Source organism: Mytilus trossulus, chromosome 7 (assembly GCF_036588685.1).
Source record: "Mytilus trossulus isolate FHL-02 chromosome 7, PNRI_Mtr1.1.1.hap1, whole genome shotgun sequence".
Taxonomy (NCBI): domain Eukaryota; kingdom Metazoa; phylum Mollusca; class Bivalvia; order Mytilida; family Mytilidae; genus Mytilus; species Mytilus trossulus.
The window spans coordinates 84277568-84349656 of record NC_086379.1 but is presented as its reverse complement, the minus strand read 5'-3'; the positions used below and the strand labels follow the sequence as shown (position 1 = coordinate 84349656).

Sequence of the window (72089 nt, the reverse complement as noted above, 5' to 3'; positions counted from 1 at the left end):
TAAAGGCTCCTCCTGACTTGGGACGGCTACATATATGCAAAATGTGGCGGGTTTTAACATGTTAGCGGGATGTTGGTATCCTCCCTCTAACCTGGGACAGTGGCGTAACAGAACAACATAAGAACGAACTATGAAAATCAGTTGTAAAAGGCTTGTTAGTTTTCTCGTTTGAATTGTTTTACATGGTCGTACCGGGGCCTTTTATAGCTGACTATGCGGTATGGGCTTTGCTACATGTTGAAGGCCGTACAGTGACCTATAGTTGTTAATGTTTGTGTCATTTTTGTATTTTGTGGATAGTTGTCTCATTGGCAATCATACCACATCTTCTTTTTTATATTAACTCATTAGATGGGTACAAATATAAATACATATGATCTAACAAGAAAATAGAGTGAACGTGCATGTGGGCGGGTACTTGTATATCCCAACAATAAAAAGACACTATAAGTACTGATCTGAGAGTATATATAACTAATATAGTACCATGCTGTTGATTAAAAATAACATCACTCCAAACCCTTTTGTTTTCCACATAATTAATATTGCCAATAATTAAGAAGTTCCGGGTCGAATCGATACCAATAATATATTCACCTGTTAACTATTACATTATCTGTACGTTCCGCATCTGACAGGAGTACCACGAAACGCTGTATTTAAGATTTTGCTATATACACGGGTCGTAATCACAGGGTTGAAACTACTTAATTCAATCATTGTCACATTGTTCCCGATTGTAGTACTTTAATCAGTATGACTTTCTAAGATGACAATACGAATAATAAAAATCTGGACTTAAAATAAGGCGTATAGGTACAGCATGTACAGTTTTCAATTTGTTAGACGTAAAACAGCGAATCAAAGATTCAATTTTATTCATAACTCATAAAGGACAAAACTGTTGATTAAAAATACTCCTTTCCAAACAAAATCAATAATACCAATATTAAATTGACAAGTTCCAGGTCGACGGGTTCAAACAGAAAGATGTTAAAAGCAGAGAAAACTTCATCTTATAATCGGCATGACTTTATCAGATGACAATACCAATACTAAAATAAGACTTACGCATAGTTATATTCTTTAATTCAGTCACAGACCCGCGATATCACGGATGTGTTCTAGTAAATATATATACATATTAAGTTGTGAATATGGTGAAACTAATCCTCAAAACAAGTTTTAAATGCCCTGGTTTGGAATAAACTTGGGTTAAATTGATCATACTTCTTAATTTACTTATTTCAATCCGTTTTAGATATTGTATACTCGCATAGTACTGCCTTAATGATCACATATATAATAATAACTGTTTAAATTTGTTTGCTGGGCATTAATTTACCGTAATTTACCAATTATGGATTCGGTAATTTCCGCTAAAAACGAAGTTTACCGAATGATCTCATCATTCATAAATCTCATCATACATCAATCTCATCATACAACAAAAAACGTAGAATGTTGTGAACACTTAATATAATGTTGTGAGCACTTAATATAATGTTGTGAGCACTTAATATAATGTTGTGAGCACTTCATATAATGTTGTGAACACTGCATATAATGCTGTGAGCACTGCATATAATGCTGTGATCACTTCTTATAATGCTGTGAACACTGCGTATAATGCTGATTATTAACATAGAGAGTCGTGGCGTTCCACAAAAATAGATTACCCTTAAGGATTTATTGCCCATAAATTGCATTTTTTATTACTAATTTTAGTGTGTTTTGTCAATTATCTCAAATATAGATAGTCAGAAACTGTAAACAGCAAAAATAATCGAAAATTACAAATCTACCAAAACAATTAAAAATAGAAACAATTGGATAGTCCTTTTAGGAGTTAAATTGCAATGTTTGTCTTGTCCACGATATCAGTGGCATCAATTGATAAGTTTTCTGTTTAAGTTATTAGTTTGACATAAACTACATGTTATAGATCAATGATATTTTCTATCAAGAGGCATAACTATCAGTACATATAAGTTTAACGACTATATCGAAGTCCTGTGTCCTAGGTCATGGCCCAGTGACTTTCAATTAATTTCCAATTTTCAATGTTAAGTTTTCTGATTAAGTTAGTTTTATAAGAGCTACTAATAATAGACATTGATATTTTCTATTAACTGCATTGCTGTCATTACATCTCAGTTTGTTGACAATTTAAAGGCTCTGTCCTCTAGGTCATGCTGAACTTTGGTACAACTTGAATATATTCATAACATATTTTTAGGATTTGAAAATTGATACACCAGAATTATGTACAAAGGGGTTTAACTGTTATGCTGTTATGGGGCAATTCAATTCTTTGTTATCTGTTATTTTGAAAACATATTTGCTGTTAGCTGTTATTGTCTTATTCTTTGTTAGCTGTTATTGGGGTTTTAGTTTTTTTGTTATCTGTTATTGGGATAATGTATTTGCTGTTAACTGTTATTGAAAATTGGAATGTTAGCATTTTTTTTAGTCAATATTCGGTATAAGTTCAAGATCGTTGGACATTTAGGTCTACCACTATTAATATGTTTGTCCCGTATTCAGAGAAGGATTGCATTAACATATTCCCATCACAGAAGTGAGGTCAAGGACAATTCAAGTATATCTTATGATTATCCTTTGTAAAAAAAATCATGTTTTTTTTAAGAATGTGTATTTAGAATTATCTTAATTTTTTGTATGAGAAAAATGTTCCTTGTTTCCCGTACATACATGTACATATTAAATTAAAACAATTCTCAATAAGACAAAAAAGGAAAACATACGTGCAGGAATATCTGACAAGGATCTCAATTAAGGACTAGGTTCTAACAACCAGTTAACCTTTTATATAATATGGTACATAGACTCATGTAACCGAGGTTTTTGAAAGATTAAGTAAGAAACCTGAATTGGTCAGTGACGCTGATATGGAGTTGATAGAGGCATTTGTTGTGGTTATGTACGACAGAACTACAACAACATTTGACATCGACGAATCCAGACTTGAACTGTTTGCACGCAAACAAAGGCAGTATGACACCATTCCACCAACTAGAGCTGCACTGCTTGAGCATACCAAACGAGCTACATACCAAGGTGGCCATGATGGGGACAGGCAGTCATACATGATCAACATCTACCTAGTCCTGGTGATTGGGGATGGAATAAGGAGAACGCAGATGGAATGTGGATTCCTCATTGGACACAATTAGCAGCAATTGCTGCATCTTGTCAGGAGTTACACAAATGTGGCTGCAAAAAAACTTGTTCTGGTAGATGTAAGTGTTACAAAGCTGGCTTGACCTGTACAACATTGTGTTCATGTAGCTGTTAAAACGGAATACATAGGAAAATATCGTAGAATATTACAATGATCAATCCTCCAGCATGTCTAACATAATTATCGATATACCAAAGGGAAATTTTTGATCATATATCAATACCACTATTATTTCACTTGAGTGTACGAACTTTTTCGACAAAACCGGAAGTGGTGGATATTTTACAATTGTTGTCTGTTTGACATATTTTCATATCGTTTTATTGTATTTCATATAGTTTTCATGACATATATAGCGTTTAAAATGGTTAGGACAGTTTTTCAATGTCAAAGATTGAGCAAAATGATGTCAATTTTGAATTCAAGATGGCCGCCGTGAAAAAAAGCGAAAACATGTTGGCTACCCCTCTAATATGACAAAGTACTACCTAATGAACGTCTATGCCAAATCCCTTGCTTGTATCACAATTTGCATGATTTTGTCAAATTTCGGTACTAAGCCGCCCCACTATCAGCTCTATGCTCTTTCAAAGCAGAATCAAATGTATTGTACAATAAAAGTTCCAACTATGTACTTGGGTCCGAAGCTGCACATAACTCATTACAAACAAAGCTGTTTAATCGTTTCAAGCCATTGTTTCCCTACTAAACTATGTATTCTACTTACTAGTACACTTGGTACAATCAAAACCCTGATAAAACAATGTTCAAATATGGCCTTTGAAAATAGTGGAATTAATTGCTTTTGGAGTGTCAACATTCGTTCGAAGTACTTGATAAATTGCATGCTTATAATTGGTGCTTTTGATTTTTCTACCCTCTATACCACTTTGCCTCATAGTCTTTTTAAGAAAAATTCACACACCTCATTAAATGCCTTTATAAAATTGAGAATGTAAATGGGGAATGTGTCAAAGAGACAACAACCCGACCAAATAAAAAACAACAGCAGAAGGTCACCAACAGGTCTTCAATGTAGCGAGAAATTCCCGCACCCGGAGGCGTCCTTCAGCTGGCCCCTAAACAAATATATACTAGTTCAGTTATAATGAACGCCATACTAATTTCCAAATTGTACACAAGAAACTAATATAAAAATAAAACAAGACTAACAAAGGCCAGAGGCTCCTGACTTGGGACAGGCGCAAAAATGCGGCGGGGTTAAACATGTTTGTGAGATCTCAACCCTCCCCCTATACCTCTAACCAATGTAGAAAAATAAACGCATAACAATTATGGTCATTTAGAAAAAGTCAGAATATTTAAACTCTTTTAGGTCATTTTTTTTATTAGCAACAAAGGGAGCTTCAGTGAATATATATACTAGTAAACAATACACCAACGTTTCATTAAAACTGCTGAAAATTTTTTTTAGTTAGTTTTGAAAACAAGAAAATACCACCTTTTTTAATGAATAAAATCCCTTAACTCAATAACATAAAATCTAAAATTAATAAAAATTGAAAGGGAGTTTACAACAATAGATATAAATATTTCAGCAAAGTTTCATAAGAACTGCTGAAAGCATTTTTGTGTTTTAATGTGTGAAAACTGGAAAATCCCCCTTTTCAATTAATAAAACCCGTTAACTCGGAAACGTAAAATCTAAAATTTATAAAATTTATAGAAATTGAAAGTGACCTCATGTCATAGATATAAACATTTTACCAAAAGCCCTTGCTTTGTGAAAGTATTTTTGAGATATTATCGGAAAACTGAAAAAAACCACTAATTTTATTGAATAAAAACCCATTACCCAGAAACTTGAAATCTAAAATTTATAAAAAAAATTCCCAAAGTTTAATGCAATTTGGTTAAAGAGTTTTTGAGTTAATGTCCAACATTTTGACAACTGCAGACGGACAGCAGTATACCATAATACGTTCCGTAAACAAGCGTATAAAATAAGAAATACTGATTTGTCAAAGACCGAATTATTTTAATATTTCATTTACTGTTTAATATCTGTTTTTGTCCATTTTAATTCCTTGTTATCTGTTATGAGTTATATCAATTTGCTGTTTTGCTGCTATTGGGACCCCCCTTGCCCCCCCCCCCCCCCCTTTGATAGTTTCGACATTTGTTTACCACATAAGTATTTAGTTAGACTTTGACAATTGTTTACAATAGAGTTGTTTACCCTTTTTTTAATTGTGTACTACAAAATTATTTACTTATAATTTGACAATTGTTATAAACTAAACAATTGTTTATCAAAGAAATATTTACTCATAATTTTACAATACTTACCAAATAGTTATAATTATTTTACCATTTTTACTTAACTTTTATCATTTTTTACCACAGAATTGTTGACTACTAATTTGACAATTGTTTACCCCAAAGTTATAACATATTATATACCATGTTTACCACAGAAGTAATTATTTATTCGTAGACAATTCAAATGTTTAATGCACAATTATTGACTTAAGTATCGAACAAGTCTGGAAAATCAGTCCCAATCAATAAAAGTTATGCCCCTTGGAAATTTTAATTATATTGCACTGTTAGCGCTCTCATATGAACAATTCCTGTCAGATTTTCATCAAATTCATATCAAATGTTAATATCAACAGTCTCCATAAAACAAATCAAAATCTGACTTACCTGTGGTTATTGAACAAACTGAATTTTTGAAGTCGCACGAATTTCTTAAAGCGAAATTTTGAACCCATGAAAGATCGTTTCAGTTGTTTTGCTTTGTGAAACAGTGCTTTCAATCATTTGCCTCCCTTAAACCAGTTTAAAAATGTTGCATCTCCATTTTGCCAAGACTGAGAAAAAAAACCTGAAATACCCCCTTAAGGACACTGCAAACATTAAAACATAAACGTGCTGCAACCATACTGTATGAATTCAGAAACTCGTCTTACTGTCTTTCAGACAACGATACAAGTAGACAATTTGTTGCTGGCCATCGATGAACAGATAAACGTTTAGAGACAATGAAACGTCAACAGAATTTGATTTCGCAACGTCATTTGCCAGACATGTTTACGACCGCAACGTCAACTGCTAATCAAATTGCCGAGTGCCATTGAGTACAGATTCATGCCATGAATGTTTCCCATCAACTGAATCGCCAAAGAATCGACTGAAGGAAAACCTTAAAAGTCTTCAAGTTTCAACCGCATAAATGCCAAAACCAATTAATGGGTTCAACAAATGCAAAACCAGAAGGTGTAAAACAGAACCCCAAACATGTCAGACAGAATTTGTTGACCTTTCTGACAAATATTTTGGCGTTTGTAACATGCAGTAATCGTTTTTGACAGGGACACATTCATTCACAAATAAAACAAAAATAATCTAGTGTTGCGTTTCTAAAGTCGGTCAGTATATTTCAATCGATCTGGATGAGACGTTTACAGGTAATATAACGGTTTTTTATTGGTTGTAGAGTGTATCATTCTCTCTCACTAAAATTAACAGCAATATTTACTAACGTCTGAAGATCTATTGGATTGTTTGCTATGATAGCATCATCATCAGCACATGGAGCATAGCAGCTAATATTGCCTATGAGTCCACCTATTCATGTGTCACATAAAAGGTTTAGTAGAGGTTTTACATACAACTTGTACAGGTCAGCTCTATTGGTACCGCGTTGTTGTATACTCTGTTCTATTTCAAAGACTTCTAAAGTTTTATTATTCCATTTTATACAAGATGCTGGATTTTTTTAGAGGCTATCTATCAATATTATGGATTGATTAGAGATTCTTGTTTGATATAATCTCCTTATAAGATTTGAATGTACAACCACATCAAATACCCATGTACCAAGTAAAGCTATGTATCATATGTTGGTAGATTGAGATCTTTACCCACACGCTCAAACTCTTCAATAAATCATCCGTCGTCACAATGATCGTCAGAATAATACAACGATGAAATTGCATACAACGACATTTCACGCATTGACATTTAACGAAGAAACATGTTACAAGTTACAATTTTGAAATTAACAAGATACAAGCTACAAATTGAAGATTTACGAATTAAGAATTTTGAAATTAACAAGATACATTAAGTTACAAATTTACGAATTAAGAATTTTGAAATAACAAAGATACATAACAAGTTACAAGTTAACAATTGACAACTTACACATTGATAATTATTTTCAATAAGAGTTTTGACCCCATTGGCTTTCCATAGGTTTGGTTCCAGCTATTTCTCCTAACAGTTTTCTGGTTAAAAGCAACCTTATAGGAAACTAAACCCAAAAAATTTGATAACTTTGAAAGCGCCACTATAGGGACGAATTCAGTAAAGAACAATTCGCAGACACTAATCACTATTCCATCAACATAAAAACTCTTTCTTTGACAAGAGTAAAATAAATTGGAACCAACTGGGAGACAGTATGGTATCAGCAAATATAGTTCAGAGCTCCAATGCAGCTCTCAAACACCGTTTATAGGTGTATCTCTCTCCAATTGAATAAAAACCATAATTGGTAAATTCAACGTATGCTGAAACGTGCAGAGGGTCCTAACGCCAAATGGTACTCAATGTATCCGTTGATCCGTACCAGGGTTACTTCCCTGGATTTCTTGTGTATCGTTGACCTACCCTTACAAATGGTAAAGTGTCTCCTGAATGGAATTTGACATTATTCGTTTGTTTCTCTGTCTTTCTTTCCTCCCATTTATCTGTTTGTTTATTGTAACCCTGTTGTGTAATGTTGTCATTTTGATGTTATAATTAACACTGCCATTAAAGCGGAAGTAATCTTTTGTTAATTCTTGTTAGACTTTCATATATAAAGACAACAGTAGTATACCGCTGTTCAAAGGTCAATAGAGAAAAAAAACAAATCCGGGTTACAATCTAAAACTGAGGGAAACGTATCAAATACAAGAGAACTACGACACAACAGACACAGAACACCGAAATTTAGTACACATAGAAACGAACTTTAATGTAAAAATGGGCTTTTTCTTGACTTGGTTCAGGGCATTTTAAGATAAAAATGGTGGGTTTATCCTGGTTTTGTGGCATGCCAAACCTCCCGCTTTAATGGCAATGTTAATTATAACATTGAAATGACAACATTACATAACAGGACTACAATACGAATAAATTGGAGAAAATAAAGGACAGAGCAACACACGAATAATAGCCAACAAAAGATACCTGGATAATGATTTAATACGCCAGACGTGCGTTACGTCCATACAAGACTAACCAGTGACGCCCAGGTGAAAAGTTGAAAAGCACTGAGGACCAAAAGTTCCAAATAGTTATCAAAAGTTCCAGGATTATAATTTTATACGCCAGACGCGCGTTTCGTCTACACAAGACTCATCCGTGACGCTCAACGTTTTGACCAATACGGCCAGAGTTATTCGCCTGGGAAAAGAACATCCTTATTATTTAAAATAATAATACATTCTTTTGCAAACAGTAAATTTTATAAAAACTTTATAATAGATATACATGATTAAACTGAATTGGTGACGAGCTACATAATAAAAACGACTAATTACAAAAATACACAGGCGTGCTAGCCAGAACCAGTGTCACAAGTTACGCACACATTAAGTCACGTCACATTTGAATTTCTAAAACGAAATCTTAAAATTAAGAAAGAATTAAGTTGAAGTTCAAGATTAGATTTGTATGACTTATCAATAGTTATCAAAGGTACCAGGATTATAATCTAGTACGCCAGACGCCAATGTTTGATAAATGTTTGGCACAACTTTTTAGAATTTTGGATCCTCAATGCTCTTCAACTATTTACTTGTTTGGCTTAATAAATATTTTGATATAAGCGTCACTGATGAGTCTTATGTAAACGAAACGGGCGTCTGGCATACTAAATTCTAATCCTGGTACCTTTGATAACTTTTATCTCTAGTTCGATGGGATAGATGCGTTCACCATAGTCACCAAATTTTGAATTATTTAGTGAAAAAACGTCACCTATATAGCAGAAAGTAGGGTTTAACGATATTGCAAAGTCAGCCTCATAATCATAATTAAAACAAGTCGGGAAGAAGAGGGTCACAATTGGTTCCCATTGGAATGCCGACAGTCTGTTGAAATACACGTCCTCAGAAAGTAACGAATATGTTGTTAATAGAAAAATCAAGCATCTTGTAAGAGGTTTCTTGTAGCACTTGGAAGATCCAGCAATATACCGTTGTTTGTAAGGACACTTATGTAATTTAGGTATTCAAAACAGTGATGGAAGATCCAGTTCTTCATCTTTGGTTGAAATTCCAAAAGGAACATAGCACAAACCTATGATTATCCAAGATTTCCTCTTTGGTAAGTGTCATGAGGGTATATGTTGAGTTTCCAAGTGAATTGTCAATACCTAATTCGTTTATCATGTTATGAGTTTTACACACAAAAATGATGTTGTTTGGGGCATTATCTGCGGGGACAACAAAATATTTGTCATGGATGTAGTGTAAGTGTTTTGCAACATTTGGGTCTTTAAAGATTGATGTAGCATGGGCATTGATAGACTCATTCAGTTTCTCAATTCTAATTGATATCAACGACTTCACCGCCTTAATCCATTAGGAAAGAGTGTCTACGTCTTCCTTCGCGGGTTTACCCCATTGCCTGGCATAATTCTCGACAGAATCCATCTAAATTTTCAAGTTGTATTTCCAATTGATGGATTCAGGCTCACGATATTTCGGACCTTTAGATTACACATTTCGCCGGGAAGTTTTATTTACAATGTTGAGGTCAACGCTCATAACGTGGCCAGCCGGATTATATGTGAACTAGGAAATAGCACAAGTGCAATGGGGAGGTTTAGACTTGAAGTCGTCAATATTGAGATCATGCAAAAAGTGTTTGAAATTGAAAATAAATGTTCGTTGCAATAGGTTTGGTATAGGTATAAGAAATTATTGGTACATACTGATCTTTGAAATAAGGAGGTATTTTAGATTGAACTGATTTGCCTAAGTTGACGCCGTTGAGACCTTTGTTGGCAAAGGAAAGATTAAGAAAAAATCTTTTCTCTTTATCATATTTCCAAGTGCGGACTGGTTTGAAAAGTCTGTGATTTGCAAAATCCGAAATTATAGCTGTAAGTTTGTATTCGTTTAATGAGGGTTTGTTAAACATAAACCAAACAGAGAATGAAAATTTGAAAGGGGTAATGAATAAAGTTTCGTGCGAATGTGATGAATACCTAACTGTTTTTGTATGAATGGAAGCTAGTCATTAATAGAGACATCATGCAGAGTAGGTGACGTATAATGACGATGACCATGACTGCGTCTATGTCGAGGAGTAAAGATGAAAATATAGATGAACATTTACCAAGCTACACGAAGGACTCGATATAATACCTTTACCATCAATTTTGTCATTGAAACGATATGGTGTCGCAGTTTCCAATTGTCTAATCCAGTATTCCTCTTTTTGTCTACGGAGAGGAGTTGCAAGATTAGGATTGTACATGAACTGGATGATCAATTTCCTTCACCATATAACACACGAATACAACAGAAAAAATAAAATTTATAACTACTTACGTTAAGACATTTGACAAAATCCGATGACAATAACAATTATAACATTAAAACTAAATAAATGAATTCATATTTGGGATGGAAAACTACCGTGACACGTCTTATATGCGAATTCACACTCAGCAAAACAGTCACAATCGGTAATAAGTCACGTTAGGTAATACAAGATCAGACGACGTAATGACAAATCTCAATCTAACACGTGGTTAAAATGTTCATACTTAGTTAGGACAAAGATACATGGTATGGATAAACCAATTCGTGATGGTATCCGTAAATTTTAAAGTGTCATTTTTAATCCGTTCTCCTAATAACTTTGTTGGGGCAGTTTCTGCGTTAGGAGCTCACTCCTGTCAATGAAATACATGTAGTGTGAATATGCAATGAGATATCTAAACAATATACAAAGGTTACTGCTGAGAAATGGGAAATTGATAAATGGGAAGTTGAAATCGTCCCGTTTATCATAGATTTTCGTGTGAAGTCGTCCATCTTTGTCAATATTGAGGAAAGGAACAAGGTATGAAGCAGTTCTTCATTGTAAATATAACGGAATTTGATGAGACTGTCATCAAAGTGAGAGGGTTAGCGCTATAGAACCAGGTTTAATCCACCATTTTCTACATTTGAAAATGCCTGTACCAAGTCAGGAATATGACAGATCTTTTGTCCATTCGTTTTTGATGCGTTTTGTATTTTGCCATGTCATTATGAACTTTCCGAATTGATTTTACTCAAAGTTCAGTATTTTTGTGATTTTACTTTTTTCTACTATAAGTAGTATCTTTAATTTCAAGTTCACTGGGATAGTTGAGATGCAGGTATTGGCTGAACTTTGGGTTATTCAATGACATAATCAATTTATCGGAAAGAAAATTAAAGTATTTCGTAAGGTGCTTTTTCTGTTTGTCTTTTCTACTGTTAATTTTTTTTGGAAATTTAAAACTAGAGGCTCTAAAGAGCCTGTGTCACTCACCTTGGTCTATGTGAATATTAAACAAAGGACGCAGATGGATTCATGACAAAATTGTGTTTTGATGATGGTGATGTGTTTGTACATCTTACTTTACTTAACATTCTTGCTGCTTACAATTATCTCTATCTATAATTAACTTGGACCAGTAGTTTCAGAGAAGATTTTTGTAAAAGATTACTTAGATTTACGAAAAATGGTTAAAAATTGACTATAATGGGCAATAACTTCTTAAGGGGACTTATTTGTAGATCTTACTTTGCTTTTTACAGTTTATCTCTAACTTTAATAATATTCAAGAAAATAACCAAAAACAGCAAAATTTTCTTAAAAGTACCAATTCAGGGGCAGCAACCCAACAACGGGTTGTCCGATTCATCTGAAAATTTCAGGGTAGATAGATGTTGACCTGATAAACAATTTTACTTCTGTCAGATTTGCTTTAAATGCTTTGGTTTTCGAGTAATAAGCCAAAAACTGAATTTTACCCCTGTTCTATTTTTAGCTGTGGCGGCCATCTTGGTTGGTTGGCCGGGTCAAGCAACACATTTTGAATACTAGATACCCCAATGATGATTGTGGCCAAGTTTGGTTAAGTTTGGCCCAGTAGTTTAGAGGAGAAAATTTTTGTAAAAGATTACTAAGATTTACGAAAAATGGTTAAAAAATTGACTATAAAGAGCAATAACTCCTAAAGGCGTCAACTGACAATTTCGGTCACGTTGACTTATTTGTAGATCTTACTTTGCTGAACATTATTGCTGTTTACAGTTTATCTCTATCTATAAAAATATTCAAAATAATAACCCAAAACAGCAAAATTTCCTTAAAATTACCAATTCAGGGGCAGCAACCTAACAACAGGATGTTCGCTTCATCTAAAAATTTCAGGGCAGATAGATCTTGGCCTGATGAACAATTTAACCCCATGTCAGATTTGCTCTAAATGCTTTGGTTTTTCAGTCATAAGCCCAAAACTGCATTTTACCCCTATGTTCTATTTTAAGCCGTGGCGGCCATATTGGTTGGTTGACCAGGTCAATGGACACATTTTTTAAACTAGATTCCCCAATGATGATTGTGGCCAAGTTCAAGTGGCAAAGTGGCCTTCTCAGAGGAGAAGATTTTTGTAAAAGTTAACAATGACGTAAGCCGGACGCAAAGTGATGGGAGAAGCTCACTTCGCCCTTTGGGCCAGATGAGCTATAAACTAAGGCTTTTCTACCTCAGTCATAGATAACCTTAGCTGTATTTGGCAAAACTTTTAGGAATTTTGGTCCTCAATGCTCTTCAACTGGATTTGAGCGTAACTGACAAGTCTTTTGTAGGCGAAACAGCATCTGGCGTATATACTAAATTTAGTCCTGGTATCTATGATGAGTTTATTTAGAAGGTTTTAAATAAATTCTGCTTGATACAATACAAAAACAAATCGGCTAGTAGAGGTGCACAATTAGTACCCATTGGAATAACAACTGTCAGTTGAAATATGAATCCTCCAAAATCCATATCCAAATATATTGTCGATCAAAAGGTCCTGCATTTTGATATTATCATCTTCAGTATATTTTCTGGTAGATTCAGTGTGGTTTTTCACAAAATATATTTTATTGTAACCCAAAACAAGAAATTTTTATCGGCGATTTTCATTTTTTTTTAAAGAAAAAGCTCTATTTATTGAGATGGTGAAGTCGATCTTTTAACTGAGCATCAGGAATAGTAGTGTTAAGCGTAGAAACATCAAGTCAGTTTGTTGCTGCAAAATTGCAAAGATAGTGATCGAAGATTAAGCAGTATATCTTTCCAATTTTTTAGAATCTTATCTGGTTAACACACTGCTAGAATATATTACATCACAATATTTTTGAAGCACATCTTTAACTGTAGAAAGATGTTTAGTCAAACATTTTGATGATCCAGCTATGTATCGTTCTTTATATGGAGTTTTGGTTTTTAGTTTAAACATATTTATTTATAGTGGATTGGGAAACAAGTTTTTGCAACTTATATTAATCCCTTTCCACTTTGCGGGTGCGAGTGCTGCCTTGTAGCGGCATTAGCCTACTCTTTTTCGAAATCTACAAGGGTGTCTTTAACGTGCAAGAGATGTGGCTCTCTCTTAACACGGGCCAGCCATTTATCGTCCCCGTCCGACGGACTATCATCGTTTCCTCAAGACCATACTCGCAAATGGTGTCAAGGGAGAGCCGAAAATTGAGTTTCTGAAATTTTCATCCCAAACGGGAGTTTTGGTATCCAGTATAATGTAAAAATTAGTCTTTCAATGGATTTTAACGTATGAATATCTGTAAACTACTGTTATCAAAATTGGAATAGAAAATAATACATGTTTTCTTACACTACAAATAAGATTTATAACCTGTCCTTATGCAATAAGCTAACATCAAAGAATATATTTTGTAGTTATTCTAGTGCATCAGTGCTCTTTGAAAATTTAATGCGTTAACTATGAAGGTTTGTGATATAAAACGAAAGATTATGTAAAACCTAAATTAAAGTTAACCATTTGTGTTTGACACATCTCATTCACATCAGTGAAAGCACACAGAATTCTGAAAGTCATTCTAAATTTCAGAAAAATAATAAATAAATAGGAACTATAATGAATATCCTCTTTAATAAATATTTATTCTTAAAAATTGTCATGCAAAGGAGAAAAAGCCTCTTATGCTAAACCTTTTAGTTCAAACTTTTAGATATCATTACAAATTAAAAACTCATTAAAATGAATATTTATTGATAGACAACTTGTTGTTTGCTTAAAGACAAATGGTAAAGGGAATATAGTATATGAATCTTTTATTTGATTCTATTTCTCAATGGACAAGAGAGACAGAGAGATTGAGTAAATATTTAACTAAACAACAATCTTACAACACATTTATTTAAAGTTTTTTATCTAAAAAAAATGATACAATTTACATAAGACTTTATGGAAATCTTAACAATTTATTGATTTAGTAATGATAAACTTCAGCCTTCCAGTTTTAAAACAGTACTGAGATTGAAATATTTTTAATATCTACAGAGTAAAAGACAACAGTTCAAGTTAACTTTTAATAAAGTTAACAAGTATTATCTTTTACTTATTTGACAATAAAAAAAAAAATAACTCAAATTCCTTACATCAAGTACAGTTTAATTATAAACTATTTAAAAACTCATCACATATCTCATATCAATCACACACACACAACTTGCATTCAGTCACACATGAAAATAATACATACATACATATGTCTACACCACACATGTATACACTACACCATACACATTCATATACTCCTGTATTTACAACACCATACACACATTCATTTATGCTGGCAGTTTTATCTACTTCTGGTCATGTATGATTTGAAAGTGTCTGATTTCATAAATAAAACATAAGCTGCTGCTATACCAAGTCCAACTCCCCCTCCTATTAAGGACTTCCGGAGTCCACCTGCAAAATAAAATGATTAATTACAAGATAATTTGTAGCCTCGATAACCATGACATGAACAATTAAAAAATCTTATAAAACTTGAACTTGATGCATCAATGTTTCATCAACCATGATTCTCTTCATTGATAACCAAACTTTATTTCATTATTTATAGAACTTTAGGGTACAGGCTCTGCGACTGAAAAAATAATTTGATGAATTTTAGACATATTTTAATTATTCTTTAAAGCCTCTTCCTTTTATAACATTCGAGTTGATAGAGGCAAATAAGTTTTCAATATTGAATATCATTAAATAGATATTTATTTAACCATCATATAAATGAGACAAGCTAATAAAAATTTCGGAATGAGAGAAAGGTTGTACTGTATTTGACAATTATACCTATCATGTCAGTTTGTTTTGTTCACACATTGTTGGCAATATAAATGATTTTTATGCAGCTTTCATACAATTGAGAGGTTTAGCAAGCTTTAAAACCAGGTTTAATCCACCATTTTTTACACAAAAAAATGCCTGAGCAAAGTCAGGAATATGCATTTGTTTGATGTGTTTGAGTTTTTCATTTTACCATTTGATTACGGACTTTCCTTTTTGAATATTTTGGTGATGTTAAGTTGGAAATTGGATATATCTGGTAATGTGATATTTTTTGCTAACATTTTTTGCTGGACCTGTTCTTACCTGCAGATTTGTAAAGAAGACCGGTAGCAGTTGCTGCTGTTATTGTATTGTATTCATCATCTTCACCTCGGGCTAACTGTAATCCAACACCAAATAAACTGTACAACAAAGCTATAATAGAAAGCATCTAAATCTTAATACATAGCCAACTGTAATCCCACGCCAAATAAACTGTACAACAAAGCTACAAATAGAAAACACCATAATCTTAATACTTGGAAAACTATAAATCCTGTACCATATGTGGGATGGAGAGGAGTAAAATTATCTACTCCTAGATGTTTAGTCATGGTGCATCAAAGTGTACAATTACCATTATCAAAATGAACCTATTTTTTAAATTATATTCAAATAACTTTTTTTGTGTTTATTTTTCAGCAATGAATGATCTATATAGCTTTCATAACATGAAATTCCCCATGTGAAAAAAATTGGGTTGTCCGATTTTAACACATTGGAGTGTATGTAAATTGTGTTGATAAATGGTAAAAAAAAGTTTTAGAGCCAATTTCCTATTGTATGTAGAGCAAGACTTTGCTTTGCTTGCTTGCTTTGTTTGTATAAACTTTAGCTCAATCATTGTAATTAAGATTTCAACATCTGTAAACAATATAGAAGGGCAAAGTTAAACCTGTGCATACTATATTTTAATTTGATTTAATGTTATCCCAATTACAATTGTAAAATATACAAACAAAGCCAGCAAATTTCAAAGTCTTACTCTACATGCATTAGGAAATTAGCTTATAAAAATTCTTCACATTTGTTGTAAAATATACTGGACTGTGGAACACCTCCTAACAAACAGAATATGACTTAAAATAAAACAAGAAGCTGTACAACATTGTACAAATGACAACAAACCAAGTTTTTAATTACATTCAAAAGTATCATTATTAAAGCATTTAATGGCCATACTCTTTAAAGCAAAAAAGCTGACAGTGGTTTAGTTTAAACATATTTATTTATAGTGGATTGGGAAACAAGTTTTGCAACTTATATTAATCCCTTTCCACTTTGCGGGTGCGAGTGCTGCCTTGTAGCGGCATTAGCCTACTCTTTTACGAAATCTACAAGGGTGTCTTTAACGTGCAAGAGATATGGCTCTCTCTTAACACGGGTCAGCCATTTATCGTCCCCTTCCGACGGACTATCATCGTTTCCTTGACAGTGGTTTAAAAATATGACTCCCATTTAGCCAAAAATTACAAATCAAAAATTGAAAGTATTTATTTCAAAGAACTCAACTTATTTTCCAAAACAAGGTGCAGCACCCTCTCCAAATCAAATAATATTTGAAAATGTCATTTCATATATCAGTAACAACAGTTCAACATTTGACAAGTATTATCTTGATATGTGTCAGGAGATAACTTGTCTCCTTTCCAAAAGCTGATTATGGGATAAGGCTACATTAAATGCCCCCTATTGACTCTGTTCATTCCACGGTAAGACAATTAACCTACCTATTACACCTACTGACTGTGCTGATGCTGCTCCTCTTTTACCTATAAAATTTAACATCCTGTAAAATAAAAAGTAGTAAATAATATATGCTGTGAGAAAAATAATCAGACTGCATTGCAAACGGCTGTTATGTGGGTTTATTTTTCCCACCGTGTGTATCAAATTTTCATTGATAGGGAAAAAAGACATTTTGTGGAATATGTTAATTCGTGGAATGTTTTTTAAGTAATAATAAAATAAAAGATAATTATTCATTGCCAATAGTTTTAATTGTCATGGTCATTGCTCAGTCAAGCAAGGCTTCAGTGTTTTTTTAAATATTGAACATGTAACAATTTTCAATAGATGTGTCTTCCAACAGTGGGATGGGTGTTGTTCAATATTTAGTTTTCTGTGGTGTGCTTTTTTTTGGTTTGCCATTGGTAGTATGTTTTTATCTGCTCCTTTGTAATACCTACCCTATGAGGCTGATGTGAAAAGATAAAATATCTTTTCATTTTAACCCCCATCCCCAAATTTTTCTATTTTTATTTCCTATAATTGTTCAGATCATCTTTCAGAAATAATCAACAACCATCAAATTTTAATAAATTTGCCTTCCTGTCAAAGTGTTTTGTAGGTTTTCTTTCCTTTTCAACATAATTTTTAGTCATATGGTGGTACGTTTTTCTTCCATTTCTGATTTTTTGTTGCTCATTTTTATTATATACCAGATGGGGCTTATGCGTAAAAATAAAATATCTATTGACCTTGAAATCACTAATTGATGCTGTTGGAGCTTAAAATACAATATTGTTACCTCAATTCTAATGAAACTTGCAGAAAACAACGTCAAATCATACATTTAAGATCTGTCATAGATCATCTGCGCTTACGCATACTTTTCATAGCATCAATTGGGAATAGATGTGATGAAAATTGGTGACGTTATATAATCAAAATGTAAGTTTCAACCAATGTTGCCTTAGAATGCCATATAACCCTTACTGTGTTCTCTTTACAGCAGTTGACATGTCTGTAGCTCCTTTAATCTCTCTGTAACCAGTATAAATACCATTCATTCCACCAGCTGCTCCACCTGAAAATAAAACAGGTATATTCAATTATATATCAAATAAACATAAAAACATTTAAGGTATATATATATATTTCTTCTTTGATAAATTTTGCTATATATAAGTTTATCTAATTTTTTTTAGACTCTAGGAAATTAAGATCTTAACAAATTGTATTGATACTTGTCATGTTTGTCTTATGTAGTTTGTATTTATATCTTTGATTTTTGTGTTTGTTGGGTTGCTTTTTGAAATTAAACCAAAATCAATATATTTAATTCCAAACATGTTTGTTATATAACAATCTCCTTTAATTCAAATATAAATCCAATATTTTTTACATTTATTACAAAATAAAAATTTAACAGCCCATCTGTCAATAAGCATGATAAGATAATACAAATTTTTCTTAAATCCTTTTGAGATGTAATTTATCAGATGATGTTGCTGCTCTGGTTCCCTGTACTAAGAAAAAATGTGTGTTGACTTAGAACATACTTTGGAATGCCTTTATCATTGTTTATACTGTGAATTCAGTATTATTTGTTAAACGCCAATATTCATGGATTCAAGTTAACCAAGAAATGAATTGTTCGAACAATGACATATTTTATACAGGTTTGTAGGCAGACTTCAAAAGAACCCTGAAATTTAATATCCATAAACATGCAAGTTTTCCTTAATCCACGAAAAATAAATAAATCCACAGTACCTAAATCTTTTTAATACATACTTTTAAGAATTATCTGAATACTGGAATAAGGAACGAGTAAAAACAAGAAAATAAAACCCTTCATCATGAGAGAGGATTCATGACATCGATACACATAATAATCCTTGAACCATAAAAATTAGGAACGAAATCTTATTATTTTTGATTACATGATAAAGAAGTTACAAGTGACAGATAGAAACATATGGAATCTTTATATCAAGTGTTTAGCAATCAGGTCTTCTAACTTCTGAAATATACAGCTTAATACATATGCAGTTTTACCTGTGATAAAACAATTACATACCTGCAAAGATTGATCCTCCAATTTGTGCAAACGCCATTTCAAATCTTCCTCGTTGTCGACCAGCACCCTCAGGGAAAATGAAGCCATCATCCTTGGTCTATAAAATGAAAACAGGTTTAGCTTAATCAAATATACATGTTTAAATACTTTGAATCCTAACAATTATCAACTCCAAGTCTAAGTTCATGCCTATTCTTCGTAGACCCCTTCGCCATCAGTCGTAGTTGTCTAACTGTCGACGTATGTAAGGAGTATCATCATGCATACAAATACTAGACTTTGTTGTTACTTTGGTCTGGTGTCCTAAAAACACAGCATACCAAACAATTCTAAAATAAGTTAACATTGTATAAAAGATGTAAAATAGCCTTTAATCTAATGCACTTTTGGTTGCTATTTTGCAATCAGTTTTTATTTAATCTGGTGACATGGTTCAAGATCTCCTGGATTTTTTTCAGTTCAGACCTGTTAATAGAATTCAAAATATGTTTCTACTGCCGAGTCTGCTATGCTCTTGCAAGTAATATTAATGTAGTTTTCAATAGTTTTGTTAATTTTTTTTACCATGAATGCCTAACAGCAGTTAATGTTTCAACAACAAATCTGCTAAATTCATCAAATAAATTAACTTGAAAAATGTCCTGTCATTGACCATAAACCTCGTCCTGGTTTACATAAAAGAATACCAATATTTTGTACATTAAATCCAAGAGAAAATATGTTCGATTTCACTACCAATTCAAGTTTAAAAAGAATGAATATGAACAGGAAATGGGGTGCAGTTGCCTAACTAATTCTGTTATCTATTGCCTGGCAAAGATGTAACACTCACTGGTAAATACTTTGGATCAAAGTTCATGTATGGCGACATTATACTCCCAGCAGGTCCAGATGTGACTGTAAAGATAAAGAAGGAATTCTTATTTAACATTAAATGTGATAAAGTGCACAATACATAGATCTGATTGGTTTATATAGTTTTTAAAAGAATCTGCAAAATTTAAACATAGGAATTTGCAAGTTTTCTGTTACATGTATTTGCGCGAGATAATCATCACTTTTCTTTACATCAATTACGTTGTCAAACATTTTCTCTTGTGATGTCACAGTGGTAAGGGATAGTCATATAAAGGGAGATAATCCAAAGTTACATGTATTTATCATGTTAAAATATTGTGTGAATTGAAACAATATTTCATGAGTGGATTCTGGTCTGTTTCTTTTCTTCTTCTGTTGTACCAAAACTTTTTACTTGTTGACATGCATAGTTATTAATGTTAGTATTATTTATAGTTCCATAACTCTTTCTCCCGAGACCGGCCATGTAATTATTCTTGTCGAGACCACCTGCTTCTTGCATGTGCCTGACTTCCTGCCCAGCCAGGCTCTTTGTCCCCAGGAACTATAAGTATGACGTCACACCCCGTGTTCAGTGAAGTCTACACTTAGAATTTGAAATGAGCAGACGCTCATACCGTTTGGCTAGCAAATATGGAACCTTCATTATGCAACAAGTAGACTAGCCGCCTCCGTATTTTAGTTTATGTTATATTGCTATTATGTTTAACCATATATGTCTTTTAAAAATAAACATCAGTTACAAGCCACATGAGCCAGTGGAATCTCCACTCCTGTTACAGATCTTCCTGTAATTTGTTGCAGTGTGATTTAGATTTGATTTTTCATATATGTTGTGACATAAAGCTTTAAACCTTTTTTTAATAAACATAATGTTACATAAAATTATTTATCACTCATACCATCAAACCCATCTTGCTATACAGCTGTGAGATATGGGGTGCCTTTAATCCTATGTCGTCTAAATATAGAAATGGAATTTTTTCATTTGACCATATTTATTCTAAATTACCTGCTGAAAAACTTCATACTAAATTCTGTAAATTTATTCTTGGAGCTCCAAAAAAAAGCACCAATTTTGCAGTATTAACTGAGTTGGGAAGACTACCAATATGTTTTAACATGATTAAAGCAATGACTAAATACTATTACAGATTAGAAAAGTCAGACACTAACTTTCCATTGTTATATAATGCATTTATAGAATCAAAGAAATTGTATGAGTCAAAGAAACCATCATGGTATATGTCATATGAAAAACTTCTTTCACTGATTAATAATTATCAAATATCCTCAGACATGGCTAAACCAATCGACAACAGAAAACTAAGAATTGCCATGTTAAAAGATTGGGAAAAGAATCTCAAAACTCACTCAGAAGGAAAACTTTGCACATATGTTACGTTTAAAGCAAATTTTGGTTGTGAAAAATATCTTGATATTGTTAAAAAATTTGAAGATAGACGTAGTCTAACAAGATTTCGCATATCTGCTCACCATTTACTTATAGAGAGAGGTAGATATAGTAATACTCCCCGACACAATAGAATATGTAAGAGATGTTGTAGTAATGAGGTCGAAGATGAAACACATTTTCTTTTTAACTGTGATAGTTTATCAGATCAAAGGAAAGACATGATAACAATGATAAATAATTGCTGCAAGAATTTTCAATATCTTGACCCTAAACAAAAACTGATATGGTTAATGAATAATGAAGATGAGAATTTATTATCAGAATTATGCATGTTCATTAAGAAATATGAAAAGTTTTAATGGGATTTATTTCCCTCTACTACTTGTAATTTGAACTTTATATTTTCTCCATAGTGAGTTCTAGAGCACCGTCCCTTGATGAATATTGTCCAGTAGCAATGTTAACCCTTGCTATTGTGCATTAGTCATGAGGAGAATCACTATTGGAGTAATCTCGTGTATCTGTAGCTAGTTCTGAAGGATCCCCCCTTGATGACCTTTGCATTGTTGTGATGAAGTCCCTCCCTACTGTGCACTGGTCATGAGGAGAACTACTGCAGATTGAGATACTATATTCCCGGTTCTATTTTTGCTATTTTTTAGTTTTTACGTATTTTAAAATAAACTTAATATCATATCCTTTTAATATTAAATCGGCCTCATTGCACTCAATGTCTCTTACTATAATTATATCCTACATTGCTCATATTATCAATTTATTATTTATGTATTACTTATTGTGTATTTCACTAATGTTTATATAATCATTGTATTATGATGTTTTTGTATCTTGCCTGACAAGGGCCCATGATTGGAAAAATAAATAATGTCTATATAATGTCTAATGTCATACTTCTGCACATGCAAGACTTCTAGCACACGATTAATTACATACCTGGGACATTCATTGGTTGATCATAAGGCGAGTTAGCAAAGAACCCTGATCGCTTCTTTTGATTGTTATCCATGATGAAATTATCAGTCGCTGCTTACTGTTGATGAAACATGTGCGTCATTGAAAACGGAAGGTCGAAAAAGGGATATATAAATTAATACAGAAGCTAAGATAAGTATGTCAACCCGAGCTTGGGCCCAAATAGATCTTTTTCATTATTAGTTTTATAAGTTCTCAAAAAATCGGCCCAAAAATTCAAAATAAAAAAGCATATTGTTTTTTTTAATGGATCTGAATTATAAAAAATTATAATTGATACATGATGATATTTTTTAAAACTACATCTTGGAAATATAAAAATGGACGGTTCATTTTCATGATTTTAGAGTTTACATTTGCAAACACGTGCTTCCGGTTAATACCAAAACATTTACAAGGTAAAACAACATGCTGCTTCTGAAAAAAGCCAATAACAAACATAACTGTATCCTTCACATTTTAAATATGTTTTTAATTTCCGCTTTATTGAGTAAAATCCATTGCCATAATAATTCACAATAGTCAATAGCAAATAATGAAATATTTCATCCACATTCACCATGTTCATTTCCATTTTTTTTATTTTCCTGATTTTGGGAATGGTGCAACCTTTTTTTTTCATATAACAAAATGTATATGCGAGTTCGTGGTCTAGTGGTAAAGGCCGATGGCTACAGAGCTGAAGGTCCAGAGTTCAATTGTGACTTAATTGCAGCTGGGGTGCTTAAAATGTGGTATCTGACAGGTCTGTTCGCGCCCAATACACTTTCGCACCCTACATGTTGGCACCTCGCACGTTCGCACCCAATCTAAAACATACCAGTCAACTGACCCGTTTTTTGCGGGTGTGACCCGAGATTTTCACAATTCTGAGGGATCACCCGGGACACCCGCCGGGTCATTGAAATCACCCGGGAATTCCGAAAATGTCCCGATTTCACCCGTATTTCTTAGCCTTGCGATCGTTTTCATAAGTAATATTCTTTTGAAATACCGGCAAATTCGTAATTCTTCCATGAACAGGAAGTTCATCTAGCTATGTAAACTGTCAATTTAAGTGACCCATTAAGTGCATGGCTTTACTTGACAGCTTTGGTGTCAAACACACTGTTAATTAACACCAATTACCTTAGCTTTAGGTCGTAAATAAACTGCTCTACATTTGTTTACAAATAGAGTTAGAGTTACTTCCCCTAATTTGTCACCATTCAAAATTATTCCTTATATTTACGTTTTATGGGTGAAAAAGATAAAATGATAATAAATTTAGAATTCAAATACATTTTGAAAAATAACTTTTCATTATTTTAACCCTTTCAACGCTACACAAAAAAATAGAAAAATGGCTGCTGCTGCTGCATTTTTTTTTAGTTCATTCATTAGAACAGTATTTTCCTTTTCAGACTGCTGTATCTTTTTTATTATATGAGATACAGAGAAAGTTATTGCATGAAAAATGCTCAGGAGAGCATGAACTGTAATGATAGGCAATTATTTTACTGAAATTTTTATCAGGTTACCTGCGTTTTCAGGTAATTAACAGGTAAAAGGTGTAATTTATTACATTTGTGTTGAATTTTGAATAAAAACTACTTTTAGTCTTCATTTATTTTGTTGTTTTATCTGCCATATTGTAAAGAAGACACCAATTGCCCGATTCAGTAGCGTATTGTACCATACATAACGTTTTATTTAATCGTGGCACAAATAAATAGCTCCGTGCTAAAAAATTTCAGTCAACCTCCGTTTTCCCCCCTTTTTCTACGTCTCGTAATGATCGATCAAATCATATTTCCCACACGAATTTAATGTAATAAACACATTGAGATATAAAGAAACCTTTTAACTAATCCTCGTTGTTAGTTTCGCCAAGGAAATGCTGAAATTTTTCCATATTTACAGCTTCGTTTCCGATTTCCGCCATTTGCATTTGTCAAAATATTTGTTTTTATTTTCCTTCTATTTTCCTTCTACTGCATGATTTTACTATAAAAATTGTCGGGATTTCAAGCGCAAATGAGACCTTGCATATCCTAGATCCAAACGATGAAAAATTAGAGAGACCCCGAATGAAAACCGAATGGTTTAAGAGTCCTAATGAAAAATCCTTTTTCATCGCGGCATATGCCGCGAATAGCAGTGGCGAACGGCGTACGTCATCGCGGCATATGTCGTGTTTAGCGTTACTTTTATACAATTTGAAAAAAAAAAGTTGAAAATTATTTTTTACATTTATACTGCCTTTAACTGTATTACTATATTTTATCTTAGTCTAATTTCCTACTTAGTTCAGAGTTACCGACTGTGCAAGGGCTGTATAGCCAGTCAAGGTCGTTAAAAACTTCCATTTGTTGTTCAGAGTTGCTGTGTGAGCCAATAGTCTCAAACATTTTAAATTACAATTGAAAAAAAATTCTAGTATCTGATAATTACAAAAAGTAAAGAACATAAAACTGTATTACACAAATTTATTAAAATCTTTAAAAGTGCAATGAAATAATAATTAATTAGAATAAAATGACTTAATCAAGTGAACATGCAATGATGTTTTGGTATTTTCCATATACATAATGAGAAAATGTACCATAAATACTGAAATTCAGCTCGAAAAAGTTCGTACGCGTTATGACCTGAGATTTGATTCTTCAATGCAGGTCATGACCTGCATTTTCATCGTCACAGGTTGACAGGTATGTCTAAAATCAAGTTCCAGTTGAATAATAAGAAAATCATGATTGCTGTTTTAAGTTGCTTTGATGTAAATATTGCATGTATTTAGCTTCTTATGTACAAGGACTATAAATATACGTCCTTGGTTAAGTAAAACCAAGGATCATGTGTATAGTAAACTATACAAATCCTTGACTCTGAAAATTTTAATAAATGAAAAACACAAAAGATAATTGTTCCAAACAGATTTGCCCCTTTGATCTAAAACAATTAAACAAAAATTTTACCAATACACTAACCAAAACTGATTAAAATTTAAGATTTATTCCACCCAAAACATCCCCGTTTTCAGAATCTCACTTTATTTAGAAACAATGATTAAAAATATTTTACACTATACAAAACTTGTATAAAGTTATTAAACACAAAACCAATAAAAATTGGGCGCGAACGTGTAGGGTGCGAAAGTGAAAGGGTGCGAACGTGATCGGGTGCGAACGTGAATGGGCGTGAACAAACCCGGATTCTTAAAATATCAGTACAGCCAAGGATTTGTATAGTATACAAATCCTTGGTACAGCAGAATGGTGATTTGACCCTCTTGCACACATCTCTTAAGATCACAAGTTCTACATACAAGCATATGTTTCCTCTACAAAGGGGGTTAAAGATACAGAGGTGAGGTGAGGTAGTGGTACCCAGACCAGAGTTTAAACTAGAATGGGTACTTTGGGGGCCCTTGGTTGGTTAAAGATGCCCCTATTCCAAATAATTATGACGTCTTTGAAAGACTATTATATTTTTTTTCTTTGACGCCTTGAGTATATGAGTAGCAAATTCGAGGTTTGTCACAAATTGAGATTTTGTAGTTTTTCAAAATTTTAAACACATAGGTTTAAATAATATCTTTTAATTAGTAAAAATTAAAAAATATGAACTTTTTGCTTCATTCTTTTAAGTAGTAAGTTTTATGCCTTTGAAGCTATCATTTAAACTGAAAATTCTATTTTAGTTGAAAAAATGCTATAATAATGGCTTTACATAATGAACTGGTACTTTCTTACAAAAAGATTTTTCACAGCAGTGGGAGTATTTTTCCTGTGAAGTTCAAGGTTTCATCTTTCAGACTATGTAATTAAATTCTACTGTTCACAATAAAAATTTCACTGTTCAGGGGTGTTGAAATTAGTAGGGGTTATTAAAAGAATGATGCTTAAAGAAGTGATTTTTGGGAAGGAAATTGAGGTCTGATACTTAAACAAGTGATTCTTTGTCATTACCCTAGATTTAGTACAAGGTCATCACCTGAAATGATCTGGTCATCCTAGACAACACAGATGTTGGTTCTGATAAGTTTAGAAACATAATTAGACCCTGGATCATTAGTATTCTTAACTCGAATAATTCAAGCCCTTTCCGTGTCCGATTTTCTCCCACACGAGGGCTTGAACTCTTTATGATCATTGGCCGCGTCGCCTGCTCTCTGTGAGAGAGAGCCAATCGGCGGCGATCAGGATAATGAGTCTGCGCAACTGTCTTGTAATTGTCTTACCAAGCACGTGTGTTCAATTAACACAAATCCGATAATAATTAATTAACACCAATTAACATCAGTTAACATCATTTAACATCAATTAACATCTGGAACTCCTCCTTCCTTAGCTGCCAATTTAAATCAAATTCCCATATTGCAAAGCGGTGTGAATTTTCCGGTTGACGGTTTTGAACGAGGAAGACGTTCAGGCGTTAATGTAGCCTTCGTAGATCAGCGGAATATAACGACTGAATTATTCGGGTTATAGTATTCTATATTTAAAGCTACACTAATATTAAATCATTACTACTTGAATAGGTGATTATTAAAGAAAGACAACTCTAACTTCCAACCTTTATGGAAATAATGTTACTTGAATCAGTGATTTAGAAAGTCCCCTGACTGATAATGCTGAAGCCATTTTCGGTTGGACTTTTTATTGAAGGCTAAAAAAAATTGTTGCATATATAAAAATTCTTACCTTTTGTGTATTTGAATGTGCAAAATATTTCCAATTTAATCCCTACAGAAATAATAATATAAGTAACAATTCCATCCTAGGCAGTAACATGTCGACTGCATTTTTTCAAAACGTTTATATGATTTCTTTGGAGGAGATAATAAAATAATTTTAACACCAAACTCAGTAAAATTTGACAGACCCAAATTTCTGGAACGTTTGTTTTACATTATCCGGAAATTCAGGTCCATCAAAATGTACCGAGTTTGGTTCAAAAATATATTTTATACTCCTAAATTAACTGAGGCATCTTTGAGGAGAAATCAGCTAAACGTTTTAATAAAGCAGTAAATTACCACTCAAAGTCCAACTGAAAATATGAGTTTGGTGTTATGACGTCGAAGTTAGGCGTTAAAGATAAAAAAAATAATAGCCTTTCAAGACGTCATAATTATTTGGACTAAGATCAGGGCCGTAACTAGCCTCTTGTAATTGTGAGGCAAAATATATTCGAAAAATTTTGGGCGAGGGGTCTGGGGACCGCTAAAGGCCCCCAGAAGCTCTGAGCGAATTAACGCAAAATCGTGCATTCTGAGCGTTTCTCTGACTCTTTCTTACATTGAAACATAATGAATTTTTAGCTATTTTTTTCCGACAATATTTTGGTCTCAAAACAAAAACAAGGATTCATTGTAATTTAAGACTTCAAGTCTTTTAGGTTTTAGGGACACCATTAAAAGGCAGATATAAGGATGAAGCAAATATCGTAATTCTCATAATCATCAATACCAGATCTGTCTGTTCTGGTCTTGTATTGTGCTTAGACTTTGGGGATTTTAAATGACTAGATTAAAAATATAGTGACAGTGCAGTATTATACTTTATTATAAAAAGAAGATGTGGTATGATTGCCAATAAGACAACTACCCACAAAAGACCAAAATGACACAGACATTAACAACTATAGTTCACCGTACTGCCTTCAACAATGAACAAAGCAGATACCGCATAGTCAGCTTTAAAAGGCCCCGATAAGACAATGTAAAACAATTGAAACGAGAAAACTAACGGCCTTATTTATGTAAAAAAATGAAAGAAAAAAAACAAATATGTAACACATAAACAAACGACAACCACTGAATTACAGGCTCCTGACTTGGGACAGGCACATACATAAATAATGTGGCGGGGTTAAACATATTAGCGGGATCCCAACCCTCCCCTAACCTGGGACAGTGGTATAACAGTACAATAAACAACGAACTATAAAATCAGTTGAAAAAGGCTCAAACTCATCAGATGGACAAACATACAAGTAGACGTGGCCGGGTACTTATACATCCCGACACAAAAAGACACAATGAACAGATCTGAGAGTACTCGCAGTTATCTGACAGCTAGTCCAAAGCCACTAATAACTAATAAAAATCATGCATTTAAGTACTAAATACTTTTTTAAAATATACTGCTTAAATCGACACTAGGGACCATCTTGACCGTGTTTTACGGTATTAATGATTCTTATTGTTGAAGACCCTCAATCAACTTTCAAGATAAAGAACAGGAATAAAAACTTTGACTATTGAGCATTTGTATTTTTTCTATGCATTGATAATCTATGGGATAAGGCCCGTGCACGTTTACTCCATATTTCTTTATTTTCTGTTTAAGGGTCTGAACACGACTTAATGCAAGTTTAACAGGGCTTCAATGTAAAAGGTCATATAGCAATACATTGTTGGTTTTTTTCAAATTATCTGATACCAGGAATTGGGTGGCCTTACTTTAATTTAAACCATGTCAGCTATCTAGTCTTTATCTGCAAAAAAAACCCAGTTTTGTATTCTTTGAAATCAAATTCAATTCCCCTTGAAGGAAAGACCATTTTTATTATGTGTCCAGTCAGCAGTAGCATCGTATAGTCTTAAAATATTTTCTCGCATAATATCTGGACATCAATGGACATGCAACATCGCAAAATCTGATGTTTACAAATGAAAGTTAACACCCAGACTATAGTAATACAGTATTGGACAATAAATGAACTAATTTTTTTTTTAACTTTTTTTTATTTTTTTTGAAATTTCAAACATGAGGCATTTGCCTCATTTGCCTCAATGTAGTTACGGCCCTGAAGATGCCCCCTAAAATGACCTGGAGATCAATCTACAATCCAGGTGGTGCTTTCTAAGTAACAGCTTCCTCCACCATTAATAACCAAATTTTTAGCTATACAAATACAAATATTTTATTGGCACAAACTCAATTACAATAATTGGCAACGGCCCATACAACTAGTATACAAATAGTCATGATGCAGCAATTTAACAATACTACATAGCATATCATTGTGCACATTTCGAAAAATGAAATGTGCAGTTATAAATATATCAATATATATATATAGGTTAATTCATAAGAATAGACTACTGACATAAGTAAATTGTATGTTATAGCTTCAAATTGTTCATATTACTCATTTATAAGGACATTTTTCATTAATCATTTAATTCAAATGATTGATTAATAAAAGATGATATTAATTTCAGTGTTTTTCTACACTTGCTATTAAGTAATAGTTTGATATATTCATCCTCCGTTTTGGATTGTTTTTCATAATTTTTAAAATAGGACAATTTTGGTATAAGAACATTTCTTTGTGATTCATATTTTGTGCAGTGCAAGATAAAATGTTTTTCGTCTTCTATATTTTTATTATGACATAATTTGCACAACCTTTCTTCTCTGTTAACTTGCATGTATCTACCTCTTTCAATTTCAAGATTGAGTACACTTAGCCTTAGTTTTGCCAAAGGTGCCTTATCTTTTAACATATTCAATAGGTCAACATAGTGTGTACGTTTATTTGAAAAACAAAAATGTTGAAAAACATGATTATTTTGATGATTCTGTAATACGTGTATATGAATTCTGTTCTTGTAAAATTTGGTCATGAATTTGTTGTTTTATTTGAGCAAGCATAGGTGTAATAGGTACATTAAAAGATGTTAAATACGAGAAACCCAGATTATGGATACATTTCTTCATATTACTTGTCCATAGGTTGTTTTCTCTTGTTTGAATAAATATGTCATGAGCTAAGATTTTGTTAGATGAGATTAAATGATCTAAAAATTTCAGTGAATACTTTTAAGGCATAGCTTGCCCTAGATAAACAAAGGTCAAATACATTCTATGTTTTAGAAAAATAAAAAAAATAACAAGATTTGCTGAGAACTTTTTTTCATTCCTCCAGCAGGTGCCAAAATAAATGGCTTTTACTTCTTCAAACAAGAAGAAAAGCTAAAACCTTGATAGTTGAACTTTGACTTGTGTCTACTGTGGATCTATTGCCCATAGGTAATAATTGAAGTGAACTGCATTAATTAAAATGGACAATAGATGAACGATAGATATATGACAATAATTGGTGATTTAAACTATGGACCTGAGTGGACCATATCAGGTGAAACTAAGCTGTTTGTCAATTTTATCATCTTCTGCTGGGATGAAAAAAGTGCACTGCCAAATCCATTTTTCTTAAACAAGTAATGCATTTGGATTAAAAGTATCTAGGATATGCTATGCCTTAAAACTTTTCCAGATGCACAGGTTTATCTGCACTTAGAGTAGATTTTGAGGTGAAAATTCAGCCATTTTAGCCATAGGACTCACATGAACCCTAATTATAATACAAGATTTCTGTTCAAAGGGAAATAACTCATTTTTTAAAAGACATTGTATTATTGAGGAGTGACATGACATTCATGACATTTTGGATTTTTCCCCCATTTTTTTTTAGTACATTGTTTGAAGAATTTAGTGGTAGGATTGTTTGTTATTTAATGTAGTTATGACAAGTTATAAATCAAGTTAGAATCTTGTTCCATTACATGTACAATGAATTTATAACTGATAGGATACTATGTATTGCATGGTGCAAACAAATTTTATTGGATTTAGAGCATGGGTTTATTCTCAAAGCAAATGCAGCATGTCATATATTAGAACACACACACAAAAGGTAGACAAATAAATTTAGAAGTGGACTTTCCAAACCCTATAAAGTGCCCTGTTCTCCACTGGCACCATGTCCTGGAGCACTGATTGGTGTTGTGGATCTAATTAGAATTTAACTTACACATTTACAATCAATGTAATACTTTACTTATAACTTCTGTCATCTTATTTTTCAGATAATGGATAAAGCTGTTGATGATTGTATTGCTGTTGACTGTGATGAAATAGAGGGTAGCTCAGTAAAGGTAGCCAATGAGGATGGTGGAGACATAATTAATGTAGATAGAGGTCAAGTATTAATCTCTGATGAAGAGGGAGAATCACATGATGTTCAAAGGGAACAAAACAAAACGGAAAAGTTGCAAAAAATTAGAGAAAATTTGAACAAGCTAAAGGAAGTGATTGCAAAGGGGAACGACTCTGATGATTCAGCTGTTGTTTTAGATAGTCCTAGTAAACTCCTAGTCGTAGATTCAGAAGTCACAAGTATGGAAATAAACAAACAGAGCAACGTACTAATTGATGATTCTGTTAATAAAACAAATGACAGTAGCATGCAGAAAAACTGTCAAATAAATACTAGTTGTATTAGTAGTGAGAAGAACGAATGTAAAGAGGACAATGAACAAGTTTTGGAATCTCCTGATGGTGAAACCAAATCGTCAGAACCAGTATCCACGGAAATCTCATCAAAACAATCTGATGCCATGACCATTGTGACAGTTAAAGTAGAACCTATTGATGATGATTGTATCATCACCAGTCAGATTGACCCTGGACAGTACCGTATAAAAGTGGAGCCTGAATCTGATGTAGAAAATAACATATCTAGTGATTCTACTTCATCGTCATCTTCATCAGAGTCTGAAGATGAAGCAGAACAAGCTAAGAAACCACAGAGGTTAGTACACAGGATTTTAAAGAAAAATTGTTCTTACAATATACATGATATAGCTGAAAATTTTCTCTTTTTGGCCGTGTTTTTGTCTCTTTTACACAATCACCATTTTCATTCTGAATTTTATAATTTTTCAATAAAATGCAGGATAAATTTCCAATATTTGGTAAGCCTTTCTTATCAATTGAGACTGATTTCTCAAGGAAGAGATACATAATTATTTAGAGTTTGTTGAATAAGGTCTTTTAGAACCGAGTAAAATAAACATGATAAAAGCAATTGATTTAGTATTTATTTTGATAAAAAGTATTATATTAAAAATATTTTAATGGTTTTTAAAATGGGAATCTAAGTTTTTTACTCCTATTCCTTGAAAAAATATTTAGACTTGAACATTTTAAAATTTATCTGATGGAAGAATAGGTATTCATAGATATAGGAAGATGTGGTGTGAGTGCCATGCATGTTCAACAACACAAATATAAATTTCCTTGAATTATTTTAGTAGATCCAGACATTCCAGTACTTCATCATTGACAGATAAACAGATCAAACTGTGTAAGGAAGAAATCAGAACAAAAGGAGAATTATTTCCTGAGGTAATCTATAAAACAGACTATATTGGAGTGTGCAGTGTTAGAATGCTGTTTTTTTTCTTACATCAATACAATTATCATGATTATGTTAATTTGACCATACCAGGGTAGTTGGTGTAAATTGCAGACATTATACATCAGACCACAGACCATTCCCTATTGAAATTGTTTTAGTAAGGAATCAATGAAAGACTGAAGTTTTTCATCAGCTTCATGTAGGGCTGCACTGACCACATCCAAATATGATGCCAGAAACATCATTGGTTTATTTAGCAAAAACGATCAGCATTGGGTTAGTCTGACCAGTTTATGACATATAGTTTGACAATTTTTTAGGTTCTGATAGTATTTAATGTATCCTTCTTGATCCTGTGTGTTAAACTAACCCATGATCACATGTTTTGTAAGTATGAATAATACTAACTGATAAGAAGAAAGTTTATTATGAAAACTAATATAAAGTTTAATTTTTTTCAGGACTTACCTCCCTTAGAAGATTTAGCTATAACAGTAGATGAATCTGTACAGCTGATACATATTGGGGATGTTACCAGTGTTATAGGAGTGTTAGGTAAGTATAAACATTGAGATGGAAATCATATATATAGAACATTCTCAAGTATAAAATGTTTACATAAAAAAGAAGATGTGGTATGACTGTCAATGAAACGTAACACAGACACTAATGTTCAGCTAAACATGCGAAAGAGCACTGAACAGTGAGATCCCTTCTTCGTAAGATTTAAAAAATCTGGTTTAGTAATGGATAATACAGTTTTTGGGTAAAGATTGCATAAAATGCAACCAGAAGGTTATATGGTACTGACTTGATATTTTGATCTTCCAATGTATATAGATTTATCACTATCTTCAATGGTTCTAACAAAATAGTGTAGCGAACTGATCATTATTGAGATCCTAGTCAGTGAATTTCATGCGATTTATTAAATGCTAGCTAAACACAATTCAATGTTTATTTAAAAAAAATAAAAAATTGCAAAATGAAAGCAAAATTAACCATTCAGTGCTCACAAAAATTTATTTTTTACTTCAAACAAAATCCATTATTTTGTTTGTAGCAACTTCTATTTGTGGGGGAAAATCTAAACTTGCAAATTGATCTAACAATCTTTTATATTTCTGGCAATATATTTGAAAAAAAATAAATAATAGTATCTGTGTATATCATAAACCTAAAAATTGGTTGAAAAGTTGAGTAATTTTACTTTAAAGTTTGTGTTAATTTATCCAACATCCATATATATTTTGTCAGCTAAAAGAAATACACTGTTGTAATTAATTTTATATTTTTCAGTTGTGGTACAATCAAATGATAATATGCCGCCATTGAATGAAGACACAATTCTATTTTTAGAAGGAAGAGCAGCTTGTGGAAAGGTAGGTTTTAGTAGCCCCTGTCACTCTCGACAGTAGCTGGATTGGAGGAGGGGCGAGGGGGATGAGTTCACATGTCCATCATTCCTTCATGCATGCTTTCCTATTAAAATCCAACACTTTTTCCGACTTTTTTCTAACATCTTAGCTCTGTAGAGTCATGTACTACTGGGGCATTTAGATTTTAGAAATATAATTTGAAGGCTTCATCAAGATATTAAGATAGCCCAACCATTATACATTGTATACATTTTGCTGGTTTGAAATACATATAGGTCTTAAATAAACTGCATTAGACTTGTCCATGATTTCATATTATCAGGTTAAGTTCTGTGAGCTTGCTTTCAGTAACTACATGATAAAGTATTTACAATCATTTTGTTATGGTGTGTACTTGTGATTTTAAATTTGTTAGTCATTATACAGTTAAAGGTGAGGTAATATAAGAATGTTTTTCCATCTTGGATCTCAAATAACTGGCAATGATCACTTCAGAATTTTACTGATATAATACAAATTTTGATTCTGAATTATATTCATTTTATTTGATACTTAAAAAAAATGCAGAAATAAAAATAAGCTCCTAATGGGAGATAACTCCAGTTTTTTTTTAATTTATAGTAAATTTTATGTTATGTATTCAATAGTGACCACATTTCTGCTTTTTTTAACTTCTAAAATCATTTATTTATTTGTTCTTTACTCTCAAGATTGTGAATAGTTGTCTGATTGGCAATCAACTCACATTATTTTAAAGAGCAGTCTTCTCACATTTTCATTTTAAAAATTGTGTCAAAAAGAGGAAATTAAGAATAATGCAGAAAGCAAAATATTCAGATAGATGGTTTACTTGATAAAAAAATATATGATCAAAAGGAACTTCAATTGTTTGTTATCTGCTTTACATAACAAGTTATATTATATGTCATTAAATGTTGTATATTTAAATGTTTAATTATTTTTGTCAGATCTTTGAAGTGTTTGGACCAGTAGCGCTACCATGGTATTCAGTAAGATTCAACTCACTTGAAGATATCACCAACAAAGAGGTTTCCATAGGAACAAAGATGTACTGTGCCCCTAAAGTGGATCAGTATACAAATTATGTATTTGTAGAACATTTGAAACAGTAAGAAATCAGACAGATATTTTGTGATATAGGTTTTGATATTTGCATAGAATATTGAATGTATTAATAAGGAAGAATGGTGTCATATAAATGATCCATTACTAATTTATAGCTCTGATTATAGGTTTAATTAAGAAATAATTCATGGGGGCTTGAATTTATACTGATTTTATCACGGGTTGGCCCTTTATGCTAAATATTTTACCACGAACGAAAGTGCTCATTTAGATAGCTATATTAAACAGTGAACATACCACACTGCACAATTTTTGCAAAATTGCAAAATTTTCAGTATAACAAGGTACTTTTTTATATTTGATATTTTACACATTTACCTTTTAACATATATTTATTTGCAAAAACTTTCATAAAGGTCACCAGATTCTCTTTATTTCCTTGGAAACCAAGTATTAAACATTATATAAGGAAAATTAACTTGTATAAAGAATACATGATTAAATAGGTATATTTCATGATGTACAGCTTAAAAGTATGTAGTCAACAGGTGTTATGAAACAGTTATGGTTTACATATTACATATATACACGGTAGTTAATTTCTTGACATTTTCCTTCGACATAAATTCATTTTCCAGTATCTGTTTATTGCCTGGCATCTTTCTTCATGCATATATCACATGTTATGATTGTCAAGACATCTTTCCTGAGATACTTGATAGTTTCTGATTATTAAAAAAGTGGGGGTATACTGTTTTACCTCTGTCTGTCAATCCGTCCATCAGTCTGTCCGTCCCATGAATATTTTCGTCACATTTTTCTTGGGAACTACAATACAAGGATTTCTGAAATTTGGTTTTAAGTGTATATAAGTCAGCTATACCATGTGATGCGCTATTAGATTCATCACTCAACAACTTCCTGTTTACAGAACACTTTTATCATTTTACACATGATAGCCAAGTTGAAATTTTTTGTCACATTTTTCTCAGGAACTACAATACTGTGTGATGCCTTTTCAGATTCAGTGCTCAAGAACTTCCTGTTTATGGAAATATTTTGCTGGGGTATCATCATTGAGCAGTAGTTCACAGTTTCACTTGTTTCATTATGTTTAAATCCCATATGCCCTATACAAATAATCAGAATAATACAACGCAATATTTTTGTTTTCAGAATAAAAGGTTCAGATGCATCTTGGGAAGACAACAATGAACCACCCGCTAAGGTAATACATGTACCAGGATGTAATATACTACACATATAAAAATACACTCCTAGAAAATTGTATCTTTCAGAAATATGTTTATGCCCCTGATTCATTTATGTCCCATTGACACATTCTCCATTTTTAACCGGATTTTTGTGACAAAAATGTCGGTTATTGATTTGGGGATGTACGCAGGGCGGGCGGCAACCAAATGTTGTCCATGCATTTACTCATGAACCGTTCATCTAAAGCTTTTAAAATTTAGATATGTTGTTTCTGACAACAAAATGAAGGTCAAGTTCAAGAATAAGGATTTTGACTTTTACCGTTCAGGAGTTATGGTTCTTGAAAGATTGAAAAATGGCATTTCCAGTTGTGTCCGTGCATTTATGCATGAACTGTTTAACCAAAGCTTCCCAAATTTTATTATGTTGTTACTGATGATAAAATGGAGGTCAAGTTCAAGAATGACGATTTTGACTTTTACCGTTCAGGAGTTATGGTTCTTGAAAGATTGAAAAATGATGTTTCCAGTCGTGTCCGTGCATTTACTCATGAACTGTTCAACCAAAGCTTTTCAAATTTTAAGATGTTGTGACTGATGACAAAATGGAGGTCAAGTTCAATAATGTCGATTTTGACTTTGTGATATTGCCAAGACACAAATAAATGTTAATAAATCCGGTTTGCTGTCGTTGTGACAGCCTCTTGTTTAATGTGTCCTAAGTTTTGATATTATATAGCTAAAGGAAGTGGATGCACTTACTTTTTCTATGTCTTTTGTTGATTAATTCTGTTTGTTTCCTCTTTGGCATCTTCAAACCTTCTGTAAGTTTATAAGGTGCAATACAACCATTGATTTTCCCCTATTAGTCTTTGTTAAATTTGCACTTTTAAAAAAAAATGTTGCGAATTTATCTTTGTTTCAAATAAAGAAATACTTGGCATGAGTAAAGTTTTATCCTGTCCAGTACTATAGAAAAAATTCACATAATATTTCATTGCATATTAGAAAATAACCATCATTGGAAGTTAACCAATCAAATTTCTTCCCTTATTTAACCTGTGTACAAGATTTAGTAACCATGTAACCTCAACTTTCCAAAATATCCTATAGAAACACAAAACAAAAAAATAATGGTGCTTTGGAATACCCAAGATATATGTTTATGACCCAGAAATGTTTTACTGCAATAAAATGTAGGATTAATTACCTACAACTGTCAAATTCAAGGAATATTTTTGTCGACCTATTTACAACCGGATGTGAGGTACCATGATTTGGTGGTATTACACCTTTAAAAAAGGATTTTAAAGGAGTCTTAGGAGATGTGGTTTGATTTCTAATGAGACAACCCACAACAAACCAAAGGGTGTAAACAGGGCACTATAAGGCCTTCAACAATGAGCTATGAGCACAATAAAGTAACCTATAAAAGACACATGAAAATTTAAAAAAAAAATCTTACAAAAAATGATCATCCTGATTTAATGAACTTCTTATATTTCAGTTTGTAGAGTTCTCAGATGATGAGGAAGAAAAACGAGCTAAAGCCAAGCATAGAAATAAAAAGCAACAAGAAAATGCTGATGTTGATCAACTTCCTGGTGCTAAAAATAGCAGGAAGAAAAAGTTTAGACAGTAAGTACAGTAAAGTCAAAAATGTATCTTAAGTATAGTAGATTAACTTTTCCATGATAAATTTTGGAGGTTATTGATGACCTTTTGATACCAAGGCTTCTGATTTAAACATTAATCTTGCCATACATAGAACAGAAATACACAGGTCTCTTTGGTATGACAGAATCTAATTATTCCAGAAAGTGAACACATTAAAATATTCATTATAACCACAGCAAATTCACAGATTATATATCATATATAAACAGTGGTTCTGATTGTGATTTCTTTTTATAATTGAGACACTATTTGTTAATGCCCAAAACGTAAATTTATATTGTTGGAAAAAAAGCTGCTGTACAGTTATTGTTTCAATCTACATAATTTCTCTTTCCCTCTTATTTCACTTTTGTCTCACTTTTTAATCTTTTGCACATTCTTAATTAGCTGTTTGACTGTCAACTATAAATCACTCGTATATAAATGATTTTCACAGTTTTGTCAATTCATTGATATCAAAAAGTGTCAGAGATTTAAATGCATATGTTGTTCTTATCAGGCATGTTTTTGTTTTGTTATGTTAAATGAGTAAATGTATTTCTATCTCTAGGTCAAATGAAGTTACCAATGAACCACAGCAAACTGGAAACAGTAAGTATTTACCTAGGGCAGATATGCATAAAATGTTAATAATTACATTAGATGTATGTTTAATTATAATACGTTATTCTGATTGGCTAACTGCACATCACATGTTATTCCTTAAGCAATTGCATTACACAATAAAACTTATCATTCATGATAACACGAGGTCCCACAATAAAGTGCACAGGTGAATTAAATAAAAAATTTATAAAATTCGTGTTTTCATGATCCTAGCTAAACAATGTATTGAATGCTTCTTTTTGTAACTTCATAGGGTTGTAAAAGTGTTGACTGCACACATTTTTAGAATGAAGCGCTTCTGCGCTTCATACAAAATGTACTTAGGTCAACACTTTTACACCCCAATGAAGTTACAAAAAGAAGCATTCAATTCTTAAATACAATGCATGTGTCTTGTAGTTTTGTAAGGGGAGGTAATCCATGTAAACAGTAAGTATTAATTCAGGGCAGATTGGTAAATGTTTATACAAATGTGTCTGCTTGTATTATAGGGGGAGATAATCCATGATAAATAGTCAGCATCATACTAATCTACAGATTTTAGCAGCTTTCTTCATACCTCCTCTCTTTCTTATATATTGTTATAGTTAGCAGAAATTAATTTTCATCCATTTTTTGCATAAACAATAATACTGGTTTGATACACTGATATCCCTGATTGATACCACAATGTGTGGTGCAGTTCAACCAGTTTCTAAATAATCAGACACGAGAATGAGGTCAAATCTGTTTAAAGTCTTCGGGACAACTCTCAACCAGATACCAAATGACATAGAAGTCAACCACTATAGGTCAATGTACACTCTTCAACAATCAGAAAAACCTATACAGTATAATCAGCTATGAAAAGCCTCGCAACGACAAATGTAAAACAATTCAAACTAGAAAACTTACGTATAAAGTAATGATCGAAAAACAAATATGTTATACAGCAACAAAAGACAACAGCTGAATTTTGTTTGTTTAAGGATTATGTAATAAACTGCCTTTTTGCAATAGTTCATTTGCCAGTAACCGATTTGATTCCGATATTACACACTTTTTAAACAAATTACTTTCATTTGTCAATTAAGGACAGGATCTATGCCAGACAAACTTGGCTTTTCCCCACTCAAAGCATGATTTAAAAGTGATATTTTGCCGTTTTAACACATTTTGAGTGAAATAACTTCTATTATAAAAAGTATGAAAAGTATGTGTATTGTGTTCAACACAAATTAAAATGAAAATATTGTGATTCTACCACTGGTTGTCCCTTTATGCTGATATTTTACCCCTCGCTATCGCTCAGGGTAAAATATTTACCATGAAGTGATAACCTGTGGTATAATCATGATATATTCAAGCCCCCATGATGTATTTCTTAATTATTATTCATTGTACAATTGTCTTCAGCAGTAAATACATTTTTACCACAAAAGTAAATGAATTGAATCCATAGAGTCCTCTTTGGTAAAATGAATCAAAATTTTGATGTATTGTTTATGTTGTTTTTTTAAGAAGATAATCAATCTATTTCGTCAAAACTTTACAGAAAGCAAAATATAGATAAAGCTTATATACCTGTATATAGAAATAGAAAAACTAAATGCGTCTTCTTTCAAATTTTAGGTAATTTCAATCCTGGTGCTCAAAGACATCAAGGTCCAAGAAAGTTTGCTCCATTTGGTGGACAGCATAATAAATTTCAACCAAGAGGTCCTCCAAACCATAACAACCCAAGGTTTCCTCATCAACCACAACATCAAGGAAACAGGCCTCGATTCAATGCCAGTAATGGGCCAAGTAATGTCAATCAAGGAGGACAAACTTTCAGTGGAAACTCTGGACCTTTTAATCAGCCTCCTCGTAATAATGCCTATGATTTCCAGCCACCACAGGGAAACAATTCGGGGCAGATGATGTTTAATCAAGATCTTAGTAAACCTCCGCCAAACTTCAGTTTTGGATCTAACCAATGGAGTAATACAAATGCTCTTCAAAAGACCAGTAACTGCCAACCATTTGGAGCCTCAAAGAGTAATATTACTTTCAAGCAGAACTCTAATAGTAATGCATCTGAGCAAGCATGGCAAGGACACAATCATACTAAACAAAATAATGCACCTTTTCAAACAGATAATAGTAATTGGCAACAGCTTGCCACCAATAATCAATCTACTGATAATTGGCAACAATCAGTTTCAAACCAGCAGACAAGTGATAAATGGCAACAACCTGTCACAAATCATCAACCTGGTGGTAATTGGCAAGCACCTGCGGGTTGTAGTGATTCAGGTGATTCAAACTGGCAAGCACCTTCAAGGTCTTCTGACAATACAAACTGGCAAGCACCTTCAAGGTCTTCTGACAATACAAACTGGCAAGCACCTTCAAGGTCGTCAGGTTCTGACAATACAAGTTGGCAGGAACCTTCAAGATTTTCAAGTTCTGCAAATACAAATTGGCAAGCACCTTCAAGACCTTCAGGTTCGGACAATTCAAATTGGCAGGCACCATCAGGGCCTTCAAGTTCTGATAATAATATGTGGCAAGCACCTGAATGGTCTTCAAATCCTAATAATACAAATTGGCAGGCACCAGGAAGGCCTTCAAATCCTAACAATACAAATTGGCAGGCACCAAAGTCTTCAAATCCTAACAATACTAGTTGGCAGGCTCCAACCAGAACTTCAGATTCTGACAATACAAGCTGGCAAGCACCTACACCAAGAAATAACTCTAATTACGGTGTTCAAAATGATCAAAATTCTGGTTCTTATATTCCCTATCAGAATAGTAATTTTTCACAAGGACCTGCTCCAACATCTTACGATAACAATCAGACAATGATCAATAGAAATACAGAGAATATTATGTGTAATAATAGTGTTAGCCAGGGACAGACTGGACAGAACCCCAGTAGATCTGTCGTTGACAATCGTTACATACAGAATATAGAATACAACAAAGGCAGACATCCAACACCCTTTCAAAATAATCAACCAAGTTTTGGTGGAGGACCACAGTTTAATAACCAACCTTATTGATGTCAAATGAATTCTTCAGTACATTGTGAATAAAATTTTATACTCAATGTCTGTTGCTTAGATAAATAATAATAAAATTGAGAATGGAAATGGGGAATGTGTCAAAGAGACAACAACGAAACAAAAGAGCAAGAAAACAGTCGAAGGGCGCCTATGGGTCTTCAACACAGCAACAATATCCTGCACAGGGAGGCGACTTAAATTAGCCCCTAAACAAAAATGTGTACTTGTTTAGAGAAAATGGACGTTATAATTAACTCCAAAACATATAAATGAACTACAGTTAAAATACCTACAAAGTTAGAGGCTCCTGACTTTAGCATGTTGAGATGGGTGCAAAAATGCCGTTGGGTTAAAGTATTAACAAACAATTTGCTGCTAATGTATTTCCAAAGGCTAATTCACCTCAATAATATATAAACATAATAAACAAGGATTCCAAAATAATAGATTAAATAATTCAAACCTGAAAAACCTAAATAAATAAAACACAGCAACCATTTATAACTACTGAATTACAGACTTGTGCCTTGTGACAAAGATAATGTGGCAAGGTCAAACATATTTGTGAGCCCTTAACTCTCCCTTTACATGGGACAGTGGTGCAAAAGCACAATATAAGAACTACTAGAACTCTGAAAGGGGCACTAGCTACAAAATATGAAAAAAAAATATATATAATTTCGTTTGGTTCAATCATTATTAAAAGTGAAATAATGAATTGTTTTTAGCAGACAATTTGTCAAAATAAGCAGAGAAATATCTCATTGAATCCATTTTCATACGACTTTCAATTAAAACCTGATAGAGATTGGTTATGCATGCATTAGTCATGTTCAGCCACTAAAAGAAATGAAAGATATCAACATTTAAAGTGAAACAAAGCTTAACCATTTTGTTGACAGATCAGATCCACAATAAATCATTTCTATACAGGTAAAAGAATAATTAACTTTGTTGTTTCGAGGACTTTTGTCACACAAAGCTCGACATAGGGATAGTGATCCAGGGGCGGCAACATTAGCTAACTTAATAGATGCCTTATGTTACGAAGTTTCTGTCTGTCACAAGTTTGAAGACCATTGTCCTTGACCTCAATTTCATGGTTTGGTTACTACAAAACAACTTAAAGAGTAATAGGATAACTATATTTGGTATGTGTGTACCTTGTGAGGTCATCAGGACTGTTGGACAGGTTTCACTTGACCTCTATCTCATTTAATTGATCAGTTAACAAGGTTAAGGTTTGGTGATGAAGTCCATATCTCAGATACTATAAGCAATAGGTCTAGTATATTTGGTGTATGGAAAGAATGTAAGGGATGTCCAACTTGCAGATGTCATCTGCCCTTGACTTCATTTTTATGGTTATAGTCAAGTTTTGGTGTGATTTTCGTATACTGTATGCAATAGGTCTACTATATTTGGAGTTTAGAATGATTGCAAGTTGTACATGTCCAACTGGCAGGTGTCATCTGACCTAGACCTCATTTTCATGGTTCGGTTGTCAAAGTCAATTTTTTTTAGATTTTTTTTTTCTAGTACAAGATGGATTACCGGTAGGCCTACTATATTTTGTGTATGGAAATATTTTATGATGTATATGTCAGTTTCTTAGGTTTTATTGCTCACTGAGTCAGTGTTTAGTTTTGTGTTTTGGTCTGTTTTTCTTAAATGCTAAGCAATAGGTCAACTATATTTGTTGCATGGAAGGATTGTAAGCTGTTCCGCACATGTCTGCCTGGCATGTTTCATCTGAATTTGACCTAATTTTCATGGCTCATAGCAATAATTGGTCAGTGTTTGCTTTTCTTTGTGAAGTCTTAGAAACTATAAGCAATAGGTCAACTATATACATACTTAGTGTATTGAATGATTGTAAGGTATACATGTATTTCTAATTCGGTTTATATGACCTAGACTGCATTTTCTTGGATCATGTTAAGTTTATGTGATAGTTTAAGTATAGCTTTATATTTAAGACTTATAACAAAATATCAATGGTTAGTAAAGAAGGCAAGACATTTCAGTGTGTGCACTCTTGTTTAAGCTTTAACATAAAATTGAACAGACCTATAAAACCCAATTACACATGGTCACAATCTATTTCTATTTATGTATGCTTATAATGGGTTATGTGACAGTGGGTAGTATTTGGAGGTCATCTGGATAGTTAATTAGATGACGTCTTACTCTCTACACTGAAATACACTTGCAGTTCTGAAATAAATTATCTAGTACATGTTTTGTTCAAAACTGTATTTTAGACTTATTGTAATTTGGATATATGTTTTAATATGCTATAAATCAAATATAAAGATTTGAGTTAAATAGGTGAACATGAATTTGACAAGTGGTTATAAAAAAGAAGATGCGGTATTATTGCCAATGAGACAATTCGACCAAATGACACAGAAATTAACAAGCCCATACTGCAGTCCGCTATAAACATGATAAAAGGCCCTGAAATGACAAATGTAAAACAATTCAAACAAGAAAACTAAGCTAAATTTCCCTTTAAAATCTGTTGAAATAGCTACACAAAAGATACAAAGCAACTATAAAGGGTATTCACAGGTACCAAAAATTGTAATTTTGGTTTATTAATTTGGATTTTCAATCAGAAATCCAGTTATGAATTTGGAATGGTACAGTGGCCAATCATGACCAAATGGATAAATATTGATGATTATTACTTTAGCCATACTGGAATTATGGTCCTTTAAAGAACAGCATTAAATTAAGGTAAAATATGTTAGATATTTTTAAGAAACAAGAATATGTCATTTTTGTATGCTCCACTTGCTCTATCATTTTCTATGTTCAAAGGCCTGTAAAATTAGGGTCAAAACTGTAATTTGGCATAAACATTAGAAAGATCCTATCATAGGGAATATTTGTACTAAGGTTTCAAGTTGATTGGACTTCAACTTCATCCATAACTTCATTTACCATGACCAAAAACTTTAACCTTAACTAATACAAATGCAGAGACTGGAAAGCAATACCCCTAGGTGGGGCATGAAAAAGTTTCAATATGGTTAACATGACAGGGAGAATATTGATAAAAAGATGGCTGATGTATAAACGCAATTATTATTATTATTATTATTAAATGTTGTTTCCGAGCAATAACTTGGAAACCATTTCTAAAGGAGATCAGGTTGATATTTGAGTGTTTACAATTTTACCAGACAGGAAGTGTGGCTCTTGGCCATGAGAGAACCTGGTTTGTTTTAGTTTAGTTTAATTCACAATGGAGGTGTTTTTAACTAAACATGAAACAGAACTCTCATAAAATTATACTTTAATCTAACAATGCAACAGACACAACATTATCTCCCCTGACTGATACTTTAATCTAACAATGCAACAGACACAACATTATCTCCCCCGACTGATACTTTAATCTAACAATGCAACAGACACAACATTATCTCCCCCGACTGATACTTTAATCTAACAATGCAACAGACACAACATTATCTCCCCTGACTGATACTTTAATCTAACAATGCAACAGACACAACATTATCTCCCCCGACTGATACTTTAATCTAACAATGCAACAGACACAACATTATCTCCCCTGACTGATACTTTAATCTAACAATGCAACAGACACAACATTATCTCCCCTGACTGATACTTTAATCTAACAATGCAACAGACACAACATTATCTCCCCTGACTGATACTTTAATCTAACAATGCAACAGACACAACATTATCTCCCCCGACTGATACTTTAATCTAACAATGCAACAGACACAACATTATCTCCCCCGACTGATACTTTAATCTAACAATGCAACAGACACAACATTATCTCCCCTGACTGATACTTTAATCTAACAATGCAACAGACACAACATTATCTCCCCTGACTGATACTTTAATCTAACAATGCAACAGACACAACATTATCTCCCCCGACTGATACTTTAATCTAACAATGCAACAGACACAACATTATCTCCCCCGACTGATACTTTAATCTAACAATGCAACAGACACAACATTATCTCCCCCGACTGATACTTTAATCTAACAATGCAACAGACACAACATTATCTCCCCCGACTGATACTTTAATCTAACAATGCAACAGACACAACATTATCTCCCCCGACTGATACTTTAATCTAACAATGCAACAGACACAACATTATCTCCCCTGACTGATACTTTAATCTAACAATGCAACAGACACAACATTATCTCCCCTGACTGATACTTTAATCTAACAATGCAACAGACACAACATTATCTCCCCCGACTGATACTTTAATCTAACAATGCAACAGACACAACATTATCTCCCCCGACTGATACTTTAATCTAACAATGCAACAGACACAACATTATCTCCCCCGACTGATACTTTAATCTAACAATGCAACAGACACAACATTATCTCCCCCGACTGATACTTTAATCTAACAATGCAACAGACACAACATTATCTCCCCCGACTGATACTTTAATCTAACAATGCAACAGACACAACATTATCTCCCCCGACTGATACTTTAATCTAACAATGCAACAGACACAACATTATCTCCCCCGACTGATACTTTAATCTAACAATGCAACAGACACAACATTATCTCCCCCGACTGATACTTTAATCTAACAATGCAACAGACACAACATTATCTCCCCTGACTGATACTTTAATCTAACAATGCAACAGACACAACATTATCTCCCCCGACTGATACTTTAATCTAACAATGCAACAGACACAACATTATCTCCCCCGACTGATACTTTAATCTAACAATGCAACAGACACAACATTATCTCCCCCGACTGATACTTTAATCTAACAATGCAACAGACACAACATTATCTCCCCCGACTGATACTTTAATCTAACAATGCAACAGACACAACATTATCTCCCCTGACTGATACTTTAATCTAACAATGCAACAGACACAACATTATCTCCCCCGACTGATACTTTAATCTAACAATGCAACAGACACAACATTATCTCCCCTGACTGATACTTTAATCTAACAATGCAACAGACACAACATTATCTCCCCTGACGAACAGCTGATTAATATGTCTATGTTTGGTTATGTACTCAATTTCTGTTGTATAATCTTTCTCTTGTGAACACATGGCATATTTAGAAGCACTCGAGGTAGTTTTCACTTTAGAGCTACTTTCTGAGATTTGTTGAGTATTAGTTGGTTCTATTGAAGAAATTTCACTAGTTCTAGAAGTCTGCTCTTGGTGAATGTCTTCTGACGCAATCTCTCTATATTTGTCTGAATGGGTTATAGCTGACGTTTGATTGATAGACAGATTTTCCGTCATTCTCACCACACCACTATCTGTATCTTCACTGTCTGTACAGTCTGTTAATCTCTCACTCAATGTCATGTGACATTGTTCCTTTGTTAATGCTTTATAACCTTCTGCCATCTCTGATTGTTCATGTGTTAATGCTTGAAGACCTTCTTCGATCTCACCTGTTAATGCCTCACCACCTCCTTCCTTCTCTGATTGTTGTATTGATGTTTTTTCAGATTGTACCTGTGTCAACTTTTCATCACTACTTGTCTTGGATAGTCCTTGCATAGCAATATCCCTTTCTGTTTCTTTTGATTTCTGAAAATAATTACAAATTTAAAGATTGTAGGGTGACCTGCATGTATAAGATGTCTTTCTGGTTTTAATATTATTATTGTTGAAGGGGCATAAGATATCAAATGCATATTTACTGATTTGACTCAATTTACATTTGATTTTAAATAACATACTGTAGACTAGATTTATTTTCGTGGTTATAAATTTTCGCTTATTTTTGCAGGTAGAAAAAAATCTCCAAATAATATTCACGAAAATAATAACCACCAAAATATTTTGTATACCTTATTCAATAAAAATCGCAAAATTTTACACTCATACTATAAACACACCTGCTATACAGTACTTAAATGTATATATATCCAAATTACATAATCTTTCACAATAATTTCAGATAGCATCCTACTACCATGATGGTAAAAATTTTGGCTTTAATCTGAAATCAATAATAAACTAATGAAGCTGTTATGAACACTTAAGGGATTGCTGCAGTCATTTAATGAGGTGGACATGTTTCACAAGACAAAAACACACCAACAACAATATTCATCAAGGATCTTTTATAAGATGCAACATAGAAATTATACCTGAAAACCAGTAGGTAAACAAAACAAAATGTCTGAATATTATGGCTCCAAAAGAGGCGTGCTTTGTGAAACAACTGTCGTTTGTTTATGTGTTATATATTTGTTTTTCGTTCATTTTTTTACATAGATAAGGCCGTTAGTTTTCTCGTTTGAATTGTTTTACATTGTTTTATCGGGGCCTTTTTTAGCTGACTATGCGGTATGGGCTTTGCTCATTGTTGAAGGCCGTACGGTGACCTATAGTTGTTAATGTTTGTGACATTTTGGTCTTTAGTGGATAGTTGTCTCATTGGCAATCATACCACATCTTCTTTTTTATATGTATTAACAAACATGACAAAGTGCAACCTTGAGATCTAAAAAAAGAAGATGTTGTGTGATTGCCAATAAGACAAATCTCCACAAGAGACCAAATGTCACAGAAAGTAACAACTATCGGTCACTGTACGGCCTTCAACAATGAAGAGGTGACTTCAATATAAAATTCTTTTGTTTTTTAATTGTAAGGAATTTTCATCATCTCCTACAGGTTTTCTTAAGACTAGGAATAATCTAAACTGAGTTTTGTAATGTAAGAGGAGATTAATGAAATACTTTAGGTCTGTCTTCAGAAGAGGTTCTCTCATTCATGTGAATAGATGACTAGAAATACTTAAGGCTGAGTTTTGTAATATAAGAGGAGATTAATGGAATACTTTAGGTCTGTCTTCAGAAGAGGTTCTCTCATTCATGTGAATAGATGACTAGAAATACTTAAGGCTGAGTTTTGTAATGTCATGAATGTAGGAGGAGATTAAAGGAATACTTACCGTCTCCAGAAGAGGTTTTCTGATCACTTTGGGAATACGATATGTTTCATCAACATCCATCAATGCCTGCAAATACATGATATGTAAACTGGTTTAATTTTTTAATTTTGTCAGTTGATAAAATAGATTAAATATCATTTGGAAGGGGTCTGAATGGTGTTTTCAAAAGAATGAATAATACATAAAGAGTGCAGAATATTAGTCAAAATACATAAAGAAAAAGGGTATCAAGTTTGTTCTTTAAATGAAGGATGCCCTCCCCCCTTTCCCCCTGAATTCAAAGTTGAAAAAAATATTTTAAAACAGTATCTTTATTTTTCAAAGGCTGAATTGGTAGCAATTGGCATTTTAAAATTACACTTGTATTCCTATTTATAAAATTCTAAAAACAAAACCGTTTATTTTTATCTGATTTCAGCACAACTAAAATGTTTATCAAAAGCTATGAGGTGTCTTATACAAAAGTTTCACCCTGCTTCAGAACAGTTTGACTTACCAGGTTAAAATGTTTATCAAAAGCTATAAGATAAGCTTTGCAGTAGCCCCTCCATGTGACAGCACTTCTGGTCCAAACTTTAATTCTGTGTTGTTTTTCCACAGCTTTCTTTAGAATAGTGAGGGGACCTTCATCAATTTCTGTAAAACAATTTGATAATATTATGACAGTCAATGACAGTATATTTTCATTGACAGTGCTCATTTAATAGGGGCTTTGTCCTTCACAATACAATTTGACCAAAATGTTTTTCCAAGTTGTAGTTTGATAGAAATTTATCTACAACGGATCAACCTTGGAAATTGTGTATTACCCACTATGTGTATTAATAATTTAATTTGTAGTGATGCTTGTTAGACTAGTTAATGGTAGTAGTGTAATAGACAATGGCAACCATGGCAAACATTATAGGTTGCCTTATCTTCTAAAAGCGGAATATCGCAGAATGGAATTGTACAGTATCTGATACATTCACAATGTGGCATCACTGGTGTGTGATGACTCCTTGGGATGGTTTCATAAAAAATGTGTCAGACTTAAACATGCTCCAAAAATAAAATAAATGTCTTCAGCTTTTATTATTTTATTATTAAAAATTATAAAACAAAGTGATTTAGACGCACAAATTCATGTAACAATAATATTTTTATTATTGCTACATTTCCATGTAACCGTAGCCAGTTCCTTATTTCAAATGATCTTACCCGACATTCTTGTCAGTACATTGCGATTCATTTTTTTTCTACGTGCTAACATCTTAGCAGTATTTTCATCGGATTCTTGTGTGTTAACACCTTCTGTTACAGCAGGTGGCTTTATGGTAGTTGTTCTGGTGGCTTTTGGGACTTTTTTCCCTCTCCCCCTCCCTCTATTAGATGTGACATTTCCTTTGATAACAACATTTTCATATTCTGCCAGATTATTGAACGTTGTTGGGTTTTTGTGTGGCAAATATACATTTTCGGAGTAAAGAGCTTTCAGAGGATTCAAATTTGGGGATGTCAAATCTAATTCTTCAGGAATATTTTCAGATATTTCTACTTTCAATTCTCCCGCAATATTTTCCATGGGCGCAGACATATTTGTTCCGAATTAAAAAATAAGTATTTTAATCCCGTTATTATAATTCGTATACATTTCCAACTCAAATAACGTAAACATTTCCAAAATAACCAAATCTAAAATAAATTTATTGCATTTTTTTAAAGATTTATAATGTTTTAAAACCATTTAAAGACAATTCATGAAGGATAATAATCACCAAAACCCGGACGCGAAATAGTTATTTTACCTAGTTCTTTGTTACCGTAGTCACCAGTGACGCCATTTGATAAAGTTTAAAAAATATATAAATCATGCCACCCAAGAAAGGAAAAAAGGGAAAGGGAAAGAAAGGAAAGAAGGGAGGTAAAGGAGACAAAGATGACGGTGCAGGAGAAGGACTAGAAAAGCCAAGAACTCCAGAACCATCGGAGAAAGAAGTCATATTACAACAGGAGTGAGTCAAGTGTCACATAGAACAAATCAAAATATTGGCATGAATGATTGTTAAGAATTCAAAATTGACAATAATTTAATGAATTTGTGCGTCTAAATCACTTTGTTTTATTTACCGTTGAAAGTTCAGATAGTAATTTAATATTTATATGGCCAACAAATATACAAGTCGTAGCGACATAACCATATAGAATCTATAATCAATATCATTAATATCTCAAAAGTTTGTATGGTGTTTTTCCCGGAATAATCTAAAATGTTAATCTTTTCTCATCAATTTTTATCGGGTTACTGGTAACAGGAATGAGAGAATAACACTGTTATTATCCGAAAAAATACTTGTAATGATCGAATTACACTTAATATTTACACATATTGGAACTTTTAAACATTGTTTATTAAATAATATTATATTATTAGTGTATTAAAAACTTAAAAACATGATTTACAGCAAGCAGGTAAATTTACAAAGATCGTTTTAAATATAGTGTCAATAAGTGTGTACATCCAATTATTGGTGACCATGTTCATGATGTTACATGGTATATTTGCGTTATTCTTGGTCGCCATGTTGGATGTACACACTTTATGTATAACAATCTTTATGAGATTGCCTGCTTTTTATATATCATTTTTAAGTTATAAAAACCTTTATAATTTCATATTTTTCTATAAGGCAGCAACCATTTGATTTTTCGGGGGGGGGGGGGGGCATGTTTTTTTTTGTAAAAAAAAAGTTTGTTTTTCAGTTTTGGGAGAAAAAAATAATTTGTTTTTGATTCTGATAAAAAAAAATTGTTTGTTTCACCCTCAGCTGCCACTATATGTAATGCTATAAATTAAAAGGAAAAAATTGTTTTTGACTTGTCACGAAAAAAATAGATTGTTTTTCGCTGCAGGCGAGAAAAAAATTTGTCCAGAAAAAAAAACCCATAGCCCCCCCCCCCCCCAGAAAATCAAATGGTTGCTGACTAATCAATCTTTAAAAGTCACTTATACATTGTACATGCTAATATTAGAATTTCAAGTGTTATTCAGTCAGTCAACTTCAAGGTACCAGTTTTTATACGCCCGTCTTCTTTTAGACGGGCCGTATTATGGTATACCGTTGTCCGTCTGTCTGTCGTCCACACTTCGGACAATAACTCAAAAACACTTACACCAATTTCCATGAAACTTAAGTGAATTGTTTATATCTATTGACGTAAGCTCCCTTTCATTTTTTTTTAATTTCAGATTTTAAGTTTTGGATTTATGGAGCTTTATTCATAAAAAAGGGGGGATTTTCAACACTTCGGACAATAACTCAAAAAGGCTTTCACCAATGTCCATGAAACTTTGTTGAATTGTTTATATCTATTGATGTAAGCTCCCTTTTAATTTTTATAAATTTCAGATTTTACATTTCCATGTTATGAATTTTTATGCTAAAAAAGGGGGGATTTTCAAATTTTGGGACAATACATTGTAACTAACACTTTCACAAGATTTTATGCAACTTTGATAAATTGTTTATATCTATTGACCTTAATAGTGCCAATTTTTTGTGCATTTTTATTTATTATTTTTTTTTTTGGGGGGGGGGGGGGTATTTTTGACAGGGCTCACACTATTTCTAGTTGATCATATTTAAAGCATAAAAGACAAGTTAAAAGAGCAACGGGCGTATCATGCGCTAAAGCGCAGCCCTTTATTATCTAGTGTTGTAACACAGTACATAATATATAAAATTGAGAATGGAAGTGGGGAATGTGTCAGAGTCTACAACCCGACCAAATAAAAAAACAACAGCAGAAGGTCACCAACAGGTCTTCAATGCAGCGAGAAATTCACGCACCCGGAGGCGTCCTTCAGATGGCCCCTTAACAAATATATATACTAGTTCAATGATAATGCGCCTTACTAAACTCCAAATTGTACACAAGAAACTAAAATTAGAAATAATACAAGACTAAAAAAGGCCAGAGGCTCCTGACTTTGGACAGGCGCAAATATGCAGAGAGGTTAAATGTGTTTACGAGATCTCAATCCTTCCCCTATATCTCTATACCTATATATCATGTATAATACTATCTACACATGTGATGTAATATTAAATTATATTATCATAGAAAATCTTACAAATTAATGTAAGCATTACATTAATTTGAAAGATTTAATGTATGTATGTAATGTATGTATAATAAATAATGAATGATGATATAAACTGTTTTAATTTCAGACTGGAAAAAGTTACAAATGAACTGGAAACCAACAGAGCCAGAGTACAAGAACTGTATCTTTTCTTACTGTTACTAGTAAATGATATACTGCATGTAAATTAAACACTGCACAATGGGTGTACACCATATATATATAGAAAAAAGGCATAACATTGATGACAAATATAAGATTATGTTGTGTAAAGTATTGCCGTAAATTTGTCATCAATTGAGGCTTCTATTATGCAAATTCTCTGGGTTTCTCCTGACAGTGATGAATATTGAAATTATATAAATAGAAGATTTCTAAGTGCAAAATGTTACACTTTCTGAAATTCAATACATTGTATTACATCTTCCCTAGCCTAAATTACTGACAAGTAGATTGATAGTTTTACGTTGATAGTCATCCAATCACAACCATTGAATAAAATAATTGCATATAACATAAGTTAGGATTTCAAAATCAAAGATCATATCCTTACATTTCAATACAATCTTCAATGTCCATTATACATTATGGTGTGTGTTGAATTTCTTTAATTCTCTGTCAGACGTAAAGAACATGAATGGTTACAACAGGAAGCTAACAGAGTTAAAATGGAAAGCGTAAGTGTGTATACAAGTACAATCATGCAACTTTTAAAAGTGAAAATAATTATAGATGTTACTGTAGTTAGGTGTCAGATGTCCTTATATTTGCTGATATAGGATATAAGCCTTTACTAAACAACTAGAGAAAGTTTAATAAACATTTCAGTGTTATTGATACAGTCAGTTTTATTGTTATGTGTTCAATTATAGCATGTAGCTACTATTTAATTGACAGAAGAAAAAATGGCAACATCTGATTTTGAAATTTCTATTTGGTCATAATGAATTTTTTAAGTTTATTTATATTTTGTATTTACATGTACATGTACATCATAAACATAATATGCATTCTATGAGGTAACTTTAGAATATAACAGTCAACACAATATTTTCAAAATTTCATACTAAATAGGTCTTAAAATTATTTGTTTTGTTGTATAAACTAGACTTAAGTGTGTCTACATATTTCTTGGATTGATTTATTGATGATTGTTTAATGTCGTGTCATATTTTGTAGCATGAGTACATGAGTTATATGGATACAAAGGAAACCATGAGAAAGACGGCCATTATAACTCTCAGTGACCATTACAAACATGAAATTCAGGACATACAAGATGAGAAAAGTCTCATGGAACTAGAATTTAACGAGAAAAAGGAAGCACTACAAAAACTGTTAATGGAGAAAGAAAATACCTTAAAGAAAACAACAGAAGAACTGTCACAACTTCAAGAATATAAGGTAACAAGTAATGATAGAACATTAGAAGAAAACAACAGAGACATTCTTTAAAGATATATACAACTGGTTGAAAAGCAGCAATTGAAAATTTTCTGTAAAAACAACTGCAGAATTGTAATTTATAAAAACAAGTCTGTACTTAAAAGACAACTATATAGGAATCACTAATCTATTATCCACTTCAAAAATATATGTGAGAGCAAAGAGGAAGTACATATATATTTTTAAATTATATATTATGGAAGGTCTTTACTGATGATTTTTTGGAATCTTTATAAAATAATTTGTTTCAGTTAAAAATAATTATGATCTGGTTATTTTCAATCATTCTTCACCAAAACCTAATAGACACAAATAGAAAACAAAAAACTCCAAATAAGGAATTGTTTATTTGATTATCTACTGATATTGATAGTATATGTTTTATTTCCTTATATGTTGAAGATTTAAAAAAATAAAAGCACTTTGAATCAGGTGTTATTACCTTACTTTTAAAAACAATTATGGTAATATTTGTCTTTTTATGCTACAATAAAAATCATGCCATGTCTTTTGATTGAATAAAGGATTTACAAGATGAACAGTTGTCTAAGATAAAAAGCCTTGAAGCTGAAGTGATGCAGATGAGAGCCAAACATTCAGATACAATACAACAAGTAAAATCTACCTTCCTTAAAGACAAGAAAGAATACGAGGAAGATTCTAGGGAGAAGATTAATACACTGGAGAGATTAGCTAATAAGGTAATTAAACAGCATGTACAATTTGGAAATTAGTATGGCGTTCATTATCACTGAACTAGTATATATTTGTTTAGGGGCCAGCTGAAGGACGCCTCCGGGTGCGGGAATTTCTCGCTACATTGAAGACCTGTTGGTGACCTTCTGCTGTTGTTTTTTTCTATTGTCGGGTTGTTGTCTCTTTGACACATTCCCCATTTCCTTTCTCAATTTTATTGCATGCCAATAAACATTGCTATTAAAATGTAACCTCATATTCATCTTTAAACCCTTACCACTCTGTATGTGCCTGTGACATGTCTGGGACCTGTAAATCAGTGGTTATTTGGTGGATGTCAGACTATCATATTTGTTTTTTTCATTTTTTGGTTTGTACTTTTCTTGTATACAGATACAGAAAAATGTGGTATGAGTGCCAATGAGACAACTCTCTATATAAATCACAATTTATATCAAACGACAACTACTGTACATCAGATTTCTGACTTAGGACAGGTGCAAACAGGTAGTCGCTTTTTTTCTCTAAATTGTACTACATTTTCTCATGTCAGTGTCTTTTGTAGCTTGCTATACAACTTTGGTTTTGCTCATTATTAAAGGCCTCAGTTGCTTACATTATTTAGGTGTTATTGGAAAAAATTGTCTCTTGTTGAATTGTTTAATAGAGTTTAATGTCCACCTTGTATAAACTAATCAAATTTGTCATTTGGATCATTTGGATGTGAAGTACAATAGTATGAATTATCTCCCTTTATTTGAACACACATTATTGTTAATCATCATGATAATCACTCAGAGCTGCCATAATACAGACAAGCTCCCTTGTAACGAAGTCGAGTAGTCTATCTTTATAATGACTTAGTCTTCACACTTGTGCGGGTGTACTTTACTCCCATCTTAATTGACTAGGATTGTCAGTTTTTCTTTTGATGGTCAGTGTTTTTTTCTGGGCACTCTGGCTTCCTCCATCAATACAAACTGGCTGCCACAAAATGCGGTGCTTAAAAGTAACGTTAAAACTCCAACAATCAAATAATGACTTTGTCATAGACGACTTTTCTGGTTAAATTCAATAGTTAGTGAAAACAATTATCAAGTCACATTGTTAGTTTAGAAGTGTCAGATCTGATTTGAAAAAAAAATAAATATTTAGAATTTGTTAAATTTAAGCATTTTTATTAAATTTCCTTATTAACAGTCAATTTAGATAGATTTCAAATGATATATCGGTACATGTATTATCTGAGTTTTATTTTACATATCATAATCTAGTCAAATTGGTACAAAGTTAGAATTAAGTCTTTTGTTTTGACATGTTTATTTTGCACCCACCTTAATAATTTCTACTGAGTATTTTACCCTTCATCAAAAAGCCTTCCTACTTTCGAATTCTGATTCCACATTAAATGACTAACATTATGATACATTAAATAATTATATATTAGTCTGTAATTGAATTGCAGTGTTTATATGATTTTGTTAAAGGTTATATATTTTTATTGACGTTCAAGTACCTGAGCTGAACTAAATTAAATCATTTTCAAGCACCACAATTAAATATCGGGATTAGGAAATCAATTAAAACTTTATTTATTACATTGCTTTAAAATTACATAAATGATATTATCTCAGTTTTCAATTATTTCTTAATCTTCTTGTTTATGAAAAGTAACTTTGTGCTGTAATATTTGGTTTGAGTAATATCTTAGATAGTGAGTTTCATGGGAAAAATAGTAAAATTATGATCAAAGACAACTTATGACGCACCAAAAGTTCTGAGACAATTTATGGCAGACCACTATTTTAAAGAGACAATTTAGAGTTATTGGCCTTTGAATGTCTTTATGATTAATTATTAAAAGATTTTCTCAACTGTTTCCTTTATTAGTTTTAGGATTTCTGATTTAATTGAAATATGATTTACTTGCATCATAAAATATAATTTGATAGTGTGATTTTATGTGTAACCTTTCATTCCAAGACATTTATGACATAAAACAGAAATGTTAGTGTGTGTGTACTGAGAAAGATTTTTTATACAATTGTTTAGCAATAGTCAGAGATCAGAGAAAATAATATCAGAACATGTACGTAGTTCTTCAATGATTGAAAGGAGATTTGCAGGCTTCACCTATTTTAACATTTATGAATCTTGCCGGTCAAGAAAGAAAACAAAGTACAAAATTGATGTTTTAGGTACAAAGAAATGATTGAGGGAGCAATTTTGGGGTAGCCATAACAATTTAAACCTTCTAGAATAATTTTTAGGATTTTTTTATCCTCTGCAATTTAATTGACTTTTAGCACATTATTATAAGTTTAAAAGGGTAAATATTATCTATAATCTGGTATCCACTTAAGGGAACTCTTATTCCTATATCTATCTATCAGCACAAAACATAGGAGGCATTGATTCATCAGCTCTTTATTTATTATCAATAATTGTAAGTCTGCAGTATGTATGTCATAAGATGATTATCTCCCCTGGTAAGAATTTTAAAAGTAGATGTCTGAAATAGATATAGATGACTTTATTATTTTAGAGTTTATAGGCTAACATACTTTACAAGTTTTGTCTGTAGCATAATTATTTACCGAAATGATGTTAATCTTGTATAGTTCTAGACAAATAATTCAATAGTTTGAATACAATAGAATAAACTGCAATTATTTTAAAATGTCACAGACGATCTCTTTTTATCTGATTCATTAAAATATAAATCTTGTATTGATTTTATTACTTTAAGTTTGTACAAGAAGGAGTCTATATATTAAATAGATAAGCAGCTGCTGATCCAGGGGATGTCCTTGGGTTGGAATCCCCTTTATTTTTAGACCATCAATGCATTTGAATGGAGATATATGGTTGGAATCCCTCCTTTATCCTGGGTTGGGAACCTCCTTTTTAAAATGGCTGGATCTGCCCTGATTTATTACAGTCCTTTCATATAATAGAAACAGTTACATTATTTATTTGTAGTTGTATGTTTTTAAATAAATGATAAAACTTTATTGAAAAGAGTTGCATCTGAAACATAAAGATTGTAGACAGGCAGTTGCAACAGCTTAAACCATTTGTATGAAGCTCTATATTTCTGAAGCTAGAAGACCTGGGCATACCTCCTGTTTTGTATACATGCCTTATTTACAAAGTTCCTGTCGGACACATGTTCATTTTTTTTCACCTTATTTTCATTCTTAACCCACCTCTTTGTAAGTTATAGATCACTCTCCAAGTGAAACTACCTCTTTTGATTGATCTAGTGTAATGGTCAGAAACTCTGTCTTTTCATGCTAGACACATTATCATCAAATGATGGTAAAAATGAAATTTCATCTTTCGAAAGTTCACTTAAAGGCTATATACAGATTTAACTTACTGGTAATACATAAAAGTACCAGGTAAGAATAACAGGCTCTTTTAAAGGTTATCTTCTCAATTAAAGTTAATAAGAACTATTTATCTTATTTCAGGAAGCCATTCAATGTTTAACAGATCACACAAATAGAATTAAGACAGAAAATAGACAGCTTAGGAAAGAATTACTGGATCTAATAAATATAACCCGTGCTTACAAGGCTCATCAACTGGATCTCCAGGAGCAGAAGAAACAGTTAGTCAGGGAACAACAATATGCTGGTGATTTAAAAACACTCAGGACAACAAGACAACATAAAGTGTTGAAAAAGTTTGGAATGTTAACAGACAATGCCGACTCATCAGATAATGAAGGAACAACAAGTTGATTCTATTTATAGATTGGGGGATTTTATGACAAAAGTTTACTTTGTATTAATTTATGCATTTGAAACAAAACTTTTATGTGGAATCATTTTGTGTATTATACATTATTGATACCCATGCACTGATAGTGTTATATTGTTAATTTGACATGCTGTTCTATTGGTTATACATTTGTTTCCAATAGTTACGGAGGACGAAGGACAAATAAATATGCCAACTTGATCATCCATGAACTTATAGGGCATAGGGAAATATTTATTATATATTATCTGTGATAAGAATCATATTAAAACAATTAAAAAATAACAAATGTAACTTGGAATTGAACATGCATGTGTCAGTTATATAAGTATAACAAAGTTGTTTTACTGAAAGGATACTTACAATAAAAATTATATATATTAAATATACATATAGTCCATAGCTGAACATTGATATTTCATTGACTGAAAAGTCTTGATTTTAGAAAATATCTTCTAATCCCAATTGTATAAATTATGTAAAGATTTTAGAACTTGGACATATTGTGATCAATCTTATTAAAATTAAAGCTCTGCACTTCCTATAAACAACGTTGAGCAAGTGCAGAGATTTAATTTTAATTAGATTGTATTGTGATGGTAATCTGTTCACAGGAACTCTTATCAATGCCTTGGACATACTGGAATAGTCCCCTGTACTTACAATAGGCCAAATGTATTCTGTGTATGCTTGGGAGGTTAAGATAATCTGTCCGACAAGGTTGACCTTACCTTTGTCTTGTTGTATGGACCAAGTCAAAAGCTAAGACTTAGGTAGCAGCTGCAAAATTATGTGACCTCGTGAATAAGACAGTTTATAGTTTCCTTTATAACTCAACTCTTTTTCTTAATTGATTTTGCTACAATTCATAATTACCCTTCCGGAGCACCTGAGATCACCCCTAGTTTTTGGTGGGGTTCGTATTGTTTATTCTTCAGTTTTCTATGTTGTGTCATGTGTACAATATTTTGTCTGTTTATCTTTTTCATTTTTATCCATGGTGTTGTCGGTTTATTTTAGATTTATGAGTTTGACTGTCCCTTTGGTCTCTTTCGTCCCTCTTATCTCATTAAAATCTAATACGACTAATTCAATATAAGTATCAGCAGTCTTACATAAATTATGTAAGTAAGACATTCATATGTGTCCACACTTATTATCAGAACATCTATAATTAATGGATTGTAACAAATCTATAAAAACTAAAGGCAATTTACTTCAATCCCATAGTAAAATAGAAATGATAATTTTATGACTGGCTTTTAAACGTTCTATCCTGATGATGGCCATAAAGATACAACTCTTTCCTCGCTAAATTGAAATATAGGAAATATATTGTTTGTGAACTAGGCGACCACATTTTATATACACTAACTGACCAAAGTTTATAGGAACTAACTGACCACAGTTTATAGGAACTGATCAAACCAGAGATAAGTGAAACATTTACAGAAAATATTTAGGTGTGTAAACTCGTTTTTTCTTTGTTAGTAAACTACTGTATCCCACATGATAACCCAATAACCCATGTATATATAGAAACACAAGATGTTTAAAGCGTATAATAATGTTCTTTATCATTAATTAAGTGTCTTTATGTTTGAACTCCCCCTGTTTTTGGAAAATTAGAAAAATTGTGAAAAAATTAGTGTTGTCAACGGTTAACCGGTTAACCGGTTAATCGGTCGAACGACCGAATACCGAATACTAAAAACGCTAACCGGTTAACCGGTCTTTTTTTCAATTACGATAGATTTTAACTAAATTGGTGTTAAAAATCAAATCATTAAATAGTTATATTTCATTTAAAAATTGTCTTTGTGGTAATTAGTTTGACAGATCAATTGTACAGTATATTGAATGCTATTGTTAATCCTAAAAACATAAAATTAATTAGAGTTCGGGGCAAGATCTTTAAGAAGCATAATTAGTAAACATGTTGTTTTAACAGTAACTTTAAATCAGTAATGAGATTTAATTTTACTAATTACTTTATTATTTCGTTTTCGATCTAATATTGTGTAAACCTACATTTAAATGTGCAACCTCCGTAGTGCAAGGGTTAGTCTTACTTTAAATTCCAAAATTGTGAAATGCAACCCAATGTGAATGTACTCAATGTATACGTGAAAGTACGAGTTACATGCTTAAACAAAAACAAAACAGAGTGAAGAAACGGGTCGTACAGCATGTACAATGACCTATAGTTGTTAATTTCTGTGTCATTTTGGTCTCTTGTGAAGAATTGTCTCATTGGCAATCATACCACATCTTCTTTTTTTATAATTAATCATTTCAAGTTGAAACAATTCTTTATTAACCAAATGTTTTACAACATATAGGTACACACCCCATTATTTTCGGAGACAACGAGAGAAAAGGAAAGAATATTCGGTTTCAGACATATGATATATTCAATTCTACGAGATTAAGATTTTTTTTTTGATTTTTTAATCTGAAGTTGGTACACACGCTACTGTAACAGTTGATACGGTGTATTTGATTATTAAGTCAAACTTCGCCAAGAAACCTCACAGACAAGGCTTATAATGCTAAAGGAAAATCTTCAATACTAAAAGCTCATTTATGACTTATAGATGAAAGGTTGTCAAATTGACACCCATGCCACATCGTATATCTATGTGTAGGGTTCTATTGATAAGGCTTTCAAACACCAACTTAAATTACCGGTTAACCGGTTAATCGGTCGAACGATTATCCGAGTAACCGGTTAGACAAAAGTGTACGATTTGACAACACTAGAAAAAGTACATTAAGGCTACCAAGGATCTACATATTAAGCCCTAACTAAAACCAGGATCAGACTTATCAGTGAAATAAAAAGATCTTTAAACGAAAACTTCAGAAAAACAATCCATACTAGTTTAAAGCTCTTGGCTCTCTCGGCACCGTCACCATATAGTCTCAAATTGTGGTTAAATGTTTTTGGTATGCAAAGCAAAATTTTAAAAATATTTATTTCCATAATCCAGTATTTAACCAGTACAACTTTTTTGGAACTTTTCGTCCTCACTGCTCTTCAACTTTGTACTTGTTTTGGCTTTCAAACTTTTTTCATCTGAGCGTCACTGGTTAGTCTTGTTTGGACGAAACTTGTGTCTGGCGTATTAAATTTTAAACCTGGTACGTTTTGTTAGCTATAATTCGTGTGTTTTTTCTGTCCTATAAGTTTTCCCATTTATTTGCGTTGTAGTCCTGTCATGTGATGTTCTCATTTTAATGTTATGTTTAACATCGCCATTAAAGCGGGAGGTTTGGCTAGCCACAAAACCAGTGTCAACTCGAAAATATTTTCTTCAAATGTCCTATACCAAGTCAGGTAAATGGCCATTGTTATATTATAGTTTCTGTGTGTGTTACATGCATTTTAATGTTGTGTTTCTGTTGTGTCGTAGGTCTTCTCTTATATTTGATGTGTTTCCCTCAGTTATAGTTTGTTACCCGGATTTGTTTTTTCTCAATCGATTTATGAATGTCAAACAGCTGTATACTACTGTTGCATTTATACTAATTATAGAAATGTGATATGACACAATTAGACAACTATCAATCAAAGGTCAAATAAAGTGGATGAAAACAATTCAAGGCAAACGTACGGCCAACGAAATGAACTTGCACTATATCTATTGTACTGTCTGGTTTAAGGGTGTAGGTAAGAGCCTGTTTAAACTTATATATTTATAAGAATCGTGCAATATTAAATGAAAAGAAAGGGATGACAACTTCCTAGAGCTAGTGTTTGTCATTTTGTTCGATGTAGAGAATAAACATATGAAGAATTACTTTTGCGGGATCTACTGTATATATAATATATTATTTGATGCTTGAGCATTTAGAAGTATTATTTTAGTACCACATCAGGTCTCCCTTTATTGATAAATAGCATGCACAGACAAATCGTTTTGAACAAATATTCGCATTAGACAAGATAGTAAAGATAAGAATTGAGTAAATATTGTGGTTGAAAACCCCAACTGGTATTTCGGTTTTACACCTTCTTGTTTAGGAAAGCCTGCCCTCTAAAGTATCTATACTGTCAAATATTGATATAGGTGAATCTTAAACAAAGATTTGTATAATCACATTGACGAGAAGAAACGACGTAGATAAAGGGCATTTCTAACGTATTTTGATTAATATTCAAATAAAGGTATGCCTGATTCAATTTAACGAGAGGAAATGAACTAACATTTATCTGTGTAATGTGTCGATCCATTTCAAACAGATCTAGTAATTTTGATTCAGGATAAATTATATGATGATAGTACTAAACGCACAAACCTATGTTTAACCACGCTATATTCAGTATGTTCATGTACGAAGCCAGGCAACTGTAAGTCAGTAGTTAATCGTCGGTTTTCTGTTTGCCTTTCGCTAGTTGCTTTACCGTAAACCAAACTGTTTATTTTCACGTTTGAGTTGTTCCTATACTTTTTACATAAATGATCAATGAGAAAAACACATACCGTAAAGTCAGCTTTATTATGCTTGAAATAAATATAAAAATGGATAACCATTGACAACCTCGAAAGAGATGGTGATACTGTCGTGTCCATTTAATATGAAAGAAAGATTCAATACATATCTCTGTTAAAATGAAGTGTTCAAATGGTTACTGTGTGATTTCATCCCATTACTAGGCGCTTCAGATAGAATTGCCGTAAATTAAAGTGACAAATATAATGCATGCAAACCAAATAATACAGAATTAGATTACAAAATCAACACATCGGCCACAACGTCAAAATCAACAAGAACAAATTGACCGAAAAGACCAATCGTTCATACGAACATAAAATATGCAAAGTGAGTTTATTTACTTAATTATCCTTCTCGATTGCTTCGTTTGGTGAATTGAATGGCAGACAATTAAATCAAACAGTTGACTTAGATTATATACATATAGTTCATGTTGCTTTGCTAAACAGAAAAAAACAAGATATTACTGTATTAAACAAAATGGTATATTTATAGATATAGGAAGATGTGGTGTGAGTGCCAATGAGACTCCTTTCCGTTTTAAATTTTCTTCCGATTCAGAATTTTTGTGATTTTTCTTTTTTTGTTTTGTCTTTTAGAAAAAATTGTTTCAGTTTTATAATACCAATCATTGGCAATGAGACAACCACCAAAAAAAGTTCAAATGAACATCGGTATACTACTGTTGCCTTTAGTAATCAACGATTTTTATTAGAAAAGTGACAAAAAAGTTCTCAAGCAAGAAAACATATACATTTAGATGAATGAACAGTAAAAGAGTTGGAATGTACCACTTGCATTCAAACTTCTTAAATCGAAGGCAAACTGACAAATGGCCATAACAAATAAAGGCAATACAGTGGATCCATTATTAATTCGTTGCATACCAATTTTTTGTGGGTACAGTTGATAGTTGTCAAAGGTACCAGGATTATAATTTAGTACGTCAGACGCGCGTTTTGTCTGCATAAGACTCATTAGTGACGCTCAAATCAAAAATATTTATTAACCCAAAAAAGTACAAAATTGAAGACCATTGAGGATCTAAAATTCCAAAAAGTTGTTCCAAATGCGGCTAAGGTCATCTATGTCTGGGATAAGAAAATCCTTAGTTTTTTTTAAAAGTTCAAAGTTTTGTATACAGGAAATTTGTAAAAATGACTACATTAATGATATTCATGTCAACACCGAAGTGTTGACTACTGGGCTGGTGATACCCTCAGGGACGAAACGTCCACCAGCAGTGGCATCGACCCAGTGGTGTAAATAGTTTCAAAGGTACCAGGATTATAATTTATGACACCAGACGCACGTTTTGTCTACATAAGACTCAACAGTGACGCTCAAATCAAAAATATATATCAACCCAAACAAGTACAAAGTTGAAGAGCATTGAGGATCCAAAATTCCAAAAAGTTGTGCCAAATACGGCTGAGGTAATCTATGTCTGGGATAAGAAAATCTTTAGTTTTTCAAAAAGTTCAAAGTTTTGTATACAGGAAATTTGTAAAAATTACCACATTATTGAACCACGAATTCCAATGTTAAGCGAATTAAAAAAAATTCTAAAGGCTTTGTATGCAGAGATTGGCAAAACCATGAAATCAAATATCCACGAAAAGGCAGTCTTTCTCAATCCACGAAAATTGATACCTCCGAAAATAAATTAATCCACAGCAGTAGTACTAGTATACCGTTTGAATGAAAAACGTTTAACATACGAACACACCCATAAAACACTACATAGAACACCCAAGAATGAGCAACAAAAACAATATCAACAACCGAACGTAAAGTATCGACTTTATGAAAAAAGGCAACAGTTGTATACCGCTGTTCAAAATTCATAAATCGATAAAGAAAAACACAAATCCGGGTTACAAACTAAAACTGAGGGAAACATATCAAATATAAGAGAACTACGACACATTAGAGACACAACACCGAAGTGTAACCCACACAGAAACGAACTATAATGTAACAATGGTCATTTTATTTGACTGGGTACAGGGCATTTTATGAAAAAAAAATGGTTCGTTGAACCTGGTTTTGTGGCAAGTCAAACCTCCCGCTTTAATGACAGTGTTAGTTCTGACATTTAAATAACAACATAAAACGACAGGGTTACAATAAATAAACAGATAAATGGGAGAAAATATTGGACAGGGAAACACACGAATAATAGCAATCAAAGGTAACAGGTTAAAAACTAATTTTATACGCCAGACTTACACTACGTCAACACCAAACTATGCTCGGATGTCAAAAGTTTGAAAGCAATAACAACTACAAAGTTGAAGATCGACGATGACCAAAAGTTTCAAAAAGTTGTGAGGCCTGTGTTATCCGCCTGGGACAAAAACATCATTATTATCAAGAATATGACACAAAATTACTATATAATAGATATACATGATTAAACTGAATTGATGACTAGCTATAGAATAAAACGAGTACACAACAAAATCACAGCCCTGTTAGTCATAGTCAATGCAACGCTCAAAGTGACGTCATATTTAAATTTTTCAAACTTGTTCCGAAAATTAAGAAAAAAAATTGGATGAAATTCAAGATTAGATTTGTATGACTTACCCGGTATCGAACTTATATTAATAACAGTGACAATTATAATCTTATTAATATTTAATTGTAGTAGTAGTTTGTTAATTAACTGTATTATTTAGCTAAGTAGGTGAAATTTGTCGCATCAATGAATGTAAGTAGAACACGTTAACAACAAGAAAAGAAAACACTATATTACATTTGAAATTTTGCTATACATTTGATATTTTAACTCACAAAAAGTATGATTGGGTATAAAACTTACAAAGTTTTAAGAAATAATACCATTTAAGTGGATGTCGTGTTCAAATGCTTCCACTTGTTTTATACCGTTCTTTGATGTTTGTTTTTGTTAATCACAATTGATTTTCGGTTATCGCTTTGTACCTAAATCAGAACGTTAGTTTTCGTGATTGAATTTTTTCATATGTGTCATTTCGGAGCCTTTCATTGTTAACTTTGTGGTGTGGGTTTTATCCATATGTTGAAGACCGTTTTTCGACCAACATGTCTAGTTGTTACCTTCTATAGTTATCAAAGGTACTAGGATTGTAATTTAGTACGCCATACGCGCGTTTCGTCTTCATAAGACTCATCAGTGACGCTCATACCAAAATATTTATAAAGCCAAACTTGTACAAAGCTGTAGAGCATTGATGATCCAAAATTCCAAAAAGTTGTGCCAAATACGGCTTAATGTCATTTATGTCATCTATGTCATTTGGTGTCTAGTGGGGCGTGGTCTCACTGGCAGTAGTACGATATTTTCCTATTTCTATATTCCATAATCAGAAAGTATACCTCTTTTATCTGACACCAGACATTTTCCAGTACTTTCCTGGTTGATAAAAACCGATATCAATAAGTAACATTCTACAACACAATGAAGTTCAACTAAGACTTCTATTTAAGAGATACGTTTTGATTTCCAATATACCGTGTTTAACACGTTGTTCATTACATTCAAACATATTTTATTTAAACCTTATCATATTTTGTTGTCTGTTATTATAATACTACTGCCAAATATTTTAATTTTCTAAAAGATGACAGCAACAGCATAATAATTTGTTGTTTTCCAATGTTTATATAGCACATCTGGGTTTTTGATTGATCCCTTGATATCGTTACCTCATTTTACAGTTATTTGTTTATAGATTTTGACGAGTATTGTGACGGTTAAAATTATACTCAAAATCAATACTAAAACACAGACGAAAACATCGACACGAATAGATGAAACAAGTACTAGCAAGGAATTTGAGTCTAAAACGGTCTATTTGATCTTTAAAAAACGTCATGTTAAAACTTATCAATTGAAGAAAGTTCCGTTCTGATAAGACAGTTCGCTGCCAGCAATTCAGTATTGTTCAGTTGAGGGATTTAGCTAGCTTTTACCACCATTTTCTACATAAGAAAATGCCTGTTCCAAGTCAGAACTATGACAGTTGCTATTCATTCGTTTGCTGAGTTTGAACTTTTCATTTTGCCATTTGCCTAGAATTTTCCCTTGAAATCGGTATTTTTTGTTATTTGACTTTTTTTAATAGTATTTCCGACAATTCAGTGTGGTGTTCATGCGATCAAGTCTTTCATGTATTGAACAGACTGAACATTAACTGAAAAAAATCGTAATTGACTGCAAGCAAAGCTAAAACAAAATATCTGAACAGAACTGAATTTACCATCATTGACACATCTTAAAATTTAACAAAAACTGAAAGTAACGTAATACTGTATTGTTCAGTCTTTTCAGTACATAAAACCAGAATCAACCTATCATTTTCTCTGAAAATGTCCTATGTATATTGCATTGTCCTTTGATTTTTGTTGCACCTCAGCGTTCAGTTGTTTCGTTGTTTTCCTCTTATAGTTGACATTTTCCTCGGTTTTAGTTTGTAACCCGAATTTGTTTCCTCTCTATCGATTTATAACTTTTGAACAGCGGTATACTACTGCTACCTTTATTTAAAAGCTTTTCAGATCAATATAACCGTTTCAGATAAAATTTGGTTTAGTTGTGAAAGAATCAGGAACAATCTAAACAATGGTTTAACTGACTATCTCCGTCCTATATAGAACTTTGAATAGTGATAAATTGATTATTACGAATGAGAACTATTGTTTCAGTAGCACTGGCATTCATGTTAGCAGCAAGCCTTCACCAAGAAAATGTCAAATTGAATAGGAAACCAAATAGCATATCAATGCTTTAAGATGATGCAAGTTCAATATATTTCGTTTACACTAATGTTTTAACAAAATATATTATGCTGCCAAATTAAAAATATGTCATGCATGTTAAAAGGACGAGAGCAAATAAACAAGAAATACAATAGGTAAGGTAAGATCTGGAATAGGGGTCGTCGAGAACTAAGGGCGTTCGATTTGCAACTAGAAAATTAGGATGAAAGTTATTGGATAGAAATTTATTCTTGCGCCAGGCCAACTGCAAATCACACCACGATATGATTCAAGGTTTCTCAGCGTACAGAGAGAGTTTACTTATAAACGCATTTAAGTCTTAAACGGCCATGTTGACGTTTACATTATTTGTAAAGTTTGAAACTGAAAACGTTTAATCTTATAAAAGATTTAGTTTAAATTTCAGGTATTTTCCAATATGACATTCAGTATTTAGACTTTTTGCTTGCTGTAAAATAAGAACTGAATATATATCGTCCAAATTCTGACCAAACTATGCTGCGTATTTAAGGATCACACATAACAAAATGGAAACCCCGTTTTCTTTTCGTCGTATTTCGTTTTTCACAGGGTACTGTTTGGTTTTTTTGACTAAAAGATTTTGATTACCCCTTTGATATCTTCAGTCTCTTAGTTGACCGATTCTCTATGATCCCCTTTATGGCACCTCATCCGGAATAAGCAGGACAATTGTCGACAAAACATCCTGGCATTGATCCGAGTACAAGAAGAACTTGAGATTATATGAACATTCGTTATCGGAAGCTCTTTTGTCTCCAATATCAAAGACGATCGGAACACATCTATGGCTTTTTGCTTCTGCTAATCGTATGACATATTACATGATTACAAAACATATTTCATGATTTTCTCTTTAAAACTTTGAAAGGATTCCCGAATTGGACACATTGTACTTTCGTTGTCAGTTATTTAAAGCATACATTCTTATTTACGGATCTTAAATGATAGTTGGATTTATATTGAAAGTCTTGTGTATATACATATATTTATGAGGAACTTGACGGGTATTATTTCTTTTTTTGTATTATTTATTTGTTCATTTTCTGCTAATCTTAAAATGTTTGGCCTATTATTCTCTTTGCATTCTCTCGATCTCTTTTTTATTTTTATTATTTCGGTCGATTTTTGTAGTTTGTTGAGTCGATTTTTCTACAGACCTGAATCACTTTTCCCTTTTCTGTGAACCCCATCAAAACTTTTCTTCTGTCTATCATAAAAGCTCACAAGAGCCCATTCTATTTAAAATACTCACCTGAAATAGAGCTTTTTGATTTGATAAAAATATGTCAGTAACATACCATAAAGAAAGCATCATTTCAAATATGAATATAGTATTAAGAACCAAGGTAATCACGATCATGGGAACACACTAACTATTTACACACAGGTTAATCTCCATGTTTGAATAGGTCAAGTAAGAAGTCATAGACTTTAAATTGACAGAATATAGACAATAACGTGACGACCATTTTTGAAAATACAATGATATCAGTTAAAAACCATAAGAGAGAGTTATATCAACCCACATTGAAGAGAGACGTGAAGATATTTTTCTCATGACTTTACTCGGGTGAATAAACTTCTTGCAAAATCTTAAGAGCGAGAAATTTCTGCTCATTTTTACTGATTTTCCTCTATTTTATATAATACAGTCAGAAAAAGAAGCACTTAGTATGAAACTCACACTTGTCTGGTTTAACCCCAATAACATATGGCTATTCTTAATAGCTAATGAAATTAGAACATCTTAAAGTTAGTACCTCTAATGTGACTTAATAATTTGCCAATTTACAGAGATGGCGTCCACAGAAATGTTTCTATAGTGATAATTACATGTAAGTTTGTGGCGAAATCAATTTGATGCAATTTTGCTGATCTACTTCAGGCTTATTTCTGTATTGATTGTCACTCGAACTTTACGATAGATCATTTTCATGAAGCCATTTAAAATACAAATTGGACAGAAAACAAGTTAGATGTATTAACTTTCAAATTGTTTTGAAATGCAACAACAACAAATAATTCATATAATTTTATTTGCATTACGAGTGAGGTGATAACTACCATTATGAGTCTAATATGTCACAATTTAACTGATCTCATGATATTGTATTATAATTTTCAGTAAATTTGAATTTTCATATCATGGCAATTTTGATTAGACACCTGTAATTACAAAAATGAACTATGATAACAAACATATATTTATTATAATTTAATTTTCATTTCTCATTTTAATCGAATTTAATGTATACATGCAAAAGGAAATGTGTCGAAAACTATCTCATAAACATTATCAAAAGTTATAAATGATATATAAAGATATGTACAATTGATACTATTATCAAAATTTTGTACTCAATATGTCTGAAGTATCATTTTTTTCTCCAGACCCAACTTCATCCTATCGTATCTTACACTCCTAATTCCAGTCACGTTTTAACAAGAGAAACGACAGGAATTAAACATGAGAAGATATATAAAATTATTTTTCTCAGACCTTATCTGAAGTAGCGTCAATATATCACTCGAACTTCGATTTGAATATCATTCTGTATTCCGTTGAAGAATTTACATACCAAAACATGGATGAGTGAAGAAAAAGTCAAACTAGATACTGGATGCATTAAAATCCGTTGGAACAAAAATCACTTCGTTTTTACAAAAATAAACAAAACTATACGAACCGCTATATGAAGACTTCAATTTATTTTTAGTAAAGGATGCATATCATCGCTTCAATATAGACAAGAAGTAGTCCCCGCAAACTAGGTATCTACCAATATTGACTTGAAAATTTAAAATAACGCTATAAAGATTGGATGCGTCCAAAATGTAAGTGCTGAATCTATCGCGATGTACATATCATGGAAACTATAAACCCATTACTCACCAACAAGTTGTCTCGCAGTAGTGAATGTCATATTCTGTCATTATATTTATGTAATTTGCGTGCTCTGATATGAATGAATTATATCTATTAGGTTAGGTTACAACATGTGGCTCCATTTAAGAAAGCATTAATTTGAACGTTTGGCACATGAACGGGTAACAATACTCGTGTATTACTTCGTGATGCATACCATAAACAAATAACACAAATATCTAACTCATGTTTGAAATTTACATAAACGATATTTCAGTAGCAGCTTCATTTGTTTTTGTCTTGTATCTTAATTTGTTCCCAAAATGCTCATTATCTGCCAGTTCTTCGGAAATAATTAGAGAATAAAGAATCGTGAATACGTATTACAGGACAAAACGTGACAATTGTGTAGAGTTATTTTGTCATGAATAATTCTTTATTTATCTTAAAGGTTGTTAATCTTTGCTTAGTAAAAAAGTGCACATTGCGAAATATGGCAATGACGTTTCATACTGTTATCATCGTCTATTGCTGTCCTGATATAAGATTTGAATTGAAGTAAATTAACCAATAACGGTGTCTTACAATTACATAATGTATAACTGTACTACAATTTTTACCTCAGTAATAAATTTCTTAACATATCTAAAAGACTTGCTTAAATACAGACAGCGCTACTAGAGTTTTTGTAGATGTATGTGTGTTCGGGAGAGAGGAGATGTAAGAACCAATACTGTAAGAGACCAAAGTAATATTCATAATCATAAGTCAATGACAAACTAACAGCGCTATGTGAAGAACATTCAACGACAAAAAGACGAACAACAGTTTGCAAAACTAAAACATAGAAAACTTAAGATGAAGTCAGACGTTCAGAGCCTCGTCAAATGTAACTAAGAAACATAAAACGGCATTAATACAAAGCACATCAGAAAAACAATTAAAGACAAAAATACAACATTGTTTATCATAGAATAATAACATAATGACGGGATGT

General features: G+C 32.4%; 4 protein-coding genes across 7 annotated transcripts; 2 read left to right on the top strand and 2 right to left on the bottom strand.

Annotated features, from left to right (window-relative positions):
- Positions 1 to 14891: 14891 nt before the first annotated feature.
- Positions 14892 to 22879, bottom strand: LOC134726035 (mitochondrial import inner membrane translocase subunit Tim23-like). Of its 2 annotated transcripts, XM_063590402.1 has the most exons (7): positions 22673 to 22879; positions 20276 to 20340; positions 19444 to 19540; positions 18357 to 18447; positions 17369 to 17427; positions 15903 to 16013; positions 14892 to 15215 (listed from the first exon to the last, which is right to left on the bottom strand). In XM_063590402.1, the coding sequence occupies exons 1-7, from the start codon at positions 22743 to 22745 to the stop codon at positions 15103 to 15105; spliced, it is 609 nt and encodes a 202-aa protein (XP_063446472.1). In that variant the 5' UTR covers positions 22746 to 22879; the 3' UTR covers positions 14892 to 15102. The 2 variants fall into 2 exon arrangements, with proteins under 2 accessions (XP_063446472.1, XP_063446473.1); XM_063590403.1 differs by lacking the exon at positions 14892 to 15215 and having other exon boundaries at positions 16010 to 16086.
- Positions 22880 to 23060: 181 nt separating this feature from the next.
- On the top strand, positions 23061 to 41943 carry LOC134726034 (H/ACA ribonucleoprotein complex non-core subunit NAF1-like). 3 transcript variants are annotated; one of them, XM_063590399.1, is made up of 10 exons: positions 23061 to 23109; positions 31572 to 32296; positions 32799 to 32892; positions 33367 to 33460; positions 34205 to 34287; positions 35253 to 35413; positions 36547 to 36598; positions 38092 to 38222; positions 38812 to 38852; positions 40479 to 41943. In XM_063590399.1, the coding sequence occupies exons 2-10, from the start codon at positions 31575 to 31577 to the stop codon at positions 41894 to 41896; spliced, it is 2796 nt and encodes a 931-aa protein (XP_063446469.1). In that variant the 5' UTR covers positions 23061 to 23109; positions 31572 to 31574; the 3' UTR covers positions 41897 to 41943. The 3 variants fall into 3 exon arrangements, with proteins under 3 accessions (XP_063446469.1, XP_063446471.1, XP_063446468.1); XM_063590401.1 differs by lacking the exon at positions 23061 to 23109 and adding an exon at positions 23177 to 23201 and having other exon boundaries at positions 32802 to 32892; XM_063590398.1 differs by lacking the exon at positions 23061 to 23109 and adding an exon at positions 23177 to 23201.
- Positions 41944 to 46858: 4915 nt separating this feature from the next.
- Positions 46859 to 50564, bottom strand: LOC134726032 (U7 snRNA-associated Sm-like protein LSm11). The gene is made up of 4 exons (XM_063590396.1): positions 50103 to 50564; positions 49399 to 49538; positions 48903 to 48968; positions 46859 to 47527 (listed from the first exon to the last, which is right to left on the bottom strand). Exons 1-4 carry the CDS (start codon positions 50476 to 50478, stop codon positions 46919 to 46921), a joined length of 1191 nt encoding a protein of 396 aa, XP_063446466.1. The 5' UTR covers positions 50479 to 50564; the 3' UTR covers positions 46859 to 46918.
- Positions 50565 to 50629: 65 nt separating this feature from the next.
- Positions 50630 to 59227, top strand: LOC134726033 (coiled-coil domain-containing protein 166-like). The gene is made up of 6 exons (XM_063590397.1): positions 50630 to 50896; positions 53117 to 53170; positions 53651 to 53705; positions 54208 to 54432; positions 54999 to 55175; positions 58647 to 59227. Exons 1-6 carry the CDS (start codon positions 50754 to 50756, stop codon positions 58917 to 58919), a joined length of 927 nt encoding a protein of 308 aa, XP_063446467.1. The 5' UTR covers positions 50630 to 50753; the 3' UTR covers positions 58920 to 59227.
- The last annotated feature ends 12862 nt before the right edge of the window (positions 59228 to 72089 follow it).

What these genes read in the sequence shown, in the direction of transcription:
- LOC134726032 (XM_063590396.1), bottom strand. Translation starts at nt 50,478, where the DNA reads ATGTCTGCGCCCATGGAAAATATTGCGGGAGAATTGAAAGTAGAAATA. An exon ending in TGTACTGACAAGAATGTCGG is followed by an intron (nt 49,539 to 50,102) that starts GTAAGATCATTT and finishes ATTGTTTTACAG; the next exon opens with AAATTGATGAAGGTCCCCTC. An exon ending in GAAAACCTCTTCTGGAGACG is followed by an intron (nt 47,528 to 48,902) that starts GTAAGTATTCCT and finishes AATTATTTTCAG; the next exon opens with AAATCAAAAGAAACAGAAAG.
- LOC134726033 (XM_063590397.1), top strand. Translation starts at nt 50,754, where the DNA reads ATGCCACCCAAGAAAGGAAAAAAGGGAAAGGGAAAGAAAGGAAAGAAG. An exon ending in GAAGTCATATTACAACAGGA is followed by an intron (nt 50,897 to 53,116) that starts GTGAGTCAAGTG and finishes TTTTAATTTCAG; the next exon opens with ACTGGAAAAAGTTACAAATG. An exon ending in AGAGCCAGAGTACAAGAACT is followed by an intron (nt 53,171 to 53,650) that starts GTATCTTTTCTT and finishes ATTCTCTGTCAG; the next exon opens with ACGTAAAGAACATGAATGGT.
- LOC134726034 (XM_063590399.1), top strand. Translation starts at nt 31,575, where the DNA reads ATGGATAAAGCTGTTGATGATTGTATTGCTGTTGACTGTGATGAAATA. An exon ending in CAGTGTTATAGGAGTGTTAG is followed by an intron (nt 33,461 to 34,204) that starts GTAAGTATAAAC and finishes TATATTTTTCAG; the next exon opens with TTGTGGTACAATCAAATGAT. An exon ending in ACCACAGCAAACTGGAAACA is followed by an intron (nt 38,853 to 40,478) that starts GTAAGTATTTAC and finishes TTCAAATTTTAG; the next exon opens with GTAATTTCAATCCTGGTGCT.
- LOC134726035 (XM_063590402.1), bottom strand. Translation starts at nt 22,745, where the DNA reads ATGGATAACAATCAAAAGAAGCGATCAGGGTTCTTTGCTAACTCGCCT. An exon ending in TGGAGGATCAATCTTTGCAG is followed by an intron (nt 18,448 to 19,443) that starts GTATGTAATTGT and finishes TTTTATTTTCAG; the next exon opens with GTGGAGCAGCTGGTGGAATG. An exon ending in TCTTCTTTACAAATCTGCAG is followed by an intron (nt 15,216 to 15,902) that starts GTAAGAACAGGT and finishes TTTATTTTGCAG; the next exon opens with GTGGACTCCGGAAGTCCTTA.